Source organism: Aegilops tauschii, chromosome 2 (genome assembly GCF_002575655.3).
Source record: "Aegilops tauschii subsp. strangulata cultivar AL8/78 chromosome 2, Aet v6.0, whole genome shotgun sequence".
Classification (NCBI taxonomy): domain Eukaryota; kingdom Viridiplantae; phylum Streptophyta; class Magnoliopsida; order Poales; family Poaceae; genus Aegilops; species Aegilops tauschii.
The window spans coordinates 571,204,537-571,276,625 of NC_053036.3; the positions used below are offsets into that span (position 1 = coordinate 571,204,537).

Consider the following 72,089-nt stretch of genomic DNA (forward strand, 5'->3'; position numbering starts at 1 on the left):
TGGTTCCTACTACGTTCGGATTTTGGAACTATATCATACACAGGATGGTAATCTGGAAAATTCTAGGGATACAAAGGTGTGCATTTTGGGGATCGAAACCATAAACTTGCCGCCTCAGCTCTATCGTAGATTTGGGGAATTTTGGGTTGTACTAGCTTGGGAGATTTTGCATTGTTTCCCCTACTCCATGTGCCAAAAATGGTCTCTCTCTCTCTCTCTCTCTCTCTCTCTCTCTCTCTCTACATACGAACTGAAATGAGTGAACAAATGCACCAAAATGTGTCTATGTTCATTCAAATAGCCTAGCACCATATGCAGTATATAATTATCTGGAACTACCAAGGCTAGCGCTAGCATGTCCCTTTGTGATGTTTGTTCTGTACTGCTTGTACCATTTGTCTAATATGTGACATATGATGTATTAGGTGTTTAGCGCGTCCACGGATTCCACGCTGCTATAGACTAATGCTCATTACTCTCTGTTCTCTAGACACTCAATTTCCATGGAAGTGCTCTGTAGTTGGTATGTAAACATCATGAGCTAATATGTTTTACATGGCTGACAGCTATGTTATGTTTCATTAGTAAAGAGTAGTGCATTGCACAGTCAGCACAACCAAATACACGGTTAATTAATGCAACTGTGGAGCCAAGGCTTGACCCAAGGGCTTCCATAGTTCCACCTCTGTGCAGACCCGCTTCGAGCTACCAAGTGGGGCCTGCGCGTCAGCTGAATGATCCTAGTTTTACTTGGTAAGTTAGCTTCTTTTGGTGCATAGTTTGACTCTCTCTCCCATTTTCTGCCTGCCTAGCTTTCTGCCTTCCGAGCTGCTTCCTTTTGATGCATTATTGCTCTCCTTTCCTCTGAATCCATCTGTTTGGTTTCTCCCTTGCTCCTGCCATTGCTGGGCTACTAGGCGTGTGGGGAGATGACGGGATTGCTTGGCACGGTGATTGATGCAGCAATAGGATGGCTGGTGCAAAGCACCCTTGAGAGCTTCTTCACTGGGCAGATGGAAGCCTGGACTCGTGAAATCGGGATTGCTGAAGATGTGGAGAAGCTCAAATTGCAGATGAGGTATGTGGAGATGGTTCTTGCTGCTGCCAAGGGAAGGAGGATTGACAACATGCCTCTGGCCCAGTCACTAGATGATCTCAGAGATCTGCTTTATGACTCAGAGGACGTGATGGATGAGCTTGATTACTACCGACTCGAGCAACAGATAAAAGGTGTTTCACTTGTCTCTCCTGCTCCATGTTTCTTGCTTTCAGCTTATGTTATATTGGTGTGATTGTTAGCGCTGCTCGGCTTATAGTTTAATATGCAACCAAAACAGCTGAATATCGTAGGCACCGCCCCTCAGATTATCTCTTGCTTCACTGTGATATTTTTTCAATGATTCAACTTTTTCTTTCCTAGGCGAAAGGTAGAGGAGTCTTTACCTTATGAAACTTCTTATAACTATTTGCAGTTACATGATAATATCTTCTTTTGTTTGAGTGGTTTTAATTTGCTTGTCCCTAAATAACCAAGAGTTCCTTATGCAGGAAAAGATTGTAGTACTCTCAGTGACAGTGGCGCTAATCCTGAGGGAAGCTATGTGTCCTCATCCAGTCCATCTTCTGTTTTTGAATTCGTATACAAAGCCACAAGCCAAATAACTAGTTGGGCCTTGTCCGGCAGAAAAAGGAAACGTGAAGAGGACCAGCCAGCTCATAGCACCATGCTACCTCTTGAGATTAAACATGACATTTCTAAGAGGATCAATGTAATAGTGGATAAATTATGCACTATAGGCAATTCTGTGCAGAGAGTTCTCCAAGTCGATATCTCATGTCCCATTGCAACATCAAGTGAGAGCCAGAATACTGCTAGGAATCCTCGCATGACAACTTCTGTTCCAATTGAATCTAAGGTGTACGGGAGGGATGCAGAGAGAGATAAGATAATAAAGCTGCTGATAAACGGGAAATCTAGTGATCTCAATGTTTTGCCATTAGTTGGCGTCATTGGTGGTGTTGGGAAGACGACACTTGCCAGGTTTGTATACCATGATCAAAGAATTATAGATCATTTTGATCTTCAAATTTGAGTTTGTGTGTCCACTGACTTTAATGAAGTGAGGCTAACAAGTAACACGTGAGATCCTAGAGCATGTGTGTGAAGATAGACAAGAGTATGAAAAAGTTAGCAATCCAGATGTGCTGCAGAACATCCTTTTGAAATATATTAGATACAAAAGATTTCTTCTCGTATTGGACGATATGTGGGAAGAAAAAGACAGGATTGGATGGATTAATTTGCTGGCTCTGTTGAGAAATAATCAAGCAATCGGCTGCATGATTTTAGCAACAACAAGAAGGAAATCAGTCGCAAAAATGATAAGAACAATGGCTGATGTTAAAGTTAATGGTCTGGATAGCAAGAACTTCTGGCTCTTCTTCAGAGCTTGTGCATTTGGTGATGCGAGTTACGAGGGCAGTCCTAGTTTACAATCTATTGGGAAAGAGATTGCCAAAGCACTAAAGGGCTGCCCATTGGCTGCACGAAGTGTTGGTGCACTTCTAAAAACAGATCGTAGATATCAGCATTGGGTGACAGTTCGGGACAAATGGAAATCTCTTGAAGTTGCTGATGATATTTTACCCATCTTGAAGCTCAGTTATGATTATCTACCGGTTCACCTTCAGCGTTGTTTCTTGTACTGCTCTTTGTTTCCAGAGGACTACCGGTTTTCTTGCAGAAAATTGGTTCGTGCTTGGATATCACAAAATTTTGTGCAGTGCAAAGGCCCTACCATGAGACTGGAGGAAACAGGGCAGAAATATTTTGGTAGATTAGTTGATTTGGGCTTTTTCCAGAAGGAAGGCTCGTACCATGTTATGCATGATCTAATGCATGAATTGGCAGGGAGGGTTTCATCAAACGAGTGTGCTACTATAGATGGATTGAAATCTGAGGCAATTCAACCAAGTGTTCGCCATTTGTCAATCATAACTACTGCTTTTGATACAGATAAATGTGGCAGTTTTCCCATTGAGAAGTTTGACAAAATACTTCAGAAGTCTGGGCCTTTGCAAAAATTGAGGACCTTGATGTTGTTTGGGAGAAGCAGCATAAATTTATTAGGGTCCTTGCGTATTTTATGCAAGAATGCAAAATATATACGGTTCCTAAGAATTTATGTGACATATGCTGACATCAGCTCTATACACAGTTCGTTAAATCCCTGCCATCTTCGCTATCTTGAATTTATTTGTGTGCGCACGAAGAATATTGCAGTATATGGAGTCTACAACAACACTGTGTTTCCTCAAGCATTGACAAGATTTTATCACCTTCAAGTATTGAATGCGGGTATTTCATTTTCAGGCAATCTTGCTTTGCCTTCTGATATGCATAATCTCGTTAATTTGCGATGTCTTATTTCTCATGAGAAAGTGCAGCATGCAATAGCTAGTGTTGGCAACATGACCTCTCTCCGGGAACTAAGTTTCAAGGTTCAAAATGTTGGCAGCTTTGAGATAGGACAACTTCAGTCCATGAATGAGCTTGTATATCTTGAAATTTCTCAACTTCAAAATGTGAAGACAAAAGAAGAGGCTAGTGGGGCCAGACTGTTAGACAAAGAGTATCTAGAATTTTTGTCCTTATCATGGGAGGATAGCAGTACGAACCTTGAGCATGACACTGCAAAAGATGTGCTTGAAGGTCTTCAACCACGTCAGAACCTGAAACTGTTAAAAATATCTGGATATGGCGGTGCTACCTCGCCAACCTGGCTTTCCAGTACTTTGTCAATTACCTCACTGCAGGTACTTCATCTAGAGAAGTGCAGGGAATGGCAAGTTCTCACATCTCTGGAAATGCTTCCTTCCCTTAGGAAGCTGACACTGATCAGGATGTTGAATTTAATGGAAATCTCAGTTCCTTCCTTGGAAGAGTTGATTTTGATTGATCTGCCAAAATTGGAAAAATGTATTGGTTCTTATGGAATGGAATTGACCTCCCATCCAAGGGTTTTGATGATCAAGAACTGCCCTCAACTGAATGAGTTCTCTCTTTTTCAGAGTTACTCTTCTTTTGACGCTGAGCAGAAGTCATGGTTTCCATCTCTCAGGAAGCTCACCATCATGCGTTGTCCTCATATAATGTAGTGATCTTGTTCTCCCTAATTTTTCCTGTTTGGTACATTTACAATATATTAGGCACTTACTTTGATGAATGATGTTGCAGTAACTGGGAAATCCTTCCACTAAAAGAAATGGGGGCGCTCAAGGAGTTGGAGTTGATGGACCTGCATGTTGTGAGAGAATTGACAGTCCGTTCTCTGGAGAAGTTGGTGTTGATTAAAATGGCAAGCCTGGGAGTTTGCAACAGCCTAAAGACCTCTCCACCTCTGCATATTTTGCCTTCCCGAAGAGATGAAAATAAATGGCGATCTAGTCTGTGTAGACTCACCATCCATGATTGCCCTTCTATGATGGTGTCACATCCTCGTCGGCCTTGTGCCTTAATTTCTGAGTTGTCCGTCAGGGGAGTTCCGACACTCCCAACAATGAGGATGAATCAGAGACGGTTCAAAATCGAATCTAATGAGTCCAGTGTGTTGCATGGACGTGTCTTACCATTTCATATTCTTAGGGGCATAACAACGTTGCAGATAGAAAATTGTCCAAACCTGGTCTCTCTTTCAAGTAAAGCTTTCAGCCAGCTCATTGCTTTAGTTCGTTTACGTATACACAACTGTCCTAACCTGACCATGTCAAACATTATGTCAGAGGTTTCCCTCGAAAAAAGGAAAGAAAAATCATGCAGTTTTTTCCTCCCATCTCTCAAATCGCTCAGTATTAGGACATGCGGCATAACAGGGAGGTGGTTAACTCAAATGCTTGCACATTTGCTGTCCCTTGAGGAGCTGAAATTAACTGAATGTCCACAGATAAAGTTTCTATCAATCAGTCAACCTACAGAAACGGAAGGAACCAGCAGTTTGGCTTCAGCAGTGATGATCTCGGCCCAAGATGAACATGAATTGAAACTGCCATATAATCTGCAATGCTCTCTCAAGAAGTTATGGATTCAGATGAGCCTGGATATGGAGTTCTGTGGGGGTAGCAGAGGTCTCACGGGATTCACCTCTCTTACTGAGCTAGTCCTTGATCGTTGCCCCAAGCTGGTTTCATTGTTGGTGGGTGAAACGAAAGATGATGGTATCATGGAAGTTGGATTACTCCCACCATCACTTGAAGAACTTTGGATCCATACTTTCCCAGAAAACCTGCAGTCTTTCAGTCCTGAAGGCATTCGCTCCCTCAAAAGGTTAATTCTGATACATGCACCGCGTTTGAAGTCTGCACTGTTGCATTCCTGTACAGGCCTAGAGGAGCTGCGAATCACGGGGTGTGCCCAGCTGGCTGTACTGGACAGCTTGCAGTTCCTCACCTCCCTTCGAAGCTTGGATATCAAGATGAACCCCGAGCTGTCCTCTGAATGGGATCTCAAACTGCAGGAGCAAGAACAGGGTGGCAATCAAATTCAGCTGCTTCCTCCGTCACTTGACAAACTTGTGATAATGGCTCTCACGGACAGCTTCCAATCTCATCTTCTGCCCTGCCTCCCCTCCATCACTGTATTAAAAATACATAGAAGTCCAGAATTGACGTCCCTACAGCTGAGATGCTGCACGACACTGAAAGAGTTGGAAATTGAAGAGTGTGTCTCGCTTGCATCAGTCGAGGGCTTCCAGTTCATTAGAAACCTGACATCCCTGAAAGTATCTGGCTCTCCTGGCGTAGCTTCCTGGTCGGAGCTTGTGTCGCACCAGCAAGGGGCCTCTGAGATCTGGTCTGGACTGGAAACTCTTTGGATTAGTGACGCATCTGTCCTTTGCATGCCCTTCTGCAAACAGCTGACATCTTTAAGACACCTACAGTTTGGCTATTGGGGTCGTAAACAAGGAGAGAGTGTAGTGAGCCTAACAGAAGAACAAGAGAAAGCGTTACAGCTTCTAACCTCACTCCAAGAACTTAAATTTTTGAGATGCCCGGAACTCTCATCACTTCCTGCAAACCTACATAGGCTGACCTCCCTCAAGACATTATCTATCATGCACTGTAAGAGCATCACAAGGCTGCCAGACATGGGCCTCCCAACTTCACTCAGGTGCCTTAAGTTATACAATTGCAGTGAGGAGCTAGGCATACAGTGCAGAATTGCAGCAACGGAGAAGCTAACGGTCATGATTGATCATCAGGATGTGAATTAATCACCAGTATCTACTTCTAAGGTACACTTTCGGGGCATTTTGCCTATATAATTAGTTTACATGCTCACCCTCTTGCTAAAAGCAATTCATCTCTCTGCAGACTGCAGCCACCCGAGATGTTGTACATATTTCCGCGCTCTCTGTCACCGATGCATTTGTGCAAGTGGCATATATATACCCATTTGGCTTTCCACAAGCTACTCTAGCTGCATGATGGATGGACCCAGGAAACCATGTTGAAAGTACCAACTCTTTTTGTTTATCAGGGGCATTATGAATTTTCGCACATTCTTGTGTCTTTGCTGGCTGGCTATGAGCTATGCTGTAGCAAGCCTTACCATATGGTATGTTTTTCGCTTTTAGTTTTATATCCTGGTTAGATTTGTTAGTGGCTCAGTGCTGTAGTTGTTGGTGATATTATTTGCTGAAGCATTGTTATTTTGGTAGTTGCTCAAGCATTGTTATTTTTTGCCAGGTTTGTTATTCAGTAAAATCGGCAGCGGACCGCTGGATCCCAACCTCACATAGGAAGCTATCATGTTAAATGTGTGATGGCTACACATTAGTTTGCTGGTTGCCTGGCCCTACCATTTCTGGTATGTCCAGTTTATTGTTTGTTTATCGTTGCCGTAACTAACACTTGAGTGCACCTTCTCTGTTTCATCAGTCATACCTTATTGTAGAGGCGTGTGTTTGCCTGATTTTAAATGTTGATCACATGTTTCAGCTCTCAACATGTTATATCGTAGTGAAAAAGAAAAGAAAGAAAGTGTGTTGTAAAAACAAATAAAATTGTAAGTATTTATTATGAATCTTACACCACTCACCCTTCTGTTAACACCTGCGTCCTGTAACTCTATAAGCAGAATAGAATTACAGTGCCGTACGCAGATCAGATCGTACAAAAATCATCACACGTGTAGCAGAACCCCAAGCAGAATCAAGTAGGAGCTTATTTGGTTATTGTTTCACATTTGTTAATCTGGTGCCTGCGACACACATCTAATCTAAGTAGGATGAATTTACTGATGAGCCGCTAATCATGGTGTCAGGTGTGCTGGTGTGGATTGGCAGTTGAGCCATGTCCAAGAACATCTGAAGACAGTACAGTAATCAAATCAGTCGGTGACAATCTGTGACGAAAACTGGAGGCTGAAGTCGAAGGTGGGGTGGACTGTTATACGAACTGCAGCCTAGCAAATACGAGTATGTTCGAACTCTGAACTCCATGGAGTTTCATGGCATTAATTCAAGAGCAAATTAATGAAGATCAATAGCGAGTGAAGTTGTATTGGCAGTTTGGCACGCCATCATTAATTTGCAAACGCACCGTCTCGTTTTGCTTCCTCCATCACCTGATCGGCTCACGACCTCCATCTCCTCCTCTGCTGCCTCCAGGCAGCAGCAGATCGATCGTCGAGAGCCTCCTCACTTATCAGCAGCAGATCGATCGTCGAGAGCCTCCTCACCGAACAAAGCTCGATCAAGGGAGGCCTGGACGCCCGAAAGCTGGCCAGGCTCGACGGCAGGGAGGCTCGATTGGTCACGAGGTGAGGACGGTTGAGGTCGCTGAGCTGAAACTGCAGGCATGTACAGCCCTCCCATTTACTGTTTGAAGGGACGTACTCTTCTAGGAGTAGTGCTGAAGAACACCTAGTAGAATGCTACGTACCCTTGCGGGTGGGAAGGCGATGCTGTTGCTAGGTGCGTCGGACTGTAGCGGGCAATGAAGTGTTGTGGCCTGTGCATAAACATCATGCCACCATGATAAATTCTCTCACACTATTACTATCTGATTCATAAGGACATCGTTTGCATTGTTTGTTCATCAGTTTTTTTAATTCAAACAGGGCACTTGAATGTTTGAAGTCATCGGCACTTGGAATCTTCGGCCAACCAGGGCTAACTGATTAGTGACGACTGATGAGATGACCGCACATTTTGCTTGCTTGATGGCAGGCGCTACCACTTCAGGTACGCTCTGTTCATTGCTTTGTTTATCATCACCTCAACACAATGCCGGTGCACAGTTCTTGATTCATTTTGCGTACCTTATCCTACATTCATGTATTGTATATGTTTTTTCTAGCTTCCGACCAAATTATATCATAGTGAAAGACCGTACATATTTCAAAATTTCTGAAGCATGAAACATGCATCTAACCTAAGTAGGATGAATTTGCTAACCTCTGAATCACTGTGATGGTGTCAGGTGTGGTGTCAATCGGGCCATGTCCAAGAAAAGCTGAGGACGGTAACGATGTCCGACGAAAAGTTTAGGCTGAAGTGCAACATTAGCCTGGGCAGGGTCGCTGACAATCACCTGTGTCACATCCTACTGAGGACCAGACTTGTATATCGAAGAAACCACAAATCTAGTACAGAGATAAGCTCTGTTCATTGCCTTGTTTATCATCACAAATATGGAAAGTTGGAATCTTCGGTCAACCAGGGCTAACTGATTGGTAATGACTGATGAGATGACCACACATTTTGCTTGATGGCAGGCGCTACCACTTCAGGTACGCTCTGTTCATTGCCTTGTTTATCATCACCCTCACCACGACTCCAGTGCACAGTTCTTGATTCATTTTGCGTACTTTACCCTACATTCATATTGTATATGGTGGATGTTTTTTCTAGCTTCCGACCAAATTATCTCGTTGTGAAAGATCATACATATTTCAGAATTTCTGAAGCAGGAAACATGCATCTACTAACCTAAGTAGGATGAATTTACTGACCGCCGAATCGCTGTGATGGTGTCAGATGTGGTGGCAATCGGGCCATGTCCAAGAAAAGCTGAGGATTGTACAGCAATCAGGGGGGCGACGATGTCCAACGAGAACTGTAGGCTGAAGTCCAACAGCGGCCTGGGCAGGGTCGCTGAGACGCTGACAATGACCTGCATCACATCCTACTGAAGACCAGACTTGTAAATCAAAGAAATCACAAATCTAGTACAGAGATAAGCTCTTGATGTGGAGACCCTTCGATTAATTGGGGAATTTTCTGCAGTTGCTAAGGAAATATACAGGGATTTGATAGTTCAGTACATTCGATATATAAGCACTCACTCACATGCAGGCACTTATATAGTGAGTTACAGCCGCGGTAAATAATTGATTGATGAAAGTAAACAGTGATTAAGCGGGGCAAAAGTAATACTAGTTTAGTCATTGGTCCCGATCCACCGTTTATCTCATCATTGTCAACCTCCACTGTAGGATCTTCTTAACTATAGCTGAACCGGTATACCACAGTTAACTGAATAACATGACACTTGCAGAATAGGATTCAGCTGACAGTACCTCCCTTGAAGAACATACTACTTGAGTACTTGACCTCAAGTACTATAATGAAGCGGGAACTATGCTTTGATGGTGCTTGCAAAGAAGTTGGGGAACACCCATTTCATGAAGTTTGCATGTTTCCAAGTGGGGTCTTCTGGTTTGAGATTTTCCCACTCCACTAGTCACTGAGTGCTAGGGGCTCAGTCTTGATTCTGTCATCTTCACCCACTGAAGGTAGATCTGAGTTGGGTACTGCATGTGTGCCGAATTGCTTCAGTTGACTGACATGAAACATAGGGTGAATGCCCCCATTCAGAGGGAGCTGCAATTTACAAGCCCCGCTGTCAATTCTCTAAAATTTTGTAGGCCATAAAACTTGGTAGCGAGCTTGATGTCTTGTCTTGCCCTAAAAGTTGTCATTATGTATGGTTGCATTTTGAGATACTAGACCATATGTATTCTCAAGCACTGGTTAAACAAAACAAAAGTATAGAAAAAAGAAACATAAATCTTTCTGAACAGAAGCAGAACGAGATTTTCGGATGTTAGTCATGCAGAAATGAAAAGTTCGAAGGCTGCGAAAAATCTCATTTGTCATTCGTATGTAGCCGACCCAGCTTAGCGCGCTACACTTGTAGTCCAACGTAATCCTATCCACTAAAACCTAATCCATCGTACTGCCTTGATCCTCGCCCCTATGATCGACTTCAAGGCTTCCACTCCTATCCTCCACGCATGCTCACGAGCGATCTTCTCTTCGGCGTGTGCCATTGCACAACTTTGTTGGTTTTGGTTATGTTGTATTTTTCTGTATGCTCTAGAGATTTTCGAGTTCTAGCACCTTTGTATTTCATGCCCACCATATAGTTAACTTAGTATTCGTTTTCGACTATATCCGCTTACACATTTGCTTTCTGAATTTCCATGGTGGTGGCAGTTTCCACTGAAAAAAGACGGAAACAACTCAGTTTCGTTCATTTTCGTTTTGCTTCCAACCCCTACGTGCTTGAGTTGAATATATGTCCTTACATTTCCACTGCTATATAATCAAATGGAAGATTTCCCTGCCACCAAGGATAAGGACAGTGACAGTGACACACAAGCTTGTGCTTTGTAGGCATCACCCGATCGGACTTTTCCAATTACCATTTTTTTCTTTGCGGGGTTCCAATTACCATTTTGAGCGACAGTCGATCGGTTGCTCCTGCCAGATCCAGTAAACCTAATTAATCCCGAGCGACCCGTTTTTGCACGATGGAGGAGCTAGCGGTGACTGTAGAGCAAATATGCATGGTAGGTGCGGTTCATTTGTGTCCACCCAACGACGGCACTCTTATTTTCGTTGAGAACACCAAAGGAGACAAATTAGTACTTATACGTCTCTGGTTTATCGTGAACTTTTTTCTTGCGATGGTACTTTCCGTTATATAGAGTAGTTAATAGTTTGAAAGTTCCTACCGTGCGCTCGATCAACTTACGTGACATGCCACTGGTTGTAGTGGCTGTAAAGATTTCTATACCCCCTTTCAGTTCTTTGCAACATTGAAAGACAGCACTGGTCGATGATAACAAAGGAATTAAGTGCACCGAGTAGAAACTAGGCTATTAAGTGCACCAATGTGATTTTATTCCACGATAACAGATAAAGTGGGCGGTATTAATACGGGACATAGTACATACAAACATTCAAGAACACGGAGGGGATGCATGTGTTCTCCAAGGTCGCTGTGCAACGCGCACGTATGCGTACGCGCATATATGCACCTTCCCTTCGTTCACCAGGGACCATGTTTATTTACGAGTAATTTAATTCTTATGCACGTAGGCGCGCAGAGCAACGGCATGCACGTAGAGCTCGACGCAGGGTAGCTAAGCACTGGGCGGCAGTACTGCCTACCGTACGTACGTACGTATGCATGGCTGCATTGTTGCGTGTGCTCCTCTCAGTTGCGGACCTCCGCCCGGTACATGGGCTCCGGAACCTCGTCCGCGCGCGCACAGCAGCGGCAGCCATGGTGATGGAAGAGCCCGTGCCCGCAGCAGCCCCAGTGACATCCGCCGCCGCCGTAGCCTCCGCCGCCTTTTCCGCCATGGCCAGGGTAGCCGCCACCGCCACCGTAGCCTCCTCCGCCGCCTGGGTAGCCGCCGCCGCCGTAACCTCCACCGCCTTCCCCACCGTGGCCAGGGTAGCCGCCACCGCCGCCGTAGCCTCCTCCGCCGCCTGGGTAGCCGCCGCCGCCGTAACCTCCACCGCCTTCCCCACCGTGGCCAGGGTAGCCGCCACCGCCGCCATAGCCTCCTCCGCCGCCTGGGTAGCCCCCGCCGCCGTACCCTCCGCCGCCGCCGTAACCTCCTCCGCCTCCGCCTCCGCCGTAGCCTCCCCCGCCGCCTCCGTGCCCGTGGTGGCCTCCGCCAAAGTGGAAGTTCTCCACGCCGGCCTCATTCTCTTCCTTCTTGGCCTCTGCACGAACAGAAACAAAAAGGTGCATGGAAATTAGCAGCAGAATGCAGCAAAGCAAGTTTCTTAGCCTAATGACGGCCAACTAATTCAATTCCTGCCCGTTCAAAACTGCTCCGAGGAGTTAGTGCATTAGCTCACCAGGGTGTTCATCAGTCGAGGCGACGAGGATAGCAGCAGCAAGCAGGAGAGCGAACACAAGAAGCCCCTTGCTGGATGCCATGCTTGACATCCGTGATCCGTGCCTCTCCTTCAGTGGTCGCAGTGGCTACTGGCTACTGGCTGGCCAGTGTGATGGATGAGATACGGATTAGCATGCAGAGCAAGCGAATTTATAGGCCGGCCGATGGAGGGCTTGGATACGAATACGAAAAGCTCGGGATCACGAGGAGCTGTGAGCCTGTGACTGTGAGCGAGCTGAGGTTGGGTCCCCATGGCCATGGCGTCGTCTTCGGCCCGTGGAGCGGTGGTGGGTGGGAGAAGGACGGCACGCACTAATGATCGATCCTGGCAATCTAGCATGGAAGTAGCTAACCTCCGCGTCGTCCGCAGGAGCACCAATGGCGCCAGCCTCCCCTCTGACGCCGAGCATATTCTGGATCGGGGATGTCTTCTTCTGCATAGGGTGGGTGCTGCTCGCGCGACGCGACGATAAAGTTTGCATGCACGCATCAGTCTCATTAATCAGCCCCGCTGCAAGTTACCCACGGACGCATGTGTATCCAAATCGGCCGAGCGGATTCTGGATCGGATATATTCTTCTGCATCTGGTAACCAGACGTGGAGCACTGCTGAACGTTCGCACGTAAGTTATCTTCGCTTAGAGCATCTCCAACAAAACTCCCAGTAAAAGTGGTTTTACGAGATGCCCATATAAGTTCATAGGTGAGGTGATTTCTCAATTCCTCTAAATTTCTTCTCCTAAAAGTGATATTTTTGCAGCAGCGGCGGCGGACAACGGGCGCCGGTGGTCAGCAGGGCGACGCGGTGTCGATGACCGGCAGCGGCAGCGCGGAGGTCGTCAGCGGCGATGCAGTGGGTATGGCGACGCGTTGATGTGGTACAGGAAGGGTCATCTTCTCCTAAATGTACAAGAGAAATTGGACAGATTATACGAGATCCCGTAAAAAAATCAGGTTTACAGAATCTGTTGGAGCACTTTTTTTCGGAAGATACTTAATCTATTCATAATCAATCATGGCAGCATCAAGGTTGGAAAAAGCGGTAGGCGTAAGCAAGGCGGTTGGCCTTTGCCTAGTGCCTAAGCGGTGCTTAAGCGCCCTAGGCGTAGCCTAGGTGATTATATAATATTTACTATTGGGGTGTATATGTGGTTATTATATGTGTATTTTATTAATTTAGGGCATATAAGTATGTTAACGACCAACTACTATGATTGGAATATGGCCCTTTTGGCATATCAGTGCAATATGGCATGATTTGTTGCTTGGGTAGACAATTTCTTACTTGCTCTGCCTAGACTTCTGCTTATGCCCTAGGCGAGGCGTTGGGCCATTGCCTAGCGCCTAGGCGTGCCTAAGCGCCTCCTAGGCACTGCCTTTTTCAACAGAGGGCAGCATAGAGAACACCCAAGGTAAAAAAAAAATACAAACATGCTCATGTACCACCTAGCAATGACTACAAGAGTGAGCTGAAGGCCGAAACTGAAGCAACGCCCAAAAATGGTCCAATTTGACAGCAAAATGAGCCCAGTTCGGAACGAAGACCTGAGCAGGCACGGAAACAGGACAGCAAGTACTACTAGCGTAACAGTCCACACACATGTTTAGTTCAGCAAATATTTCAGTAAAAAAGACAGAAGGTGAAGTCAGTGAGGTGTCTCCAGATGCTACACCACAGGCGGGCGAGGAGGCTGTGGTGCAATATCAGCCAAATCAATATCAGTAGATCAATCATGGAGTATATTTTCATATTAGATTGATACGAATTTGCAGATGTAAACATTTTTCGCGAGCAGAAAAGTATCAGTCTCTTACAAGAACCAGTGCGAAATGAAATCACCCATCCATCATTTGTGGCCACTGAGAGCAAAGTTTCATTACATTCGGCCATAGATCAACAGCAATGCTCTCTTTCTTTCTTTCTTTCTTTCTTTTTGAAAAGGGCAAAAGACAATGCTCTTGATTGCCAACGACATAACTTGCTTGTCTTTCATCATAACTAAGATGACCAATGCAGCCCTGGATACAAATTGCAGATGTCAAACATCCTCGTGAATGGTTAACACTGAAATTAACTCCACTGTGATCTTTCTTCCTCAACCAGAACGATGATCTCAGATCGAAAAATATCAACCACTGGAGAGATGCCAAGCCTTGACCAGTTTAACCCCTCACAAACACAAGGCCCAATTCATTCACTAAGAATTTGCTTTGGCAGATGCCAGGGAATGTGAAAGTTAGTGCTCAAGGTTAGCAAATCAAGCAGAGAGAGACCAGCCATTAGCCCAGCACTACTTGGCCACGCAGGCATCCACTTAACTGATGGAGTAATCTGGCAAGAAACATCTTGTCTTTTGGTACATCCTCCTGTATATGGTCGCTCCTTCGAGCTCAGCATGGATTTCCCTCTCCGTCCGTATTCCCATAGGGTTGTCCAGAAGCCAACCTTCATTGTCGCACTGAAGATCTTTATCAATACGATCAGCATGCTCAAACACATCCGAGTATCCATCAAACCTTTCTCTCATGTCTGTAGCCACATCAAGCACATCTGATTGTACAAGCACCTATAAACGAAATAAGGTGAGATGTCAACTTGCAAAAGAGTACTTGACCAGCCTTTGAAAGCTAAACTCCCTACATAATCAACACAAGCCTTGATCGAAGATACAGAAAAGAGATTGTCTGAATAGTAATTTGCACTGGATCATATTAACTTGTATCACTCTATGACCCATATAATGCATAGAGGATGTGAAATTCCTATCAGTGAAGCAATAATAACTAAGAATATAGTCCAACTGATAACATGAAGGCAAGAATAAGCTTGAAACATACAAATCGAGTGGACAATACATGGCATTTCATAGAGATGTTGAAATTAAGCCAGATGCACATGGTTAATATATCCTCAATCTGATATACTTTAGGATCCCTCAAAAACATTGTTTCGTTATTCAGACTATTTTGAAATGATACCTTCATACAGATAGAACTAACAAAATAGTGATTGGCCTAAGTTAAACAGTCATTGGACAAAACTGATGCATACAGAAGGACTCTGACCGCATGCAGACTGTAAGATTAACAGAGAATACTTTGCATGAAAATCGTAGACAATGGTCATACCCGCCCACCCAGACAAAGGTTCTTTGTGATTGAATCGACCAATGGTGTCTGTAGAACTCTTCGCTTGTGATGCCTTTTCTTAAAGTGAGGATCAGGACACTGCAGAAAAGATGACTGCAACTCAGCTCTCAATTCCATAACATCAACTAAACCAGCATAAGCACAGGGACATATCGTATATAACTTAGAACAGTTACGGAATTACGCTCAGCTACACTCACCAGTATTGAAACAAGTGATAGGGGACCAGGGTATGATGACACAATTTGCTCGAAAGACACCGTTGCATTTGCAAACATAAAGTAACTGTGCCAAGGGAGCGATTTCAAGCACTGTTAAATTGTTCTGATAGCACGAAGCCCTCAAATGTCCATATGTGAGAAAGATCTGAGGCAAAGCTTACACATTTCTAAGCCCCAATTCTGTCACCCAGAACTGTGTCCGCTCGACCAACTAGACAAACAAAAACAAGCAGAGCATTATGACCACACCAAAAATCACACATTGAGAACCATGATTAAATTAAACCATAGAAGCACAAGAACCTTCTGCCGGATTTCCAGTCCGAGGTAATTCCGCCTTTCACCGGAGTTCTTTGCTAACCAAACCAAGAATCTCCCACTCCCTGCACATGAAAAAAAAAATCCCCTGATACCTGAGGCTAAAAGAAATGTATCAGCACAATGGAGATGCAATGGAAGGAGACGTATGCCCACCGCAGCCGATGTCGACCATGAGGGGCAGCAGGGGATCCTCGAACACCTCCGTCCATTCAGGCGGCTCCGTGGGCTCCTACAGGTAAAGCAGAGTAAGAATTGGCGGAAGGGGAAGGGGGGATCTTGAAGATTATGGTAGAGGCTTACGACGAACAAGGCGCTGAGCGGATTCACGTGCTGCCGGATGCGAAGGTGATGGCCCCGCTGCATACACCAAAACCAATTGGTGGGTGGGTGGTCAGGCTGGTACGCTATTTCGAAAAGGAGACGGAGGTTGAAGACTGGGAGGATAGGATAGGTGGGGTTGGGGCGGACATTGGGGTAGAGGGGGCGGAGATTGAGGTCCGCGTACTCCCTGTCCACCGCGTCGGTGCTCCGCGCGGCGGAGCACAAGGTCCGGCGCCGAGCGCGGCGACGGACGGGGGCCGCGCGGACGAGACGGCAGCACAGGGAGGCCGCGGCCGTCCAAGCCATTCTGGCGTCGATTCCGGCTGGTGCTTGAGCGGCGGCGCTGCCTGTTCGACACCCAGCCGAAGGGGTTATCTTTTTTTTTTTTATGAGTTGGGGAAGGGGTTGTCAAGGGGTGGAAATGTTCGAGGAAATTCTTTTTAGGGAAAAAACAGAGAGCTTTTCTTTATCGCGTATAAGAGCTATTGTTACTCACACTAGAAGGACAATTTTTATCAAATACTACCTCCGAACCAAAATATTTAAGTCTAGCAAAACGTCTTACATTTTGATGCGAATGGTGTACATAAAAAATACTAGCCGGCGCATTTGCCAAAAGGAAGAATCTTCAAATTTTCTGGCATGAGCTCCCAAAGCGCGTGTGCCCTCCATTGCTCTTTTTTTTTTCAAACAAAAGCGCTTAGTTTAGCCTTTGTTTTCTCTGTGCTGCATCTTCTTTAAAGATTGATCCAATGGAATCCCAACTCCCTTTCTTTTGGATATCTTTTTCTAAACTATGAATCTAATCTTTTAAAGAAAAAAATCTTTTCGCTTGAATTTTAGAACTTAGAATTTATTACCCTAGAAAAAAAACCTAATCATTTAAATCTTTGGTATCCTTCAAATATTCGCTATCAATCTTCTTCACAACGCAACTCTCGAAGCTACTAAGAACAATTCTTCTATTCCAGTTTCCCCTCTCGCTAGGATCCATATCCTCTCAGCGCCCTTCATCGACGGCGCGTTGAGCCTCCCTCCTCCAATCCCACGGTTGTCCCTTCACTCAGGGTGAACAAGGGGGCCTCTTGCAGCGCCGGCCAACCTTGGTTTAGGGGTCATGTGGGTTAGGCTTTCCCCGCGTTTTGTTTTCGGGATAGGGATCATGGCGACAGAACCATCGAACTCAGTATGAAAGGTCAGGACGATTTGTAAGCGATGATGCAGGTGCTTGGCTTGGCTGATGAGGACCTTGATGATGTCGTTTTCAAGTCGGAAGAACCATCACCGACAGAAGCAACTTGTTTAATTTGCTACCTAGTGCATGAGTAAACACAGATGAAGAGTATAGTAAATTATGATTATATAAAAACATGAGATTGGCATGGGACCTCACTCCAACTCAGGTCATTGGATGAAAATCTATACAAAATGCAATTGTCTTGCCTAGGGAACTGAGAGAAAATCATGAAAAAAGGACTTTGGACCAATAGGGGATTCGATGTCATTCTTGTGCCATACCGAAAAAGGCTTTTGCCCCGCTTTATATATAAATCAAACCACCGATAGCACCACACGAAGTACGAAAGGGTGTCTGCTGAGGGCACAACTCAACAAGCCCTGAAAATAAAACAAAGGCGGTAGCACCGCAAGCGGAGAAGCTAATCTGGCTCAGGTGGTGGAGGAGGGAGCGGTGGCGCCAAGTGAAGAGCCATCGCGCGAAGGTCAACAATGATGATGTTGATGGCGTCCTGGTCCTGGTGGCGGCTAAGCAGCCGCCAAAGCTGCAAATAGCCACACATTTTGAACACCGCGTCAATAGCACGTCGAAGAGGCACACACTGGATCACAAGCTTATTTTAAACATTTGAAAGCGTCCATGCTAGGACCCCAATAGCCAGCCACCTAATGTGGCGGCCCGTTGGAGGCAAGACCTGGATCTCGGCGAAGAGATCTAGGAAGTTGGTCTTACACCAACGACCACCAACCACCTTTACAAAGTCCACCACAATTGCTTCAAATCATATAAATATTTGGGTGCATATACATGATGTACCGGATGGGTTTGCACCAATGCTTAAGTCCCTGAATAGTAAAGTGGGAGAGGTTCTTTATGCGGAACCATGATCTTACGACTTCTGAGTGGAGCCAATAATGGAATCTTGTTTCTAAGGTCATACCCTTGTTACGTGTCTTTTTCTGGGGATACATATGTATGCCAAGTAGGGGCAAGGAGCGACCCAATCGCCACTTGGAGCGAGCCAAGTGCGACATCGCAGAAGGTGAAATCGGTGAGGTGTCTCCGTATGTGGCACCACAAGCAGGAGAGGTGGCTGGTGCAAGGGCAGGCAGTCGAGAGAGGACATGGAAAAGCTAGCAGTTCCTCGAGAACACGTAGAATCTCATCTTGAACCCCTCTCTTTTGTATACTTTGATGACTTGTCTCCTTCGTTGATCGATTATATGCTTGTGTAAATACTACTCCCTTTGAACTAAAACCACGACACTTATTTTGGATCGCAGGAAGTAATAACCGTCTAAACCATTTGCTACTCATCGTGCATGGACTGACTGTTAATACCAGCAGCTTACAAATTTTACACGAGTATAATTAATGGATCTTTCTACCATTGCAATAAAAAAGCTGGAAAATATAATAGCATGTGCAACTATTGCAATATCATGTGAAACTGCAAAATTTCATTGGAATATATACTTTTTTGCTATATGTGGAAAAACAACCAATTCAGACCAGTGTAGACTGGAGTGTCCTATATCAACCCTTTTCTTTCCTTTTCAATGCAAAGGCTTGAAAGAAAACCATTTCTCTTCTAAACAAACTTAAACAGTACAATAGTTATTACCCCTATCAGTTGCAAACACTTTATAATTTTTTTGAGAGCTCAATAAACATTTTGATTATTTTTTGTTCAACATAGGGTGCATAAAGAAAAAGAATCCTCCTACACAGGGTTATTCGAATATTGCCTGATCCTAGGAGCCGTAAAAATAACTCTTGCTCTGCGAATACTAGGAGAAGCAAATGTAATACTCCCTCGGAATTACTTGTCGAAAAAATGGATAGAAATACATATAGATACATCCATTTCCACGACAAGTAATTCCAGATGGAGGAAGTATTTGAAAAGGGTGCACGTTGAACATATATGTGGCTTAACATAAATATTGCAGAAGCGTGCAACGTGGTAAGCTCCATCGAGGCATGCAATCGCTGGCACTAGATAATGCTATGCTGGAGAAAAGAAGAAGCACAAACATGATTAGGTCCATCTTAATTTTGACCAGCAAGAGAAGCCTCGTGCCACTGCTCTTCAATGTAAGCCATTGGTTTAAGTACTTAACATGACATCACTTGGACAACATTGGTTGAGAACTTGAGATACTTAAAAATCTACTCCCTTCGTTTCAAAATAGATGACCCAACTTTGTACTAACTTTATACTGTTAGTACAAAGTTGGGGGAAGTTAGTACAAAGTTGGGTCATCTATTTTGGAATGGAGGGAGTAATATTCAGACCAGCCGACCAAAAGGAGTCAGTACCACATTTGAAGGCAATAGAAACCATGCTAGGAATTACATCAGAGACTGCACCACTTCAAGTCTGTAGCTCCACTACAGTGGCAAAACAACAGGAGGTAGCATAGATTGAAGCCATTAAGCAAGATCCTGAAAGCAGATAGTAGTTGGTCGGCGTGGGAGAGGACGATCTTGTTAATGAGCACCCTTAATCCGCAGATAATCATGTCAACACACTGCTTTGGCCCTGCGGGCAGAGGAGGTAAAACATGACCAGTTTCAGTCATTTACAGATATGAAGTCTGTCCTTGTAAATACAGAGAAAAATGCACGAAATAACCAGACTACTGGAGTGCAGGCTAAAAGGTTCACAAAGAAAATCTGAGCATATTCAGCCAACTATTGGAGTGCAGGCACACCCAGACTTCAGTGGACTAGAAAAACAGTATAGCATCTGATAAGAAGAACAGTATAGCAACTGATAAGAAAAATAGTATAGTGGTTGGGCACGCGGTTGTGCAGCCTAACGACCCGAGTTCAATTCTTAGAATTGACAGGTGATGCACAGGGGTTTTCCCCCATTTATTGACGATCAAGTTTGTTGTGTGGTGGAACCACTCATCAAAAAATATCTGATACTCAATTAAAAAAATTCTGAGGACCATGTTTATCTTGGTACTCATACTAAAATGGCCATATGCATCCCTAGTTGTTGCAGAGGCCGGGGAAGTGAAATTCTCCCCCAATTTTTAAGGGAGAACTAAAAGAACCCGACGCTGCTATACGCCGTAACCCGTCCCCCGCGTCCCTCTCTGAGGCCGGGCAAAGCCCAGGCAGTGCCGGTGGCGGCGGGGCCTCTCCCTGGCGCGTCTCTCTCTCTCTCCCCTGGCGGCGGCGCGAGTTCTTACCATGGGGGTGCCGGCGGCGACGCTTGGCGGCGTGGCGCGGGGGAGCTCCGGTGATGACTCGATCCTACGGCGGGGTGGAGGGCAGGGCACCGTCTAGTGGTGCTGCCTCCGCGGCGGCTACGGCTTGGGGCCCTTGACCCCGATCCGATCTGGATCTGGTGGTGCTTGGGTCTGAGCCATGGCGGCTGGCGAGGCGTGGTGTTCGTCGGGGCTTGTCGGCCTCTAGGCACCATGGGGGTGCCGGCGGCAACGCGTGCCCGACGTGGTGGTCATCTTCTTCCAGAGATAGCCGGCCAGAGGCTTGGTGATCGGATCTCGAGATCCATCATCTAGTCCCGGCTGCGAGTAGGGGAGACATGGTTGCCGGTGAAAACCGAGCCTACAGCAGGCGATGGCGGCGTTCTCGTCGTTACCTTGATGGAGGCATCGTCGGGTAACTACTGTCGACCCACTCATGCTGCTCCGGGGGAAACCCTAGGATCTGGTGTTCCAGATCGGACGATGGCGGCACTGCGGTGTGGTTTCTCTCTTGGGAGCATCGTTTGTGGAGCAGCGCTGGAAGTCAGAGGCAGGAGGTGGAGCGGCTTCGTCTTGCACGGAGCTTCGGTGGAGATGTCAAGTCACGCCTGACCGACAGGTGCTACGCTTTGTCATGCCTAGTCGGCAGGTGCTACGCACGATAGATCTTCCAAGGACTTCAAGCTGTGTCGGCTGGTGGTACTTGGCAGCATGGCGCTGAGGTGTATCAGTGGCGACCGCGACGTGCACAGCTGTTTGCGTGCAGGGAGGAGGTGCCGTTGGGCGCCGTGGTGGCGTCAACGATAGCTAGACCGAGTAAGGTTGATGCATCAGTACAGTTCTGAAGATGGAGCGGTGGCAGTTGGCGGCGGCGGCCTCTGAGAGCACGCCGGACCAGTGTGTGCCCCAGACCCGGCAAGTGGCTAGGTTGGGGTCTCAGGTCTTAGATGTTAGGCTTGGCTGCAATGTCTGTTTGGTATTAGGCCCAGGCTATCTGCGCCCCTTCATCATTTGTATAGGTGTAGCGACAGTTTGTTGCTTAGACGGCGGCTTTAGTCTTACTGTTGTATGACTTTGTAAGGTCTTGTGAGAATAATTAATAAAGTGGCCGTATGCATCTGGGGTCATCCTCCTTTTCTTAAAAAAAAAGAAAAAAGAAAAATAGTATAGTATCTAACATGTATATCCTGTAGACCGAAGTTGATGGTATGGACGACTTGTATATAAAATAAAGGAGTTTTAGTGCCCTTGACCTGCGTTAAAGGGAAACTGAACCTAGCACACAAAACGTAGAACATTGCTGAAGCATGCGGACCATCACAGTGTCGATTTTTCAGCAAACAAAGAGGGCGGAACCAAACTAAAACTAAGTCAGACTTGAACAGACATTACCATGTCATTGACACATTTGTACCATTTACTGCTTTACTTTCAGATCAAAATAAAGGTTCCGGGCTAAATGGTGAGTTTAGACTGATAAACTGCACAACCATAAAACAACTTTTTGCAACTATTGAGTATGCTAACCATGCATCATACCTGCTTACCAGATCAGCATTGCATTCGACGGAAGGATATGCCATGAAGATGTTGGTTACTTTTGTGCACCAATCGACACTTGGAGTGACACCATCGGTCAGCCTCACAGTCACTGTTTAAGCATTGGAGCACATCTAAATATCACTTTCAAGAAATCAAACTCGTGATCTTCCCCGCCGACGCCTTCAATTTCCATGTTCTCAAGATCAGCCAAGGTGATAGTTTCTGTTCTCCAGTTCTTAGGCTCATCACAGAGACAATTTACTGGGCATGCATCTTCCAACTAAACGAATGCGAATTACAGAAAGAAATTAAAGAATGTACCTCGAACCTCTAAAAAAAATGTACCTCGAACTTATTGGCTGAACATGTACAAAAGCTCCAAACACATGGCCCTTGGTGCTGAGATGTAGGTCCAGACCAGAGAAGTTGGTAACCATATGTTTATCGATCTCTGCCGCAAAGGTGAGATCTGCATTTGGAAAGCTAACTGAATCCTGCAACAACAAACAACAGTTCGACAAGACATCCTGGATAAGTTCAGTTTCGCCGGCAATTGCGCTAAATTGAAGAAGCAGGATAGGGGACATATATACTTGGACTGCAGATATGTGTAGGGACAGGACATGGACGCTAGGGAGCTGCACACAGGCGTCTCTCCCGGAGTCGGTCTGTCCATGTGTCTCTTCGGCGTTCAAGCCCACCTCTGAGAGGCCCCAAAGACCAAGCCCGTAAATCGGCTTGGCATACGAGCACCGCCACCAGACCTTGTCCACCATTGGTGCCAAGATGGACACCCCAATGTTGCCACAGGCATGGAAGGACGCTGTCAATTGCTTAAGCACAGGGGAGTCGACGCTGACATGGGTACGGCGGGTCCATCGGTTGCCGTGCTCCACGACGAGCTCCTCCAGCGACGCGGAGTGGACCGTAATGTTGCTCATGTCTATCAGACCGGTGGTGTTCACCTGGAGCACGCGCAGGCGCGGGCAGAACGGGATGAAGGTGGCCAGATCGATGTGGCATCCCGAGAGGGAGAGTCTCCAGCGAGCGGAAGGGGACATAGCCCGCATATGGCTTTGCGGACACGGTTAAGTGGAGGGCCCGCGCGCGCAGATCCATGGAGGTGGCGCGGTGGAAGGTGGGCAGTGTCACCTCCATGCTGGAGACTTGCAGGTTCCGCGGGAGAGTGAGGCGCAGCTCCACCGGCGAGAGACTCGCGGCGTCCCAGAGCAGCGAGGAGAACCTCCCGGCGCCGATCGTGCCGGCCTGGTCGGCGACGCGTATGTTGAGGTGGTAGATGTACACACCGGGGCGTCGACGAGCGGCGGCGCGGCGGCGCGCGGTCTGGATCGAGCCGAACGGGACGTCGTGGAAGCTGAGGGTGAGGCTGGGGAGCCGGGTCCAGAGACCGCGCCACCGGCGGGAGAGGAGGCTGGTGCCCGCGGCGGCGCGGGCGGAGCCAAGACGCTCGAGGATCTCCAGAAGCAGATCCTCCGGGAGGACGCTGGTGAGATCGGCTAGACCTTCGGATCTGTCAGTCGACCTCCCCATGGAAAAACCCCGATGCAACTCAAACGACGGGGAGCAAATGCAAATGCAAGAGAGGGGGAAGATGAGGAAGATGAGGAAGCGCAAGCGACTGAGCCGACGCGCAGTGGAGAAATAATAAAATAAGAAATTAAGAAAAGATGAAAAAGTCTCTTAGGCAGAGAATGAGCTGCTCGCGGTGGAGAAATAATAAAATAAAAAGATTTTGGATTTCGTTTTCTGTTTTTTACCGGACCTTAGCGAAATGGGCGAAATTCGTCATTTCGAAAAAAATTAGGAGAATTCCGGACGAAGAGTAAACCAGACTTTAAAATTTGGAACAAAAAATGGCAAAAATTTGAACGATAATGACTGAAATTTGTCAATCCTATTGAAATCAGGTAGAACAAGACTATATCACAGAAATTGTGGCCATGCTCGATGTTATTGGCGCCGTCGCCGGCTCAGTCGATGCCCAAGTGCAGCCTTGACCTCATGTGGCCTCGATCCACGGCCGCCGTCGACAAGGTCGCCTCATGCAGGGGCGCTGTCACGGCTGCGCTCTACATCCTCCATGGGAAGGAGGAGTGCTTGAGAAAAGGAGGCTGGGCGGAGGCGGAGGTTGTGTTGACTACCGCCGCCGCAGAAGGGAACGAAGAGAGGAAACATGAAACTAGGGTTCGGGTTGGTTCAGCTTGAGTTTTTATACCAAAAAAGAGGTGCGTGGGCTACTTTGGGCTGGGCTGGAAGTTCTACACATGCCGAAATATTTGATCGGGCTATACTCGTACCGGGCCCTGGCGAAAAGGGTGAATTCCGGACGAAATCCAAAACCGTGCTCCTAGCCCCGTTTTGGAGGAAGAAATTAACAAAGTTATTTTTGAATCCTATGTTGATAGAGTCCTGATGGATCCCTTTCTTTTTCTATCAACATTTTCTCGGAGCTAATCAAGCATGCATGACCTATTTAGGATGTTTGAAGACTTCCACAAAGGGGAACTAGACATTTATAGACTGAATTTTGCCACGTTAACTTTGATCTACTATATCTAAATAGGAGCCCCCACTACCTTATTTCTCTTAACATGCAAGCTATCTACATCAACAATCATCATGCAGCCATCCATCTCAACAAATCTACCACGTCGTCAAGTTTTTTCTTTTATTTTTCTGTATCCTTTCAGCCATTTCACATCTTTTTTTATATCCCACTACCTTATTTTCTTACCTTCACTACTTTTAGCCACCGGCCCACCCATGAATTGTCACATTTACTCTCTGCTCGTCACTTGTCTCCCAGCCAGAAGTGCAGCTACAGAGTACACATGAAACTGACGAAGGTATTCATACTATATCTAAATAGGAGTCCCCCACTATCTTATTTCTCTTGACTTGCAAGCTATCCACATCAGCAATCTCCATGCAGCCATCGACCTCAACAAATCTGCCACGTCATCAAGTTTTTTCCTTTTATTTTTCGGTATCCTTTCGGCCATTCCACATCTTTTTTTATATCTGACTACCTTATTTTCCTACCTTCTCTACTTTTAGACACCGGCCCGCCCATGAACTGTCACATTTACTCTCTACTCATCACTTCGTGAAGTACAGCCACTGAGTACACATGAAACCAATGAAGGCATTCATGTGTCCCTACTATATCTAAATAGGAGTCCCCCATTACCTTATTTCTCTTAACATGCAAGCTATCCATATCAGCAATCATCATGCAGCCATCCCACCTCAACAAATCTGCCATGTCATCAAGTTTTTTCTTTTATTTTTCTGTATCCTTTCAGCCATTCCACATCTTTTTTATATGCCACTACCTTATTGTCCTACCTTCTCTACTTTTAGCCACCGGCCCGCCCATGAACTGTCACATTTACTCTCTGCTCATCACTTCTCTCCCGGCCAGAAGTGCAGCCACTGAGTACACATGAAACTGGCGAAGTCATTCACGTGCCCCTACTATATCTAAATAGGAGCCTCCACTACCTTATTTCTCTTGACATCCAAGCTATCCACATTAGCAATCATCATGCAGCCATCCACCTCAACAAATCTGCCACATCATCAAGTTTTTTCCTTTTGTTTTTTTGTATCCTTTCAGCCATCCTACTTTTAGCCACCAACCCTCCCATGAACTATCACATTTACTCTCTGCTCATCACTTCTCTCCTTCAAGTAAGTTTTCATCGGTGCATAAAGCAATAAAAAATTGCTTCTAAATATGTTTGATCTTTTATTGTAAAGGAAAATAAGCGTTGTATGAACTTGTGATGGCAAAGTAATAAAAGCAACGAACTGCATAATAAAGGTTGCTATCAAAAGGGGCAATATAATGTGATGTTCTTTTGCATTAAGAGATTGCACATCCAAAAATAAAAGCGCATGACAACCTCTGCTTCCCTTTGTGAAGGGCCTATCTTTTACTTTTATGAATTTACTTTTCATGCAAGAGTCAATAGTGTTATCCTCTATTCCTTTTTATTTTTCTCTTTTGCAAGCACCATGTGGTGGGGAAAGATCTATGCACATATACCCAGTTGGATATGAGTGACCATGAGTTATTATTGTTGACATCACCCTTGAGGTGAACAAGTTGGGAGGCGAAACTATAAGCCCCTATCTTTCTATGTGTCTGGCTGAAACTTTCTGCTCCATATATATGTTGTGAGTGTTAGAAATCATAGAAGACTAAATGATGGTTGAGTATGTGGACTTGCCAAAAGGCTCCGACACAAGACCATTCCTGAAAATATGATGAATTGCAATTGCAAAGTCGACTGAGAACACAGTTTGTTTGCTTTCAAGAAATTTTATGCTTTATACTTCGTTGATGTGATGCTCATAAGAAGTTTTATGATAAATGTTATTGTTGTTATAATAATGATCATGATGCTACTATGTCTGTATTTTGTTTTATCGACACCTCTCTCTCTAAACATGTGGACATGATTCTCGATATTGGCTTTCGCTTGAGGACAAGCGAGGTCTAAGCTTGGGGGAGTTGATACGTTCATTTTGCATCATGTTTTCCTACTGTTATCTATAGTATTTTTATTCTTTATAACACCTTTTGAAGTAATTCTAATGCCTTTTCTCTCATAATATGCAAGGTTTACACAAAGAGGGAGAATACTGGCAGCTGGAATTCTGGACCTGAAAAAGCTACGTCAAAGATACCTATTCTGCACATCTTCAAATAAGCTAAAACTTTACAGAGAATTATTCAGGAATATATAAAAATACTAGAGAAAAGAAATACCGGAGGGAGTCACCCAGGTGCCCACTAGGCACCAGAGCACGCCTCCCCCCTGGCGCACCCTGGGGGGTAGTGGGGGCCCTGGCCCACCTCCGGTGCCCATCTTCTGGTATATAAGGTATTTTGACCTAGAGAAAATAAAGAGATGACTTTTGGGACGGAGAGCCACCCTCTCGAGGCGAAACTTGGGCATGAGCACTTTTGCTCTCCAGCGGAGAGATTCCGCTGGGGATACTTCCCTCCGGGAGGGAGAAATCGAAGCTATCGTCATCACCAACAACCCTCTCACCTTGGGAGGATCAATCTTCATCAACATCTTCACCAGCACCATTTCATGTTCAAGCCCTAGTTCATCTCTTGTGTTCAATCTTTGTATCAAAACTTTAGATTGGTACCTATGGGTGACTAGTAGTGTTGATTACATCTTGTAGTTGATGCTAGTTGGTTTATTTGGTGGAAGATTATATTTTCAGATCCATTATGATATTTATTACTGTTCTAATCTTGAGCATGAATATGATTCGTGAGTAGTTGCTTTTGTTCTTGAGGACATGGGAGAAGTCATGTTACAAGTAATCATGTGAATTTGATATTCGTTCGATATTTTGATGATATGTATGTTGTGATCCCCTTAGTGGTGTTATGTGAACGCCGACTACATGACAGTTCACCATCTTTGGGGTCTAAGGGAATGCATTGTGGAGTAGTTATTAGATGATGGGTTGCTAGAGTGACAAAAGCTTAAACCCTAGTTTATGTGCTATTCCGTAAGGGGCTGATTTGGATCCATATGTTTAATGCTATGGTTAGATTTTATCTTAATTCTTCTTTAGTAGTTGCGGGTTGCGGATACTTGCAAGAGGGGTTAACCATAAGTGGGAGGCTTGTTCAAGTAAGAACATCACCCAAGCACCTGTCCACCCACATATCAAATTAGCAAAGTAGCGAACGCAAATCAAACCAACATGACGAAAGTGACTAGATGAAATTCCCGTGTGTCCTCGAGAACGTTTTACTTATTATCATAAACCGTTCTGGCCTGTCCTTTTCTACAAAAAGGATTTGGCTACCTTGTTGCACCTATTATTACTACTGCTACTTGTTACTTGTTACAAATTATCTTGCTATCAAACTACGTGTTACCGACAATTTCAGTGCTTACAGAAATTATATCTTGCTGTAAACCGCTTGTCATTTCCTTCTGCTCCTTGTTGGGTTTGACACTCTTACTTATGAAAGGACTACGATTGATGCCCTATACTTGTGGGTCATTAGTGCACACCAGGTCACCATAACAATATCGTCATACTCACAACTATCCTTAGATCACCGAGAATCCAACATTCTCTTGTCGTCCTTTGATTTCTCATGGGATTTGTCTTTGTCAGCCCCTTTGTTTGCAGTCTTCTCAGCATAGAAAGCAAGTCAGCCAAAAAGGAGTCTCTTGCTGCATCAGATCTCTCTCTCTCTCTCTAACATATTTTCCCGTGAGCTCTTCCAAATAGCTCTACATCACCACACCACAACCGTAGTTAGGAAACTAATAAGAGCACAAACCAATAAACCTAAAACAATTGGGTGCAAAAGGATGCAACATATATAGAAGCTCGCGGAAGGATTTCAGGAGGGGAGAAGAATTGATAAATAAAAGAAAGCTGAGAATAATTGATCAATAAAAAACACTGACTTGAGCGTGTAATTAATATATTCCAATTGGAAGTGCCAACAACAGAGAGTTTAACTGAACCTGGGAGTTGGATATCAATCCGGAAGGGAAGCGAAGGGACAAATGGCTTCCCAGGAGGGCACCGCAACTCATCATTCAGGCCGCAATACCTAAGGTGATGGTGGCTCGGTTCCTGCTAGTGGCAGGCGTGGTGTCGACCGACGATGACTCAGATCTCCTGATGGTGGTCCCTCAAAAGTGCTCACAATGGAGGATGGTCGACCGCTTGTATTGACAGGGGAGGGGGTGCAGTGGGGAAGGATGGCCAGGGGAGAGGAGGAGTGTCCGGGCGGTGAGGGCGGCATGTGTGTGTGTGTGTTTGCCCTAATAGATCGCATACGATAAGTGAGGATGAACGAGGCAGGCAGGGTGATTACGGGGATGAAGGAAATTGTTGTGGCAAAAAACCCGGTAATAATAGAAACCAGAAAAAGAAGGTGGTGGCTTGAGAAAAAACCGATGGAGGAATAAGGAGGTCGTGCGATGTGTGGAAAACAAACGAAACAACATACGAACTGCCCTTTAATAGTAGAGATTATTGTTGTGTGAAATCCACTAATGGCAAAGGAAAAATGCACCACGCCCTTGTTTCTCATTTGGAAAGAGACAAACATCCAAGAGATGACCTAAGCAAGGAAATATAGAATAACAAAAACCTAAAAAATGAAGTTGGCGAAAAAGTTTTGGGTGTTTAATTGTTTACTGTTCACCCAAAACCTTGTTTTTCATGCAAGTCAGAAGTTATGGTGCTTTCTGAAATAGTACTGTATTAGATAAAAACAAATCTGCGATAAGAAAATAAAATCCAAGTCATCTTCATCACCATGCATTTGTATTATTCACCAACCCACAGAAAAGAATCCTAAGCCCCTTTGATCCACTTTTTATTTTGTGCAATAGTAAGTATATATTCATAAAAATATGGACAAAGAAGCAATTAATGGATCTGGAGGTCCCTAATTAACTTGATGGCTAGAGGTGGTTTCTGCAAGATAGTTGATAGATTTGCCCTCTCTTGGGGCAACTCGAGGATACAAAGTGATAGTTGAAAAAAATCATTGTTGCTTCTTTGAAGCAAAAATTATATGTTTATTTCTCTTGGAAACATTGTTCAAATACCCTATTGTTTTAGAAGAAATCATGTAGCTTATTAGCTCCAAAATAACAAGAGCTCCTTTTTCTTTTTCGAGTTTACCAAGAGGTCCTACTGGTTCCACACCACCATCGCATTCCGCCACTTGAAATATATCTCAAAACAAATCCAGCTTATTCGCATGAATGACCCTCCTGTGCTTAAAATGGTCACACAAAATCTACTTGCCAAATTGTAATATAAACGGGAATAATCCATGAATAGTACTCCCTCCGTAAACAAATATAAGAGCGTTTAGACCACTACTTTAGTAATTAAAACGCTCTTATATTAGTTTACAGAGGGAGTATGTATGCAAATATGAATAGTATAAAGTAAACTAAAACAATGACTTAACTAAACTCACTGATACAGAGCTATCAAAGTATCAAAGGGGTGCAATTTAATAATTAATTAGAAAAATACCACGCAATTTTTTTACCACGTACACCAATATGTACATATTTTCATTAGGTATAACACTAACACATATGTATTTTCATTGGGTATGACACCAATACGCACATATTTTCATTAGGTATAATACCCATTAACTGGTATCACGGTATAAAAAATATACATGTGGGTATCTCGGGTACATATACCGCTTATAAAATGTGTGACATTGATGGGTATATACAAAAAAAATCAGATCGAGGTATGTATATTTATGTTTTTATTTTTATTGGCTATACACGTATATATTTATTTGTATATTCGCATCGAGGTATATTTATGTGTATATTTTTACAGGGTATAACATTAACATGTACTTATTAAAATGTATGATATTTATGTGTATATTTTCATGGGTATAACATCAATGCATACAAATTTGCGTTAGGTATAATACCCACTAACTAGTATCTCGGTCTAATAACATATACACATGGGTATCTCGGGTACATGTACATATATACGTACCCAAGTATAAGTGTTTCAGATTATTTTTGTTATAGAAAAAACAATCATGACTATTTAGGATACTAGTACATGCAAACAAAACATGGAAAGTCATTATTTTGCCAATTGTACACCATGCACTAATGAATAGTACTTGCCATAACGCGCCTAGGTGCCTGGGCACCTAGGTGCCCCAAACAATTTACATATATATAACATATTAAACTCAACTATATTATGGTATCTCTATCGCATGACCAACATGTTTATCTGAATTGATAAACTTGATTTTTGTATCTTCTATATATTAAATCCTTGAGGAATTTCATTTCAGTTTCAGCATGAGTGGTCCTATGTTTTCTGTGTGTGTTGTGGTTTAGCAAAATGTAGCTTTAGAGGTGCAATGTGGTTTAGCTGTACTTCTGATTATCGCGTCTACAACGATTCCAAGGCTTCCAAATTGCATTGCATGACTTGTTACAACATGAAGGTTATATATAAATAATTTGACTTTGAAGGAGCCGCAGTACTTGAAAATGGACATGGCTAACAATTTTGAATGTAACTACTATAGACAATATTCTGAACAACACTATATCTCAGTCAAGTTCCTATCACGAACTTTCACCTCAATTCGAAATATTTGTCCTTCCTGGTGCAACAACTATTAGCAAACACAGTAATATAGCATTTTTGCTACAATAAAATAACAGAGAAGTGATGGTCTCAGAGAACCTTATACTGAAACCATGGTTTGTGTTCGTAGTAGTAGAACCTTGCAGGGTATACCCAAAATTGATGGTAAGGGAACTGGTGGGTGGCAAGAGGAATGAGGGTGCCTATCTGCTGCATTGTGGATACTGATGGTGTTTGTTATTAGTGGGAGGGGGTCAAACAAATGAACGGCTTCCAGTAGAGATTTGGTAAGTGTTATTAATTGTTTTGGAAAGTGCGGGCAGGCCACGACGTACCATTATGGAGGAGTTGAATGATGAACCATCATTCATCAATTTCCATTTCTCTACTCCTGTAAAAGACTCAGTTAGTGATGATGGTGTGTCTGTCATCCGTCATTTATAAGCATTAGATTTGCATCTAACGACTGTGATGTAAGTTGTGGCCTTTTTGCAACAATATCCCACTTCTTTGCTCCAATTTCTCTACTCCTATAAAAGATTCAGTTGGTGATGATGGTGTGTCTGCTATCCGTCATTTCTGACCACTAGATCTGCATCTAACAACTGTGATGTAAGTTATGGACTTTTTGCAATAATATCCCACTTCTCTACTCCAATTTACAGAAAACCCCTCAGTATCTTGAAACCAACCACATTCCTCCCTTACCTCATCAAAACAGGCCAAGAAATATATTTTGAGTGAAACATAAGATATTTTTAGTGATATATGTATATCAAAACTAGACTATTTTCTTTCAAATTTGTGACTGTATTATTCTACTTTGGATCTGTTGCAACCCACGGGCTCATTGCTAGTAATAGTAGAAATTTCACCAATTTCCATTTAATAGTAGAGATTTGGTTGTAGGAAAGACAAAGATCGATGTGTTAGGAAAGTATGGGTTTGGCATTGATTGTCACGAAATTGGATTTCATTGTTTGGTAAAGTGCTATCGGTTTCTACCCGTTTGTAACGTGGCTGGATAGGAAAGATTTTATTGTAGGATGAAAAAACCAGTGTGAAGGGGTGGTGGTGGGAGGTGAGACAAAAAACCCAGAAGAAATGAAACAAGACAAAAAATAACCATGGAAGGGAGACTTTCAAGTGAGACATTAGGAGTACAGATTAGTAAGTTCTTGATGGTGTATTCGTATCCTGAGGTAGCTAAACAGGAGCTTATCAATCTCATAACCGAATAGTTGCGTGTGATGATTTTTGTTCTCTTTGGCATATCCGAAACCAAGTAAATATTTTGAGAGCTCAATAAACAGTTTGATTTTTTTTTTTCAACATGGGGCGCACAAAGGAAAAGAATCCTCCTAAGCTGGATAATTAAAATACTGCCTGATCCTTGGAGCTGTAAAAGTAGCGAATACTAGGAGAAGCAAATGTATTGGAAAGAGTCAATTATGTCGATGGTGCTAGAACTTGACATAAACGGTCATTAACTTGTGGCACACCGTGAAGCTGTGCAAAAACTTGACTCAGGCGTACAAATATGGTGCTAATGACGTTTGTATACGCCCCACAACGCTGACCAAGCATGCCAGCCCCGTTGTCAGTGACCAAACAATGAAGACAAGGTGTGGGACATTTTTTTTGCTAGAAACCCCCTTGTTTTTTATTTATTTTTATCAAAAAGCCAGATTTCGAACGAGCGACCTCCAGTTAAACATGTCCGCTACTAGCCACCTGACAAAGACCACGCTCGTTGCGTGGTGAGGATACAGGACATTATATTCTTTAATTAAATAACACAAATTAAGAATTTCAATTTGAATCAAAGAGAAGCAATTAAGCGGGATCAAACCAGCTAACTACGGTAAACAAGCAGGCCAGTGGCAGCCTGCCACTCCAACCAATGCTGTTTCATATCTGCAAAGGTTTGTTACTGTTACGTTTTTTTAGACAATGCTACAATTTATGTTTTTGTAATCTGCTACAATTTATTTCTATAACAGCACGTGCTCATGGGCCAAAACAGCCAGCAGTTAGTGCGGCCCATTTTGAATATGTTAGTTTACTTTCAATTTGTGCAATTTCTAATAAATAAATAAATAAATAAATTATAATTATAAGTAAGATACATATAATTTTAATATGTATTCATTTGAGGAACAACAGTCTCCTTACATATATTTATATTTATATAAAAATATATAGTTATTTTTTTGGAAACACACAAACTTTATTAAAAAACACCGGGGAACCCTTATTAAAAACACACATACACTTTTAAAACAACATAATTCTTTTAAAGCATGGACACGTTTATATACTACTACATGGATATTTTTTTAAAACATGAAAATATTTGAACTTATGTGAGAATTTATTTATATATACATATTTCTCTCAATGACTTTAATTTTTTATTTAACATGTGCAAACAGTTTTAAAATTATACAAATACTTTTATAAGTCATAATTTAATTTATGACTTTTATTAATTTAATAATTGAACATTCTATGAAATTAGATGAGCATTTACTTAATGTCATTTATTTTATTTTATTGTATATTATTTAAAATTTGAATTTGAATTTTTTAATAAAATTTGGAGAAAAACACTAACATGTTGAAATTGTTTAAAAAAACTAAGGTACGCTCACGGTTCGAATCTCTGCGGTTGCATCATTTTACATTGTTTTCCTAATTTATGTTGTTCAACTTAGAATATATAGCTTGTGTTTGTTAATCAACATGAATGGCGAATGGGATTGGCTGGGTAGCTTCGCGAGCATGTACCTTTTTTCCATTCTTGCCCAAACAAAAACAACCTTTTTTGCATTCAATTAAATTTGTGTTGCTGACCGCGGGACCTGCTTGTCAGGGGCTTTCCTATGAAAAAATAATAAACGAGGGGGTTCCATGCAAAAAACCACGCCACAAGCCTTGTCTTCATTGTTCGGTCACTGACAACGGGCCCCACACCATGCTGGCATGCCTCGTCGGCGTCGTGGGTGTATACAAACGCGATTAGCGCCGTATTTGCATGCCCGAGCCAAGTTTTTGCACCACTTTGATGTATACCACAAGTTCTTACACTAACGTGATCGTTTGCGTCAAGTTCTAGCATCATCGGTGTAATCGACTCTATTTGAAAAGGGTGCACGTTGAACATATATGCGGCTTAAGATAAATATTGCAGAAGGAAGCATGCATCATGTCGGCTCCTTGGAGGCATGAATGCAATCGCTAGTACCAGATCACGCTATGCTTGAGAAAAGAAGAAGCACAAACATGATTAGGACCACCAAGAGAAGCCTTGTGCCACTTCTCTTCACTGTAAGCCATTAGCGTAAGTACTTAACAGACATCACTTGGAGTACATATGTTGAGTACTTAAAAATCTAATCTTCAAGCCAGCCAACCCAAAGGAGTCACTACCACATTTGAAGGCCATAGAAACCATGCTAGGAGATAGAAATTACACCCAATTCGCTCTCACGGTAATTGGATTGCGATTTTCTCTGGATTCAATCTCAATGACTACTAAGATTTCTTTCTACTTCTATTTGTGGCATATAGAATTTTACGATCTACTTCCATTTGAGACATATAGAATTTTATGATAGATGAAGTGGAAGAAGGAACAAGACTTGAAGGTGGATTAGCAAGGGATGTTGGGAATTGTTGCATGGAAAACAAAAAAAATTCTACACACACGCAATGATCTATCCATGGAGATGCATAGCAACGAGGGGGAGAGTGTGTCTACGTACCCTCGTAGACCGTAAGCGGAAGCGTTTCTCAACGCGGTTGATGTAGTCGAACTTCTTCACGCTTCAACTGATCAAGTACCGAAGGCACGTCACCTCCGTGTTCTGCACACGTTCAGCTCGGTGATGTCCCACGCCTTCTTGATCCAGCAAGACGTCAAGGTAGTAGATGACTTCCGCCAGCACGACGGCGTGGTGAAGTGATCCTCGCAGGGCTTCGCCTAAGCACTACGAAAATATGACCGGGGGTGTAAACGGTGGAGGGGGACGCCGCGCTAAACAATTATCTGGGGTGTGCTAGGCGCCGTCCCACATATATATAGGTGGGAGGGGGAGGGGAGAGGCCAGGAGACGCCCCAAGTAGGAGCGAATCCTACTTGGGCTCCTCCCTAGCCGCGCCCCCTGCCATATCTACCGGAGGGGGAAGGAAAGAGGGGGAGGGGGAAAGGAAGGGGGAATCCTATTCCCTTTCTTTCCTTTCCCCCTTCCCTTTCCTTCTCCACCTTGGCCGGCCCATATGGGGGGCGCACCAGCCCCTTGTGGCTGGTGCGTTTCCCCTCTTGGCCCATAAGGCCCATATCTTTTGCCTGGGGTGCCCGGAACCCCTTCCGGTGACCCGGTAAGTACCCGGTACCCCCTGAAACACTTCCGTGTCCGAATACCATCATCCTATGTATCAATCTTTACCTCTCGACCATTTCGAGACTCCTTGTCATGTCTGTGATCTCACCCGGGACTCCGAATAACATTCGGTCATCAAATCACATAACTCATATAATACTATATCGTCATCGCACGTCAAGCGTGCGGACCCTACGAGTTCGATAACTATGTGGACATGACCGAGACACCTCTCCGGTCAATACCAATAGCGGAACCTGGATGCTCATATTGGCTCTTACATATTCTACGAAGATCTTTATCGGTCGAACCGTTATGACAACATACGTAATTCCCCTTGTCCATCGCTATGTTACTTGCCCGAGATTCAATCATCGGTATCTCCATACCTAGTTCAATCTCGTTAACGGCAAGTCTCTTTAATCGTTCCGTAATACATCACCTTGTGACTAAATCCTTAGTCGTTTGCTTGCAAGCTTATGATGTGTATTACCGAGAGGGCCCAGAGATACGTCTCCGATACTCGGAGTGACAAATCCTAATCTCGATCTATGACAACTCAACAAACATCTTTATAATCACCCAGTTACGTTGTGACATTTGATAGCACACAAGGCATTCCTCCGGTATCCGGGAGTTGCATAATCTCATAGCCGAAGGAATATGTATTTGACATGAAAAAGGCAATAGCAATAAAACTGAACGATCATAATGCTAAGCTAACAGATGGGTCTTGTCCATCACATCATTCTCCTAATGATGTGATCCCGTTATCAAATGACAACTCATGTCATGGTTAGAAAACCTTAACCATCTTTGATCAACGAGCTAGTCTAGTAGAGGCTCACTAGGGACACGGTGTTTGTTTATGTATTCACACATGTATTAAGGTTTCCGATCAATACAATTCTAGCATGAATAATAAACCTTATCATGAATAAGGAAATATAAAATAGCAACTTTATTATTGCCTCTAGGGCATATTTCCTTCAGTCTCCCACTTGCACTAGAGTCAATAATCTAGATTACCTTGTAATGAATCTAACACCTATGGAGTCTTTGTGCTGATCATGTTTTGCTCGTGGAAGAGGCTTAGTCAACGGGTCTGCTATATTCAGACCCGTATGTATCTTGCAAATTTTTATGTCTCCCTCCTTGACTTGATCATGAATGGAGTTGAAGCGTCTCTTGATGTGTTTGGTTGTTTTGTGAAATCTAGATTCCGTCGCCAAGGCAATTGCTCCAGTATTGTCACAAAAGATTTTCATTGGACCCGATGCACTAGGTATTATACCTAGATCAAATATGAACTCCTTCATTTGCTGCTTCCGAAGCAGCTATGTATTCCGCTTCACACATAGATCCCGCCACGACACTCTGCTTGGAACTGCACCAACTGACAGCTCCACCATTCTATATAAATACGTATCCGGTTTGTGACTTAGAGTCATCCGGATCAGTGTCAAAGCTAGCATCGACGTAGCCATTTACGACGAGCTCTTTGTCACCTCCATCAACGAGAAACATATCATTGGTCCTTTTCAGGTACTTAAGGATGTTCTTGACCGCTGTCCAGTGATCCACTCCTGGATTACTTTGGTACCTCCCTGCTAGACTTATGGCAAGGCACACATCAGGTCTGGTACACAACATAGCATACATGATAGAACCTATGGCTGAGGCATAGGGAATGACTTTCATTTTCTCTCTATCTTCTGCAGTGGCCGGGCTTTGAGTCTGGCTTAACTTCACACCTTGTAACACAGGCAAGAACCCTTTCTTTGACTGATCCATTTTGAACTTCTTCAAAATTTTATCAAGGTATGTACTTTGTGAAAGTCCTATTAAGCGTCTTGAGCTATCTCTATAGATCTTGATGCCCAATATATAAGTAACTTCACCGAGGTCTTTCATTGAATTTTTTTATTCAAGTATCCTTTTATGCTATCCAGAAATTCTATATCATTTCCAATCAACAATATGTCTTCTACATATAATATCAGAAATGCTACAGAGCTCCCACTCACTTTCTTGTAAATACAGGCTTCACCGAAAGTCTGTATAAAACCATATACTTTGATCACCTCATCAAAGCGTATATTCCAACTCCGAGATGCTTGCACCAGTCCATAGATGTATCGTTGGAGCTTGCACACTTTGTTAGCACCTTTAGGATCGACAAAACCTTCTGGTTGCATCATATACAACTCTTCTTTAAGAAATCCATTAAGGAATGCAGTTTTTACGTCCATTTGCCAAATTTCATAATCATAAAATGCGGCAATTGCTAACATGATTCAGACTGACTTAAGCATCGCTATGGGCGAGAAGGTCTCAAATATTCACCTCCACGATCAGATCATAGAAACTTTATTTTCTTGTTACGATGATTCTCCACTTCACTCTGAAATTCTTTGAACTTTTCAAATGTTTTAGACTTGTGTTTCATTAAGTAGATATACCCATACCTGCTCAAATCATTTGTGAAGGTCAGAAAATAACGATAACCGCCGCGTGCCTCAACACTCATCGGACCGCATACATCGGTATGTATTATTTCCAATAAGTCACTGGCTCGCTCCATTGTTTCAGAGAACGGAATTTTTCTCATCTTGCCCATGAGGCATGATTCGCAAGTATCAAATGATTCATAATCAAGTGATTCCAAAAGTCCATCTGTATGGAGTTTCTTCATGCACTTTACACCAATATGACCTAAACGACAGTGCCACAAATATGTTGCACTATCATTATCAACTTAGCATATTTTTGTGACGCCTCCGATTCGACCGTATACTAATCATACATGCAAGTGTGTACGATCAAGATCAGGGACTCACGGGAAGATATCACAACACAACTCTAGACACAAATTAAAATAATACAAGCTTCATATTACAAGCCAGGGGCCTCGAGGGTTCGAATACAAGCTCGATACACAAGCGTCAGCGGAAGCAACAATATCTTAGTACAGACATAAGTTAAACAAGGATGCCTTAATAAGGCTAGCACTAACATCAACGATCGAAGAGGCAAGGCCTCCTGCCTGGGACCTCCTAACTACTCCTGGTCGTCGGCGGTCTCCATGTAGTAGTAGGCATCGACGGTGGCATCTGGCTCCTGGGATCCACCATCTGGTTGCAACAACCGGAAAGAAGAAAGAAGGGGGAAAATGAGTAGCAAAGCAACCGTGAGTACTCATCCAAAGTACTCGCAAGCATCAAATCTATAATAAGTATGCATTGGTATCAAAGGAGGGTATGTATCTGTGGACTGAACTGTAGAATGCCAGAATAGGGGGGAAGGCCTAGCCTATCGAATACTAGCATCTTCAAGCAGCTCCAAGCATCTTGCAGCATTCAGAAGAGTATAGAATAGCAGTTTATATTTAACAAACATGTTGTAGCATCAACGCCCAGAGATCCTTCCTCGACTCCTGATACGTCTCCAACGTATCTATAATTTTGATTGTTCCATGCTATATTATATTCTGTTTTTGGACATTAATGGGCTTTATTATACACTTCTATATTATTTTTGGGACTAACCTATTAACCGGAGGCCCAGCCCAGAATTGCTGTTTTTCTTGCCTATTTCAGAGTTTCGCAGAAAAAGAATATCAAACGGAGTCCAAATGAAACCTTCGGGAACGTGATTTTTGGAACGAACGTGATCCAAAGGACTTGGACCCTACGTCAAGGCATCAACCAGGAAGGCACGAGGTAGGGGGGCACGCCTACCCCTGGGTGCGCCTACCCCCCTGGGCGCGCCCTCCACCCTCGTGGGCCCCACGTTGCTCCACCGACGTACTTCTTCCTCCTATATATACCTACGTACCCCCAAACTATCAGATACGGAGCCAAAAACCTAATTCCACCGCCGCAACCTTCTGTACCCGTGAGATCCCATCTTGGGGCCTTTTCCGGAGCTCCGTCGGAGGGGGCATCAATCACGGAGGGCTTCTACATCAATGATATGTCTCCAACGTATCTATAATTTATGAAGTATTCATGCTATTATATTATCCATCTTAGATGTCTTATATGCATTTATATGATTTTTGGGACTAACTGTAACGCCCCGGATCCGATGTGCCAGGTGTCTTCCAGTTATTCGTCGTTGTTTCCATGTCATTTGCTTGCGTGTTGCATTTTGCCATGTCATCATCTGCATTGCATCATCATGTTTTTCAAAACTTGCATCCAGTCCTTTTCCCCGTTGTCCGTTTCGCGATCCGACTCACTCGCACGCGCCCGTCGCCCCTCTCTAACCTTGTTTCGTGAGCGGGAGAAAAATAATCTCAGAATGGGACGAGATTTGCCAAGTGGCCTTGGTATAGCACCGGTAGACCGCCCGTCAAATTTCGTTCCATTTGGAGGTCGTCTGATGCCCCAACGGTTAACCGCGTAGCCCGAAACCCCTCTCTCTTTGCAGCCCAGCACCCCTCCAAATCAGCTCACTAGCCCAGCCAAACCCCCTCCATACTCTCGGTCGTTCGATCACGATCGTGTGGGCGAAAACCGCACCCGATTTGGACTCTCCTGGCTCCCTCTACCTATATATAGGTGCCTCCCCCCGAAATTCGCAGTCTAACCCTAGTCCTCTTCCTCCTCGCGCCGCCGGCCATGTCCATCCCGTCGCCGGACATGTCCACCGCCGCCTCCACGTCGCCCGACCAATCCTCGCGCGCCACCTCAGCTCCAGCCGGCGCCCCGGCCAACCAGATCCGGCCACGTGGCCTCCCGCACCGTCCCCGCCGCCGCGGCCCGCCCAGGCCCGCGCGGCCGCCCGTCCGCCCCGCGCGCCGCCTCCGTGCCCGACCCCGCCGCCGGCCACCTCGCCGCCCGGTCGCCGCCCCGACCGCCCCCGACCGTCGCCGCGCTGCCCCGCCGCTAGCTCCGCCTTCCGCCGCCCGCCGGCCTCCTCTCGTCGCCGCCCGTCCCCACTCCGGCCACCTTCGCCCTTCTCCGGCGGAGATCCGGTGAGATCCGCGGCCGCCTCGGGATCCGTGCCGCGGTCAACCCCGAAGGTCGAACCCCCCTCGTTTTTTCCCACCAAGTCATTTTTTTGTGATAGTTTTATGCGCTGTTCATCATGCCATAACTTCTTGCATACTGCTTTGTTTTGCGTGCATGATATATCGAAATGTTCGTCATGAGATGCTCTTCATTTTGTTCCATTGTGCCATTCTTGTTTTAGTTCATCTTGATGCCCTAATCATCGTTGCAAGAGTGCTATATTATGTTAACTGCTGTCTGTGATCAGAACTTGGTGATTTGTCTTTTTCATTGCATTTTGTGTGTGCATCCTATGAGCATGAGCTCTACATGTGTTTTGAACTACATCATGCCATCTTTACAGTGGTGCTTGTCTTGTATTTTTGTGATCTATGTGGTGACTAGCACAAGCATGCAAAGTAGCCTCCATGGTGTTGCTGATTTCTGTGACTTGGTCATTTCTGCCAAGTCTGTGTCTGTTATGTTGTGATGCCATGTAAACCTGCTGCCACAAGTCATTCTATGCATGATCTGGAGATGTTCACTAAGGATGTTTTATTACACATGTTATGATCTATCCACACATTCCCATGTTTGAAATTATGGAGTGCTCTAGCATGTCTTAATCTTGCTCTACTTTTGCTATAAAATGTTCCTGGCAGATTGTTTACATGTTAATCAATTTTGCCATGGTTATTACTAGTGATCCATGCACCTTATGGACATGCTCTTGCCATGCTTAGCTTCATATTTATGCCTTCTTGCTGTTGGTTGGATTCACATGCCATGTAATGCTCTGTGGTGGGTGGGTCAAGCTCACCAACATGCCTACTTATCGTTATTTCTGCCATGCTCTATTTTCTGCTAAGTCTGAAGCTGTTAATAAAACTTGCTATGTTTACCTGGGTGCCACCATATCTTCTGTGCCTTTTTGGCTCGTGATCAGTAAGGTACTTTTGTTCTAGGCAATTAGTAGATTTATTACATGTCTTTGTTTTCTATGATATGTGCCTGTAGCATGTTGTTTGATAGCTATAAACTTTGTAACCTGATGTTATTTTCTGCCATGTCCAGTAATTTCTGCCAAGTCTGTGAAACTGTTATTATGTGCAATCTTGCCATGTCCTTTTGAGCATGTTCTATTGATTTCTGGGAATAGCTAAGTGTTCATGTTTTGTCATGCTTTACCTGTAGATCACGTCCATGCCTTTTTCTTTTATGTTAGGGTACTGTAGCATGTTGTTTTGATGCTTGCAAGATGCCTAGTTGCTGTTTTGGGCAGATTGTTGCTACATCTTGTTTGGAGTGTATGTGTTGCACCGTTGCTCCGTTTTGAGCATGCTCTATATGGAACTTGCTTAGTTTTGCAGGTAGTTTCATATTACCTTGTTGCATCCTTGTTTTGAGAGTGTTTGCTTGATGTTTGAATGCATTTTTGCATCAAAGCCATGTTTAACTTGTTTTGCTCATATCTTCTAGGCCGTAGCTCCGAATCTAATGAACTTTATATGTAACTTGACTAGAATTTCGTGTAGATCATCTTGGTGCATCTTAACTTGCTGTTTAACAACTTGAACATAAGGTTTATTCAGATCTGGATCAATTTCGAAATTTGCATATGAGGACTTACCGGATTTGTTATATGTTGTTTTCGGCCTCATTTAAACTTGCTTTGATGTGTTGTTCTTGTATGCATCATCTCTTGTCATGAGTAGCTTCATATAGCCTTGTCATGCATCATACTTGGTTGAGCATCATGCCTTGTTCATGTGTAGTGTGTTTACCATGTTGTGTGCTTCTTCTCGATAGTTCCCGTTTCGTTGCGATCGTGAGGATTCATTCGTCTACGCTTCGTTCGTCTTCGTGGCTTCATCTTCTTCATGGACTCGTTCTTCTTCCTAGCGGGATTTCTGGCAAGATGACCGTCACCTTGGATCTCACTACTATCATTGCTATGCTAGTTGCTTCGTTCTATCGCTTTGCTGCACTACCTATTCACTTGCTCCTCAAGCCTCCCAAATTGCCATGAACCTCTAACCTTTGTCACCCTTCCTAGCAAACCGTTGTTTGGCTATGTTACTGCTTTTGCTCAGCCCCTCTTATAGCGTTGCTAGTTGCAGGTGAAGTTGAAGTTGTTCTATGTTGGAACATGGAGATCATGAACTTTGTTGGGATATCACAATATCTCTTATATTATTAATGCATCTATATACTTGGTAAAGGGTGGAAGGCTCGGCCTTATGCCTGGTGTTTTGTTCCACTCTTGCCGCCCTAGTTTCTGTCATACCGGTGTTATGTTCCTTGATTTTGCGTCCCTTACGCGGTTGGGTGATTTATGGGACCCCCTTGACAGTTCGCTTTGAATAAAACTCTTCCAGCAAGGCCCAACCTTGGTTTTACATTTGCCTCACCTAGCCTTTTTTCCCTTGGGAGTCGCGCATCCCGAGGGTCATCTTTATTTTACCCCCCGGGCCAGTGCTTGTCTAAGTGTTGGTCCAAACTAGAGCACCGTGCGGGACCATCCCTTGGCAACTTGGGTTACGTCGGTACCTGTACGCTTAGCTCATCCGGTGTGTCCTGAGAACGAGATACGTGCGACTCCTATCGGGATTGTCGACACATCGGGCGGCTTTGCTGGTTTTGTTTTACCATTGTCGAAATGTCTTGTAAACCGGGATTCCGAGACTGATCGGGTCTTCCCGGGAGAAGGAATATCCTTCGTTGACCGTGAGAGCTTATAATGGGCTAAGTTGGGACACCCCTGCAGGGTATTATCTTTCGAGAGCCGTGCCCGCGGTTATGTGGCAGATGGGAATTTGTTAATATCTGGTTGTAGAGAACTTGACACTCGACTTAATTAAAACGCATCAACCGCGTGTGTAGCCGTGATGGTCCCTTTCCGGCGGAGTCCGGGAAGTGAACATGGTATTTGGGTTATGTTTGACGTAAGTAGGAGTTCAGGATCACTTCTTGATCATTGCTAGTTTCACGACCGTTCCGTTGCTTCTCTTCTCGCTCTTATTTTGCGTAAGTTAGCCACCATATCATTGCTTAGTCGCTGCTGCAACCTCACCACTTATCCTTCCTTACCCATTAAGCTTTGCTAGTCTTGATACCCATGGTAATGGGATTGCTGAGTCTCGTGGCTCACAGATTACTACAACACCAGTTGCAGGTGCAGGTTTTGCGATGATCATGACGCGAGAGCGATGTTACTTGTGTTGGACTTCTTCTTCTGCTTCTTCTTCGATTAGGGGATAGGTTCCAGGTCGGCAGCCTGGGCTAGCTGGGTGGATGTCGTTGAGTTCCTGTTTGTGTTTCATCCGTAGTTGGATGTTGACCTTATGTATGATGTATTGATGTATTCTTGCGGCATTTGTATGCCTTTTGTATGTATCCCCATCTTTTATGTAATGTTGATGTAATGATATCCACCTTGCAAAAGCGTCTTCAAGATGTGCTTCTATCCTTGGTGGGACCTTCGAGTTCCTTTAGGATAGGGTCGCATCTTGGGCGTGACACTAACCTATTAACCTAGAGCCTAGTGCCAGTTTCTGTTTTTTCCTTGTTTTTGAGTTTTACAGAAACGGAATACCAAACATGTTGGGGAACGTAGTAATTTCAAAAAATTTCCTACGCACACACAAGATCATGCTGATGCATAGCAACGAGAGGGGAGAGTGTTGTCCACGTACCCTCATAGACCGAAAGCGGAAGCGTTTAGCACAACGCGGTTGATGTAGTTGTACGTCTTCACGATTCGACCGATCAAGTACTGAACGCACGGCACCTCCGAGTTCAGCACACGTTCAGCTCGATGACGTCCCTCGAACTCCAATCCAGCCGAGCTTTGAGGGAGAGTTCCGTCAGCACGACGGCGTGGTGACGATGATGATGTTCTACCGACGCAGGGCTTCGCCTAAGCACCGCTACGATATTATCGAGGTGGATTATGGTGGAGGGGGGAACAGCACACGGCTAAGAGATCAAGAGATCAATTGTTCTGTCTATGGGGTGCCCCCTCCTCCGTATATAAAGGGGGGAGGAGAGGGCCGACCAAGGGGGTGGCGCACCCTAGGAGGGGGAAACCTACTCCAAGTAGGTTTGCCCCTCCCTTTCCTAGTCCAAGAAGGAGGGGGGAGGAAGGAGTGGGAGAGGGGAAAGGCAAGGGGGGCGCCGCCCCCCTTCCTTGTCCTATTCGGACTCAAGGGGAGGGGGCGCGCCTCTTGCCCTGGCCGACCCCTCTCTCTCTCCACTAGGGCCCAACAAGGCCCATTAGTTCCCCGAGCGGGGGGGGGGGGGAGGGGGGTTCCGGTAACCCCCGGTACTCCGATAAATGTCTGAAACCTTCCGGAACCTTTCCGGTGTCCAAACATAGTCGTCAAATATATCGATCTTTATGTCTCGACCATTTCGAGACTCCTCGTCATGTCCGTGATCACATCCGGGACTCCGAACAACCTTTGGTACATCAAAACACATAAACTCATAATATAACCGTCATCAAACTTTAAGCGTGCGGACCCTACGGGTTCGAGAACTATGTAGACATGACCGAGACACGTCTCCGATCAATAACCAATAGCGGAACCTGGATGCTCATATTGGTTCCCACATATTCTACGAAGATCTTTATCGGTCAAACCGCATAACAACATACGTTGTTCCCTTTGTCATCGGTATGTTACTTGCCCGAGTTTCGATCGTCGGTATCTCAATACCTAGTTCAATCTTGTTACCGGCTAGTATCTTTACTCGTTCTGTAATACATCATCCCGCAACCAAGTCATTACTTGCAATGCTTGTAAGGCTTATAGTGATGTGCATTACCGACTGGGCCCAGAGATACCTCTCCGACAATCGGAGTGACAAATCCTAATCTCGAAATACGCCAACCCAACAAGTACCTTCAGAGACACCTGTAGAGCACCTTTATAATCACCCAGTTACGTTGTGATGTTTGGTAGCACACAAAGTGTTCCTCCGGTAAACGGGAGTTGCATAATCTCATAGTCATAGGAACATGTATAAGTCATGAAGAAAGCAATAGCAGGATAGTAAAAGATCGAGTGCTAAGCTAACGGAATGAGTCAAGTCAATCACATCATTCTCCTAATGATGGGATCCCGTTAATAAAATGACACCTCATGTCCATGGCTAGGAAACTCAACCATCTTCGATTAACGAGCTAGTCAAGTAGAGGCATACTAGTGACACTATGTTTGTCTATGTATTCACACATGTACTAAGTTTCCGGTTAATACAATTCTAGCATGAATAATAAACATTTATCATGATATAAGGAAATAAATAATAACTTTATTATTGCCTCTAGGGCATATTTCCTTCAGTCTCCCACTTGCACTAGAGTCAATACTCTAGTTCACATCACCATGTGATTTAACACCAATAGTTCACATCACCATGTGATTAACACCCATAGTTCACATCGTCATGTGACCAACACCCAAAGGGTTTACTAGAGTCAACAATCTAGTTCACATCGCTATGTGATTAACACCCAAAGAGTACTAAGGTGTGATCATGTTTTGCTTGTGAGATAATTTTAGTCAACGGGTCTGTCACATTCAGATCCGCAAGTATTTTGCAAATTTCTATGTCTACAATGCTCTGCACGGAGCTACTCTAGCTAATAGCTCCCACTTTCAATATGTATCTAGATCGAGACTTAGAGTCATCCAGATCGGTGTCAAAGCTTGCATCGACGTAACCGTTTACGACGAACCTTTTGTCACCTCCATAATCGAGAAACATATCCTTATTCCACTAAGGATAATTTTGACCGCTGTTCAGCGATCTACTCCTAGATCACTATTGTACTCCTTTGCCAAACTTAGTGTAGGGTATACAATAGATCTGGTACACAGCATGGCATACTTTATAGAACCAATGGCTGAGGCATACGGAATGACTTTCATTCTCTTTCTATCTTCTGACGTGGTCGGGCTTTGAGTCTTACTCAATTTCACACCTTGTAACACAGGCAAGAACTCTTTCTTTGACTGCTCCATTTTGAACTACTTCAAAATCTTGTCAAGGTATGTACTCATTGAAAAAACTTATCAAGCGTCTTGATCTATCTCTATAGATCTTGATGCTCAATATGTAAGCAACTTCACTGAGGTCTTTCTTTGAAAAACTCCTTTCAAATACTCCTTTATGCTTTCCAGAAAATTCTACATTATTTCTGATCAATAATATGTCATTCACATATACTTATCAGAAATGTTGTAGTGCTCCCACTCACTTTCTTGTAAATACAGGCTTCACCGCAAGTCTGTATAAAACTATATGCTTTGATCAACTTAGCAAAGCGTATATTCCAACTCTGAGATACTTGCACCAGTCCATAGATGGATCGCTGGAGCTTGCATATTTTGTTAGCACCTTTAGGATTGACAAAACCTTCTAGTTGCATCATATACAACTCTTCTTTAATAAACCCATTAAGGAATGCAATTTTGTTTATCCATTTGCCAGATTTCATAAAATGCGGAAATTGCTAACATGGTTCGGACAGACTTAAGCATAGATACAAGTGAGAAACTCTCATCGTAGTCAACACCTTGAACTTGTCGAAAACCTTTTGCGACAATTCTAGCTTTGTAGATAGTAACACTACTATTAGCGTCCGTCTTCCTCTTGAAGATCCATTTAATCTCAATGGCTCGCCGATCATTGGGCAAGTCAATCAAAGTCCATACTTTGTTCTCATACATGGATCTCATCTCAGATTTCATGGCCTCAAGCCATTTTGCGGAATCTGGGCTCATCATCGCTTCCTCATAGTTCGTAGGTTCGTCATGGTCAAGTAACATGATCTCCAGAACAGGATTACCATACCAATCTGGTGTGGATCTTACTCTGGTTGACCTAGGAGGTTCGGTAGTAACTTGATCTAAAGTTTCATGATCATCATCATTAGCTTACTCACTAATTGGTGTAGGTGTCACAGGAACCGGTTTCTGTGATGAACTACTTTCCAATAAGGGAGCAGGTACAGTTACCTCATCAAGTTCTACTTTCCTCCCACTCACTTCTTTCGAGAGAAACTCCTTCTCTAGAAAGGATCCATTCTCAGCAATGAATATCTTGCCTTCGGATCTGTGATAGAATGTGTACCCAACATTTTCTTTTGGGTATCCTATGAAGACGCACTTCTCCGATTTGGGTTTGAGCTTATCAGGTTGAAACTTTTTCACATTGCAACCTCAAACTTTAAGAAACGACAGCTTAGGTTTCTTGCCAAACCATAGTTCATACGGTGTCCTCTCAACGGATTTAGATGGTGCCCTATTTAACGTGAATGTAGCTGTCTCTAATGCATAACCCCAAAACGATAGTGGTAGATCGGTAAGAGACATCATAGATCGCACCATATCTAATAAAGTACGGTTACGACGTTCGGACACACCATTACACTGTGGTGTTCCAGGTGGCGTGAGTAGTGAAACTATTTCACATTGTTTTTACTGAAGGCCAAACTCGTAACTCAAATATTTTACCTCTGCGATCATATCGTAGAAACTTTATTTTCTTGTTACGATGATTCTCCACTTCACTCTGAAATTCTTTGAACTTTTCAAATGTTTCAGACTTGTGTTTCATTAAGTAGATATAACCATATCTGCTCAAATCATCTTGTGAAGGTTAGAAAATAATGATACCTGCTGCGAGCCTCAATATTCATCGGACCACATACATCAGTATGTATGATTTCCAACAAATCTGTTGCTTGCTCCATTGTTCCGGAGAATGGCGTTTTAGTCATCTTGCCCAAGAGGCATGGTTCGCAAGCATCAAGTGATTCATAATCAAGTGATTCCAAAAGCCCATCAACATGGAGTTTCTTCATGCGCTTTACACCAATATGACCTAAACGGCAGTGCCACAAATAAGTTGCACTATCATTATTAACTTTGCATCTTTTTGGCTTCAATATTATGAATATGTGTATCACTACGATCGAGATCCAACAAACCATTTTCGTTGGTGTGTATGACCATAGAAGGTTCTATTCATGTAAACAGAACAACAATTGTTCTCTCACTTAGATGAATAACCGTATTGCAATAAACATGATCAAATCATATTTATGCTCAACGCAAACACCAAATAACACTTATTTAGGTTCAACACTAATCCCGAAAGTATAGGGAGTGTGCGATGATGATCATATCAATCTTGGAACCACTTCCAACACACATCGTCACTTCACCCTTAACTAGTCTCTGTTCATTCTGTAACTCCTGTTCCGAGTTACTAATTTTTAGCAACCGAACAAGTATCAAATACCCAGGGGCTACTATAAACACTAGTAAGGTACACATCAATAACATGTATATCAAATATAGCTTGTTCACTTTGCCATCCTTCTTATCCGCCAAATACTTGGGGTGGTTCCGCTTCTAGTGACCAGTCCCTTTGCAGTAGAAGCACTTAGTCTCAGCCTTAGGTCCAGACTTGGGATTCTTCACTTGAGCAGCAACTTGCTTGCCGTTCTTCTTGAAGTTCCCCTTCTCCCCTTTGCCCTTTCTCTTGAAACTAGTGGTCTTGTCAACCATCAACACTTGATGTTTTTCTTGATTTCTTGATTTTAGCATCGCGAAGAGCTTGGGAATTGTTTTCGTCATCCCTTGCATATTATAGTTCATCACGAAGTTCTATTAACTTGGTGATGGTGACTAGAGAATTCAGTCAATCACTATTTTATCTGGAAGATTAACTCCCACTTGATTTAAGCGATTGTAGTACCCAGACAATCTGAGCACATGCTCACTGCTTGAGCTATTCTCCTCCATCTTTTAGCTATAGAACTTGTTGGAGACTTCAGATCTCTCAACTCGGGTATTTGCTTGAAATATTAACTTCAACTCCTGGAACATCTCATATGGCCCATGACGTTCAAAACGTCTTTGAAGTCCCAATTCTAAGCCGTTAAGCATGGTGCACTAAACTATCAAGTAGTCATCATATTGAGCTGGCCAAACGTTCATAACGTCTGCATCTGCTCCTGCAATAGGTCTGTCACCTAGCGGTGCATCAAGGACATAATTCTTCTGTGCAGCGATGAGGATAATCCTTAGATCACGGATCCAATCCGCATCATTGCTACTAACATCTTTCAACTCAGTTTTCTCTAGGAACATATCAAAATAAAACAGGGGAGCTAAACGCGAGCTATTAATCTACAACATAGATATGCTAATACTACCAGGACTAAGTTCATGATAAATTATTGTTCAATTAATCATATTACTTAAGAACTCCCACTTAGATAGACATCCCTCTAATCATCTAAGTGATCACGTGATCCAAATCAACTAAACCATGTCCGATCATCACGTGAGATGGAGTAGTTTCAATGGTGAAAATCACTATGTTGATCATATCTACTATATGATTCACGCTCGACCTTTCGGTCTCAGTGTCCCGAGGCCATATCTGTTATATGCTAGGCTCGTCAAGTTTAACCTGAGCATTCCGCGTGTGCAACTGTTTTGCACCCGTTGTATTTGAACGCAGAGCCTATCACACCCGATCATCACGTGGTGTCTCAGCACGAAGAACTTTCGCAATGGTGCATACTCAGGGAGAACACTTATACCTTGATAATTTAGTGAGAGATCATCATATAATGCTACCGTCGATCTAAGCAGAATAAGATGCATAAAAGATAAACATCACATGCAATCAATATAAGTGATATGATATGGCCATCATCATCTTGTGCTTGTGATCTCCATCTCTGAAGCACCGTCATGATCACCATCGTCACCGGCGCGACACCTTGATCTCCATCGTAGCATCATTGTCGTCTCACCAACTATTGCTTCTACGACTATCGCTACCGCTTAGTGATAAAGTAAAGCAATTACAGGGCGTTTGCATTGCATACAATAAAGCGACAACCATATGGCTCCTGCCAGTTGCCGATAACTCGGTTACAAAACATGATCATCTCATACAATAAAATATAGTATCATGCCTTGACCATATCACATCACAACATGCCGTGCAAAAACAAGTTAGACGTCCTCTACTTTGTTGTTGCAAGTTTTACGTGGCTGCTACGGGCTGAGCAAGAACCGTTCTTACCTACGCATCAAAACCACAACGATAGTTTGTCAAGTTAGTGCTGTTTTAACCTTCTCAAGGACCGGGCGTAGCCACACTCGGTTCAACTAAAGTTGGAGAAACTGACACCCGCCAGCCACCTGTGTGCAAAGCACGTCGGTAGAACCAGTCTCACGTAAGCGTACGTGTTGGGGATATTACTACTAGGTGTAAACCGGCCAAGGAAGTCGGGTTATCCCCATAATGGATTGTTTATACTTAAAAGCCCAGGAAGACAGGGAATAAAGCGGCTTACTACAGAGACTCGAAGGCCCGAGGCCCAAAGGTAGATTAAGGCCTGTAGTTATAAATCGCCATATAGTACATAGCTTGTATTGTAAGATATGTCAAAGTAGAGACCGAGCCGGTATGTGTATAAACCGGCATCGGGACTCTGTAAGCCGGCGGGCGTCGACCTGTGTATATAAAGGCACGACCCGGCGGTGGTTCAGGGACAACAGATAACAATTCGAGACTCAGGCAAAGTATATTTGCTCCCTGATCATCGAAACCCCAACAATTCCATCACAACTAGACGTAGGCTTTTACCTTCATCGTAAGGGGCCGAACTAGTATAAAACTCTCGTGTCCCTTGTCCGGTTTAACCCCTTTAAGCTAACCCGTTGCGATGGCTCCATGACTAAGTCCTTTCGCTAGGACATTTGCTGTGACAATTTCATGACAGTTGGCGCCCACCGTGGGGCTATCGCGCGATGGTTTCGAGTTCTTGAAGGGCAATTTTGAAGGGCTCAAGGGATACGCCGTGGGCCGGATGACCAAGAGTCGTCGCGGCAAGCTCTACATCGACGACGCAGGCTGGGGCCCCGAGGCCGGCTCAATCGAGTACGGGTACCGGGTGCCCTTTGGAGGAATTCACGTCTTCATCGGCAAGATCGGTGAACCGGGCCCTGAGCCGGACATCTGCACCGACCTCGTCGAGACGGCTCAGTGTGCAAGCCCTGCCCGGGTTTAGCCCGCCGTGAAGCGTGCGTTCGTAGGCTTCATCAATGGTGCGGAACTTGAACCGGCGTCCGATGGCGAGACCGTCGTCCACTCAGATGACGAGTCGTCCACTAGGGAGACCGAGTCACTGTACCAACTGCAAGATGGCCAGTTTGGGGGCTATTCCGATGGCGACAGTATTCCGGACCCCTTTGAACCGGCAAACCGGGTTGCGATCTTCATGGCTGGAACTCACCCATGTTGCAATCTTCAACCGCGGCAGCAATAATTTCTGGATCGGCAGCTGGGGCGGGAGGCCCCGCGTGCCGGCCGGCCCAAATCTTGTCCGATTTGTTGGACGCCTGGACGGCCTTACTGACCACACAAGTTACCGCCGATACGCAAGATCAGCATAATGCGGAGGTGGCGAAGCTGCAGGATCAGATAACTCAAGCTAAGGAGGACTTAGCGGCTGAAGAAACCAGGATGGCTCAGGAGCGGGTCGCTTTAGAGGCACAAGCACAGCGGATTCAGGCAGAAAATTATCTACTCCTGTTGGATCAGAATGCTTCAAATGACGTGTTAAGGAGAAGGCATCGGTCACGATTACCACCGGTTTATGAGGCAATGAATCTCTTTGGAACGCCAGGAGCAGGAACCAGTAATCCGGCAGCGGTGAACCGGATTGAGGCGCCGAGGACCGGAGCACCCGATCAGCCACGGATGACGGATCCCCCTCGACGGACCCATAACCCGCTGCAGATTGTACCGGCACCGCCGAGTCACTTCTCCACCCCTTTGGATAATATGATCGCGGCCGCATCATGATTAGCCGCTATCCCAATGGAGGGTGAATCCCCAACGGCGGTTGAGACACGGCGTGCTAGGGATCTTCTTCAGACGGCTATGATGCAGCAGCAGGCTTATTCATATAGCCGAGACAGAATTCATTCAACCCCACGCCCGAGCCGGAGTTATAGCAGGCACATTGATGAACCGGCTGTGTCAAGCAGTGCGCGGAACCGAGACACTCCTCGAGGGCCTAATCCGGCGCGTGGTGAGGCACATGCTCAGGATATGGTGAACAACGGAGCACGTCGTGAAGCCGAGTTGGCTGCGCATGACCGTCAGCTCACTCCGGTTCGTCCGGTGGTTTCCGTAGAGCAAGGCCTTACTTTCAGCTCTTGGGGGGTGCCCTGCCTCGTCCCGGCTTTGCGCAATGTACGGCTGCCCAAGGATTTCAAAGTCCCCCGTAAGGTGCCTAATTACACCGCTGATTTGCCTCCCGAGTCATGGATCGAGAGTTATGAGATGGCTATGGAGATGTTAGATGTGGATGAAGCGGCCTGCACAAAATATTTCGCTATGATGTTGGATGGAACAGCTCGCACGTGGTTGAAAGGCTTACCAGTTAATTCCATCGAGACATGGGCTGAGTTGAAAGCCCGGTTTATAGCAAACTTCAAAGACACGTGCAAGCAACCTATGTCCATTGTGGACTTAGCCGCCTGCGTCCAGGGAGAAGGCGAGTCAACAACCCATTGGGTGCGCCGGGTTTCAGAGATCTTACATTCTTCGGATCGCATCAAAGCCGACTCGTCGATTATAACATTGGAGGGGAATTGTCGGTTTCAGCCTTTAAAGTTGAAGTTGGGACGGCTCAAGCGTCACTGCAATGATATAGGAACACTTATGGCTGCTTTGGTCAAGTATGCTGTTCTGATAGTACCAAGGACCCCGAGTCTGACGATGAAAAGCCGGGAAAGGGAAAGAAGAGCGGCAACGCCAAGGGGCAGCATCATAACCCGACGGGCCACAATAATAATGGTAAGCGGAAAGCAGATCATAATTCAGATTTTGTGGCTAACACCAATACACAGGGTAATGGTCAGCGTCGTAAAGGAAAGCTGCCCTCGAGAAGGGCAGAGCCCAGTCCTAATCCGGAGCGCCTGAATTACCTGTTGAACCAGCCCTGCCCGAAGCATCCTGGAACGTAGGATAAACCGGCCACACACCTCTGGAAAGATTGTTATATCATGCGGGAATTAAAAATCCAGACCTCTTCCGGAATGATCAGGGACCATCCGGCGGTTCAGGACCCGGGTCCTATGGGCCGGGTTATGGAGGGGGCAATCCCGGTTCAGGATTCCAAGGCAATCAGGGTGGACATGGCAATCAAGGCAATCAGAGCAACCAGGGTGGTTATAGCCAACAAGGACCGCAGCAGCAACAGTCAGGGTACCAAAGTCACCCAAAGCAGTTGAATTGTGGACAATACCACGTTTTCACCACCAACTTATGCAAACGCGATCAGAAGCTTCATAAACGAGCGGTGAACTCGGTTGAACCGGCAGTGCCTCATTATTTACGATGGTCTGAGCAGCCTATCGTCTGGAGCCGAGAGGATCACCCGCCCCGGGTTGACAATCCGGGTCATTTGGCGTTGGTGGTGGCGCCTCAGGTCGGAGGTTATAAGTTCACCAAGGTGCTCATGGACGGAGGCAGCAGTATCAACATCTTATATTATGACACCTTCCGTCGTATCGGGTTGACAGATAAGAATCTTAAACCGTCAAACACTGTTTTCCATGGTGTGGTGCCCGGCAAATCAGCCTATCCGGTTGGTAAAATAGCTCTAGAAGTCGCTTTTGGAGATGAGTATGACTCAAGATCGGAGACATTGACTTTTGAAGTGGTGAAAATCCAAAGCCCGTATCATGCCCTGTTTGGACGACCGGCGTATGCTAAGTTCATGGCACGACCCTGTTATGTTTATCTGCAGCTCAAGATGCCGGGTCATAAAGGGACTATCACAATACATGGAAGCCGCAAGATCGCTTTGGAGTGTGAGGAAGGTGATGTGGCCTATGCTGAGTCGGTTTGTGCAGCAGAGGAGTTGAAGTTCTATAAGGACAACGTTGATCCGGCGGACATGACTTCCTTGAAGAAGCCAACCACAGAGCATGATCCGGCCTTGAAGTATAAATCGGCTGATGAGACTAAGATGGTTGATTTTGTGCCCAGCGATCCATCCAAACAGTTCATCATCAGTTCAAATCTGGATCCGAAATAGGAAAGCGCGCTCATCGAGTTCATCCGTGAGAATCGGGATATCTTTGCATGGAAGCGTTCTGACATGCCAGGTGTACCGAGGGAACTCGCTGAGCACACCCTTAATATTGATCCCAAGTTTAAACCGGTCCGACAATTCCTTCGCCGGTTCAATGAAGAGAGGCGCAAGGCTATTGGTGAGGAGGTAGCCCGGCTCTTGGCGGCAGGGTTCATTGTTGAAGTTTTTCATCCGGAGTGGTTGGCTAATCTGGTGCTGGTGCTTAAGAAGAATGGCACCTGGCGTATGTGTGTAGATTACACGGATTTGAACAAAGCATGTCCGACGGATCCTTTTGCCCTCCCCCGTATCGATCAAATCATTGATGCTACGGCGGGTTGTGAGCGTTTGAGTTTTCTGGATGCTTATTCGGGTTATCATCAGATTAAGATGGCAGTTAAGGACCAAGAGAAGACAACTTTTATAACTCCCTTTGGAGCCTTCTGCTATGTGTCTATGCCCTTTGGGCTCAAGAGTGCCCAGGCAACTTATCAGCGCTGTGTTCAGAATTGTTTTCATAACCAGATTGGGCGCAACGTCCATGCTTATGTGGATGATATTGTGGTGAAGTCCAGGAAGGAGGAAACATTAATAGATGATTTAAAGGAGACCTTTGATAACCTCCGGGTTTATAAGATGATGCTCAACCCGGCCAAGTGTGTTTTTGGTGTACCAGCAGGCAAGCTTTTGGGTTTTCTGGTATCTAACAGGGGCATTGAAGCTAATCCGGAGAAGATCAAGGCTATTACTTCACTCACTAAACTGAAGTGCATCAACGATGTTCAGCGACTTGCAGGCCGGATTGCAGCGTTGAGCCGGTTTATAAGTCGTCTCGGGGAGAAGGCCATCCCTTTATATCAAATGCTGAAGAAAACAGACAACTTTGTCCGGAGTGATGCGGCTAATGAAGCGTTTGAGGCTCTGAAGCGGCAGCTTGCCGAACCACCTGTTCTTGCTGCTCCCATGGACAGGGAACCATTGCTGTTATATGTGGCTGCTAATGCTCGAGCTGTCAGCGTGGCTATTGTGGTGGAGCGCAAGGAGGCAGGAAAGGAGTATCCGGTTCAACGGCCGGTTTATTATATCTGTGAGGTGCTCATTGAGTCAAAACAGAGATATCCACATTGGCAGAAGCTTGTATATGGGATTTTTATGGCGAGCCGGAAGCTGAAGCAATACTTTCAGGGCCATCCCATTACTGTGGTCAGTTCTGCTCCTTTGGGAGATATCATCCAGAACAGAGAAGCGACCGGCCGGGTTGCTAAGTGGGCTATTGAGCTTGGGCCTCACGGATTAAAATATATGCCTCGCACGACCATCAAGTCTCAAGCACTCGTGGACTTCATCAATGACTGGACAGAGTTGCAGGTGCCGGAGGATAGACCGGATAACACATACTGGACGATTCATTTCGACGGATCCAGGCAATTGGAGGGCTCGGGGCCTGGAGTGGTTCTTACTTCCCCTCGAGGTGACGAATTTTGTTATGTTCTCCGCTTGATGTTTCCTTGTACTAATAATGCAGCTAAGTACGAGGCCCTGCTCCATGGTCTTCGGATGGCTAAGGAGATGAATCTGAGCCGGGTTAAATGTTTTGGTGACTCGGACCTAGTGGCTCAACAAGTTTCTGGTACTTGGGATTCCAAGGACCCCCTCATGGCAGCGTATCGTCGAGAGGTGGATATTGTTGCAGGTCATTTCAAGGGTTATCAGGTTGATCATGTAGACCGGCGAAAGAATGAAGCGGCGGACGCTTTAAGCCGGTTGGGCTCCCAGTGTAAACTGGTGCCGCCTAATGTTTTTCTTGATGTTTTGCATAACCCGTCGGTCAAGCTACCCACGGAGGAAGACCTAGCTATTCCTGATCCGGAGGCTCAGTTGGTGGCGGCGCTTCATGTCATCCCGGATTGGACGATCCCATATTTGGCATATATGAACCAGGGTGAATTACGAGAGGATGAAGTTCTGGCCAGACAGATAATCCGGCGTTCCAAGTCCATGACTATTGTCAACGGCGAGCTACATCATTGCAGTATCTCAGGGGCTTTTCAACGTTGTGTTTCTCCTGAAGAAGGTCGTGAAATTTTACGCGAGATTCATGAAGGTGATTGTGGTCATCATGCCGGTTCAAAGTCCTTGGTGGCTAAGGCTTTTCGTCATGGTTTCTATTGGCTGACGGCTCATGCTGATGCTGAGGACTTGGTCAAAAGGTGTGATGGCTGTCAGAAGTTTGCACGCCGGGCTCATGTTCCGGCTCAGGAGCTGAAGATGATTCCAATTACCTGGCCGTTTGCAACCTGGGGGCTTGATATGGTTGGACCCTTTAAGAGATCTAAGGATAAGAAGACCCACCTCTTGGTGGCGGTTGATAAATTTACCAAGTGGGTGGAGGCAGAGCCAGTTAGCAAATGTGATGCAGCCACAACGGTTCAATTTATGAAGAAGGTGATATTCCGTTTTGGTTATCCACACAGCATTATAATAGACAATGGCACAAATCTTTCCATGGGTGCTATGGAGGAGTTCTGTCAAAGAGAGCACATCCGTCTTGATATGTCTTCAGTGGCCCACCCCCAGTCTAATGGTCAAGCGGAGAGAGCTAATCAGGAAATCTTGAAGGGGATCAAGCCCCGGCTTATGGTTCCTTTGCAGAGGACACTGGGTTGTTGGGTTGAGGAGCTGCCTTCCGTTTTATGGAGCATTAACACCACCCCCAATAGATCTACGGGTTATACACCCTTCTTCATGGTTTATGGAGCGGAAGCTATCCTTCCAAGTGATATTCGTCATGACTCACCTCGAGTGGCAGCTTATGTTGAAGCAGATAATGAAAGAGCACGCCAGGATGCGTTGGACCTGTTGGATGAGAAACGGGACGTAGCGGCGGCTCGCTCGGCGATTTATCAGCAAGACCTGCGACGTTATCACAGTCGCCGGGTTAAAACCAGAACTTTTCAAGAAGGCGATCTAGTGCTCCGGCTTATCCAAGATCAGACCGATATGCACAAGTTATCCCCGCCTTGGGAAGGGCCCTTTGTGGTTAGCAAGAATCTGAACAATGGATCATATTACCTCATTGATGTTCGAGAGCATAAAGACTCACGCAAGTCAGAGGAGGAGACGATCCGGCCGTGGAACATAGCTCATCTACGGCCGTACTACACCTGAGCCATAGGCTCCTATCATGTACATATTTTGACGATGTATATATTATGATCAATGCAATAAACCGGAGCCCCAGCTAAAGCGGGGTATCTGTTGTTTTTATCATATCATGAGTGGTTACACGGAGGATTCTGTTTGTGAAGCGACATCCGGTTTACCCTTTGATTCAGCTTTACAGCTATCTATTCAATATAAGTCACTTGGGGGCTTGGTCGTATTCGAACCATAGCTACACCTCTTGGCTGGCTCAAAAGCCAAGACAGTAAGTCACTTGGGGGCTTGGTCGTATTCGAACCATAGCTACACCTCTTGGCTGGCTCAAAGGCCGCGACAGTAAGTCACTTGGGGGCTTGGTCGTATTCGAACCATAGCTACACCTCTTGGCTGGCTCAAAAGCCACGACATTAAGTCACTTGGGGGCTTGGTTGTGTTCAACCATAGATACACCTTTTGGCTGGCGCAATGCCATTACTTAGGGGCCAAAGAGTGTTGTCAAGAACAACTCAAACATAGGCACCCGTTGAGCACAGCTCAAAATGTTGCTTGGGGATTCTTTGCTATCACAATGAACAAAGAAATCTACACTTGCAATAGGCTATCAAGCCGTGGCTTGGAAGCCTGGTATATATAGCTAAAACCCCGGGTTAACCTGCCTTCATTAAGTAAGTCGCTCCGCCCAGGTAAGCCTGGTATGACCCGCCAACTTGACAAGTCAATCGCATATGACCCTGAACTTGTCAATGATAGACCGGCGATTGGTTAAAGACTGAGGACCATCTTAAAAGGCTTTGTAAAACGGTTTAACTCAGTGGCCTGGCAGCCCTTGAAAAGCCTCGACTACAAGTTTTTCTTTATTCTCTGGTTTTTTATTGGTCAATTTTGTGTTTCTCCCTTGTTAAAGTTTTGAGCTAAACCGGCGTCCAATGGCCCGGCCTGATTGTAAGTCATCCGTGTAAACCGGTGTTTATTTAACCCGGCCTGGAGTTAACTATAAGTTGCCAGGATGATCATCTGGTGCTTATCATAACCCGGCATCGCTTGTTTTTTACTAGCATAACATGGTTTGAGTTATCAATACTCAATATTTGGGTTGTCACCCTTATTACAAAAATGTTGGTAAACCAACAAGGTGGTTCAATATCACAGGTATGATATGTTCCATATTTCATTATTTAAAGCTATGGTTATCAACCTTGGCTATATATTGGGCATTATGACCCATCCGGCGGTAAACCGCCAGGACAGTTTTCACTTTGTTTTATGCAGAAACAGGGCTGTATAAAACCGATAAAGATCATAAGCAAATATAGCATGATGGATTAATAATATTGTGCGCAACAAGTATGCACGATGGCATATCAGACCAGCTGTTCAAGCTAGCCTATTACAAGGCGTTTCGATTGCCCATAAGAATGATTGTTTTTCACAAAGATGACAATAGGCACAAGTTAAACCGGCTTCCGGATTATGATTCTGCTTCAGGTTGATGTGAAGGTTGCGGATCTTCCTGCACCGGTTCATCCTCCTTCTCTCCACCCAGTGGCTGGAAGTCAATAGTTGTCCAATCAATTCCTTTTAAGGCTTGAAAGACAACTTCGTCGTGTATAAGATCAGACGGTTCAACATCAGGAGCGTAAGTGTGCTTACGGATCGGCGGGATCAGACTTTCCACGTCATAAGTCGGAGCACTTATTCGCCTGCCACTGGCGTCATATACATTCTGGTAAATTGACAAGTTAGTGTCTTCAGCCAACTTACTTGCCAGTGGTCGCATCTCTCTTGTGATAGCCCGGAGATCGTCATTGTTAAATTCTGAACCGTCCTCTCTTTGGCTTGGGTAACCATTTCCAACGTCTTCCGGATCAAGGTCAGAGATCCAGGCCTTGGCGCGCGTCAGTGCAGTAAGGGCACCGGACCTAGCAGCGGATTTCTTCAATTCCACAATCCGGGCAGGCATCATAGACAATTTTTCCAGTGTTTCCTTGATTCGCGACGGGGGCGGATGGTTATTGGAAGCTGTGCAGATAGCTTGTTGCGCGCCAGTATAAAGCTGTTCTACCAAAGTATAGACTGCCTTCAATTTTTTGCGCATATCTGTGCCAAGATGAATAACGCGGCTACCTGCACAAGGATTATATTATTATTAAACCGGAAGTTTTTATAGCTGGTGTTGTTACATATTGGTGAAGAGATTGTTACCAAAGATGGCAGAGGTCATAGCATCAATCTGCCGCTTCAGGCTGCTCAGCTCTTCTGTGGCCGGTTTAAGGGCGTTCTCCGCATCTTCTGCCCGCTTTAACAAGGTGGTCTTTTCAGTTGCCCAATCTGCCCGTTCACCTTTGAAGAATTCCTTCAGCTGCTCCATGGTTGTTAAAGCGGTGGTCAGCTCGCTCTTAACTTTGCAAGTTTCGTCCACCTGAGACTTGATGTTTCCTTGGAGATCAGTGATTTGGGAGTCTTTTTTGGACAACTCAGCCTGCAAGCATACAGATAATAAGTTAGCATTACAACATTGAAGTCTCAACCACATAACAAGTTATCTACTTGACACTTGGGGGCTAATGCGGATTGCTTCTTATCAGCTATTACTTTAAAGTCTCAAACACATAACAAGTTATCTGCTTGACACTTGGGGGCTAATGCGTATTCGTTCAGATTCAGATGGGTTGTCATTATTCTAAGTGGTAGGATGTACCGGTTCATTCTAAAAGGATATAAGCCGGTTCATGGGGGCTACACCAGCAAAATGCAAATATCGATTCAAGACCCGGTTCAAACCAATGTTATGCACCGGCCCTTGGGGGCTGCTAGAGTTGATACGTTAGACCAGTTATAACAAAGGGACTTTTGGAATATTTATGCAAAGGGAAAGTGACATTTACCTCATACCGCTCCTTCATCAAGCCTACTAAACCGGCTTCAAAGTCGCGGCTTGTATACAGGCGGTTTAAAAAACCAGAATGAAGGTCTTCAGCGCCGAGGTTGGTATAATTGGATAACTCGGACTTCCATTTCGCCTTATTCATAGCAGAAATGTCTTGTTTGGCACTATGCTTTGATAACGCGACAGGACGACCAGGGGAGCTGAAACCAAGGCCAGTTACGACAACATCATCGTCCGTAGTTTTGGCAGGGCTTGGCGGTTTATCGGATGCTTTAGCCGGACTCGGTGGATCAATAATTGGACTTAATGGATCCGCTGACTGGCTTGTCAGATTATTATCCACCGGTTCAACAAGCGTGTCGGTTGCTTGAGGTTCTGGATTATCAGTAACAGTGTTAGCCTCTGGGTCAATAGCCTCTGGGGTTTTCTCCGGCTCGGTAGCCGGTTCATGGTCGGTTGGCTTGTTCAATTTAGTCTTCTTGCTTGGTCTGGCTTTAGCACTGAAAAAGAACAGACACGAAGATCGATATGACAATATGATGCAAGACCAAGAAGTTAAAAGTATGTTATGCTTACCCAGGGACGGTTTTCAGAGGAGGGAGTTGTGTCGCTGATGACTCACCGGACGATGAATGGGAAGTTCCCTGATAATTTGAGTCAGACGGATTAAGAGGATATCAGATGTAACCCGCCTTAGGGTAAAGGGTGTCAGGAGTATAAGCAACCTCTTGGCGGCGTTTGCGAACTGGCGAATTTGGTAAACCGGAGGAGGTTACCAGTTGGCCACTATGTCGAGTTGTGCGGCGAGCTTCATGCTGCTGCGTCTTTAAAAGAAAGTGCGGGTCCAAACAAGAAAGAGGGCATGAAAATTTTACTTTCCGAATGGCTCGACGGATTCTTGGTACTGGCACAGGATCAGAATCAGAAGAAAGAATAGTTACCTCATCAGCATGGCTGGCTTCCGCTTCATCCTGATAATGATCATTGTCAATAAGGTGTATAAAAAATGAACTGAGAGAGTCAAGTTCTATCTCTGAATCCGGAATTTCCAGATCATCATCAATAATGGGCTCTGACGGTTCAACGTTCCTTCTTTTCGTAGGCTTTTTTGTAGCCTTGGTCTTAAGCCGAGGATTCTTTACCAGTTTATCTTGTGACTTTTTCTTCCAGAATGGATCATCGGCCTGCATAGACAAATAGTAAGTCATCAAAGGAGAAATTTAACAAAGGAGGGATTAAAGGCAGAAATACGATAGATTATACCATTGGCGGTTTATTGGCAGCATAGAAAGGACTGAGCCCGGTTTTGCTGCACACATCTATTGGATCATTAAGCATCTTTTTAACAGCTTCGGTGACTTCATCATCAGTCAGCTGGATGTCAACATGGCGTTGCGGGTCATTCAGATCCTTTGTGTATTCACACATTAAACTGGGCCGCCGGCTTAAAGGTAAAATGCTCCATGAAACCCAGCATCGGACGAAATCCACGCCTGTCAGCCCGTTTGCAACAAAGGCTCTGAGCTTTGCCAGTTGAGGGGCATATTTTGCTCGCTCCTGGGCTATCAACCGTTGAGGAAAGGGATGAGCCTGGGTAAGCCGGTGTGGACAGTAACCCGGCAAAGGATTTTTTCATTGGCTGGGGCTGTGTTGCGGCAGTAGAACCAGGTCTGATTCCAGTCCTTAGGATGACTATGAAGCTTGGCACGAGGGAAATCAACATCTCTCCTCTTCTGAATTGAAACCCCGCCTAGTTCATTATTGGGGCCATCCGTAAACTCAGTACGGCGGTTTAGATGAAAGAAATCCCGGAACAGATCAACAGTAGGCTCCTCTTGCAGGTATACCTCACAGAATACATGCCAGTCACAAATATTGGATATGGAGTTTGGACCGATGTCTTGGGGATGGATTTGAAAGTAGGCGAGCACGTCACAGAAGAATTTTGATCCGGGAGGAGTGAAGCCTCGGCTCAGGTGATCAACAAATACAATAACTTCTCTGTCTTGGGGTTTGGGAGGAAATTCGGGACCGGGGACTCGCCAGTGGATAGCGTCCTTATTTGCTAAAGCGCCCGTTGCAACACAACCAGCCAGTTGCGCTTCCGTAACCCGGGAAGGAACCCCATTACAGGAAAAGAATTGTTTGGCCATTTTTGGTGACAAGCTGGAAAAAAGCACAATATCCGGTTTAAAGTTCATGGTTATAACTTATAAACCGACGCAATGATGGAAGTACAATATCCGGTTTAAAACAGGTTGGCGGTTTAATAGAGGGCTAATGGTATATGATGAGTTATCACAGGTTCAAGGATAAACCACCCATAATGGTAAAGAGGCTACACATTTGCAAAAATTTCTAAGTATGGTGCAAACAGATTTCACAGATCGGTGATATAAAGCTAGATCTGCCACAGTTCTAAAAAGAGGAAATAAATCTAACCTAAAGCCGTGACAGTGGAAGAACACATATGCTTGGATGGGATCTTATGCAGGAAAGGGTGCTTTTTGAGGATTAAAAGGGGCGCTAAACTACTAAAGCTCGCCTTTGCTATCAGATTCAGATCAAAACTATGCGATCTAGGAAAGGAAAGATGAACGGTGAAGAACACCGACGAACAGTGGAAACCCTAATGCAGATCTGACGTTCGAGGAGAGGAATACTTACTGGTGCTGCTGAACAGCGGAGGTGCGTCGCAGTTCTCTCGTCAAAACAGGTTGATGCAGCGGCCTAGGTTGGTGTAGACGCGAAGGTCGACGACGGCGCGGAGTTCGGGCGCTGAGGCGTCGTGAGGAAGAAGAAGACTTGAAGAGGAAAAGGGAGAGATGGAAAGGTCCCTCGGCCGTATTTATAAGGACGAAAGGATAAGGGTCAAGCGCGGGAATCGAGGAGCTGAACAAATGGATATGTGACAGATTTGTCACCTCGATTATCGGAGGCTCATTAATGAAGGTGAGGAATATACCATTTAAAATGACAAATGACGTCATGGCGGTTTATGATGATTCTGGATGATGACGTCATGGCGGTTTACAAGATTTATGCGAGGATATGGAAGAAATTTTCTCAAGGTTTCGGAGATTGACATGAACCAGTTCAAATCAATCTGGGGCCTAATGTTGGGGATGTTACTACTAGGTGTAAACCGGCCAAGGAAGCCGGGTTATCCCCATAATGGATTGTTTATACTTAAAAGCCCATGAAGACAGGGAATAAAGCGGCTTACTACAGAGACTCGAAGGCCCGAGGCCCAAAGGTAGATTAAGGCCTGTAGTTATAAACCACCATATAGTACATAGCTTGTATTGTAAGATATGTCAAAGTAGAGACCGAGCCGGTATGTGTATAAACCGGCATCGGGACTCTGTAAGCCGGTGGGCGTCGACCTGTGTATATAAAGGCACGACCCGGCGGCGGTTCAGGGACAACAGATAACAATTCGAGACTCAGGCAAAGCATATTTGCTCCCTGATCATCGAAACCCCAGCAATTCCATCACAACTAGACGTAGGCTTTTACCTTCATCGTAAGGGGCCGAACTAGTATAAAACTCTCGTGTCCCTTGTCCGGTTTAACCCCTTTAAGCTAAACCGTTGCGATGGCTCCACGACTAAGTCCTTTCGCTAGGACATTTGCCGTGACAATTCCACGACAGTACACGTAATGTCGGTCCGGGCCGCTTCATCCAACAATACCACCGAACCAAACTATGACATGCTGGTAAGCAGTATGACTTATATCGCCCACAACTCACTTGTGTTCTACTCGTGCATATAACATCTACGCATAAAACCAGGCTCGGATGCCACAGTTGGGGAACGTAGTAATTTCAAAAAAATTCCCGCGCACACACAGGATCATGGTGATGCATAGCAACGAGAGGGGAGAGTGTTGTCCACGTACCCTCGTAGACCGAAAGCGGAAGCGTTTAGCACAACGCGGTTGATGTAGTCGTACGTCTTCACAATCCGACCGATCAAGTACCGAACGCACGACACCTCCGAGTTCAGCACACATTCAGCTCGATGACGTCCCTCGAACTCCGATCCAGCCGAGCTTTGAGGGAGAGTTCCGTCAGCACGATGATGTGGTGACGATGATGACATTCTACTGACGCAGGGCTTCGCCTAACACCGCTACGATATTATCGAGGTGGATTATGGTGGAGGGGGCACCGCACGCGGCTAAGAGACCAAGAGATCAATTGTTCTATCTATGGGGTGCCCCCCCCTCCGTATATAAAGGGGGGAGGAGGAGAGGGCCGACCAAAGGGGTGGCGCGCCGTAGGAGGGGGAAACCTACTCCAAGTAGGTTTGCCCCTCCCTTTCCTAGTCCAAGAAGGAGGGGGAAGGAAGGAGTGGGAGAGGGGAAAGGCAAGGGGGGCGCCGCCCCCCCTTCCTTGTCCTACTCGGACTCAAGGGAGGGGGCGCTCCTCTTGCCCTGGCCGGCCCCTCTCTCTCCACTAGGGCCCAACAAGGCCCATTAGTTCCCGGGGGAGGGGGGGGGGTTCCGGTAACCCCAGGTACTCCGATAAATGTACGAAACCTTTCTGGTGTCCAAACATAGTCGTCCAATATATCGATCTTTATGTCTCGACCATTTTGAGACTCCTGGTCATGTCCGTGATCACATCCGGGACTCCGAACAACCTTCAGTACATCAAAACACATAAACTCATAATATAACCGTCATCAAACTTTAAGCGTGCGGACCCTACGGGTTCGAGAACTATGTAGACATGACCGAGACACGTCTCCGGTCAATAACCAATAGCGGAACCTGGATGCTCATATTGGTTCCCACATATTCTACGAAGATCTTTATTGGTCAAACCACATAACAACATACGTTGTTCCCTTTGTCATCGGTATGTTACTTGCCCGAGATTCGATCGTCGGTATCTCAATACCTAGTTCAATCTCGTTACCGGCAAGTCTCTTTACTCGTTCTGTAATACATCATCCCACAACCAACTCATTAGTTGCAATGCTTGCAAGGCTTATAGTGATGTGCATTACCGAGTGGGCCCAGAGATACCTCTCCGACAATCGGAGTGACAAATCCTAATCTCGAAATACGCCGACCCAACAAGTACCTCCGGAGACACTTGTAGAGCACCTTTATAATCACCTAGTTACGTTGTGACGTTTGGTAGCACACAAAGTGTTCCTCCGGTAAACGGGAGTTGCATAATCTCATAGTCATAGGAACATGTATAAGTCATGAAGAAATCAATAGCAGAATACTAAACGATCGAGTGCTAAGCTAACGAAATGGGTCAAGTCAATCACATCATTCTCCTAATGATGTGATCCCGTTAATCAAATGACAACTCATGTCCATGGCTAGGAAACTCAACCATCTTCGATTAACGAGCTAGTCAAGTAGAGGCATACTAGTGACACTATGTTTGTCTATGTATTCACACATGTACTAAGTTTCCGGTTAATACAATTCTAGCATGAATAATAAACATTTATCATGATATAAGGAAATAAATAATAACTTTATTATTGCCTCTAGGGCATATTTCCTTCAAAACGGAGTCCAATTGATGTGCCAATTTTTGTTGATTTTTTATGGACCAAAAGAAGCCCCTGGAGCAAAAGAGTTGGGCCAGAAGAGTCCCGGGCTGTCCACGAGGGTGGGGGGGGCGCCCACCCCCCTGGGCGTGGGCCCCTGCCTCGTGGACGACTCGGAGACCCCCCTGACGTGAAACCAATGCAAAAAATTCCTATAAATACAGAAACCCCCAGAAATTAACCTAGGTCGGAAGTTCCGCCGCCGCAAGCCTCTGTAGCCATGAGAAATCAATCTAGGCCCTCTCTGGCACCCTGCCAGAGGGGGACATCATCACCGGAGGGCATGGAGGAGGATCCCGGAGGGGCCATCATCGTCATGAAGGCCAAGGACCAGAGGGAGAACCTCTCCCCATCGAGGGGGAGGCCATGGAGGAGGAAGCACAAGGGGGAGAACCTCTCCTCCTCTCTCTCGGTGGTGCCGGAGTGCCATCAGGAGGGGAATCATCGCCGCAGTGATCGTCTTCATCAACATCACCATCATCATCACCATCCTCATCTCTTTTACGCGGTCCACTCTCCCGCACCCCGCTGTAATCCCTACTTGAACATGGTGCTTTATGCCACATATTATGATCCAATGATGTGTTGCCATCCTATGATGTTTTGAGTAGATATCCTTTGTCTTTGGGTTGATTGATGATCTAGATTGGTACGAGTTGTATGTTTTATTTTGGTGATGTCCTACTGTGCCCTCCGTGTCGCGCAAGCGTGAGGGATTCCCGTGGTAGGGTGTTGCAATACGTTCATGATTCGCTTATAGTGGGTTGCTTGAGTGACAGAAGCATAAACCCGAGTAAGGGGGTTGTTGCGTATGGGATAAAGGGGACTTGATGCTTTAATGCTATGGTTGGGTTTTACCTTAATGATCTTTAGTAGTCGTGGATGCTTGCGAGAGTTCCAATCATAAGTGCATATGATCCAAGAAGAGAAAGTATGTTAGCTTATGCCTCTCCCTCATATGAAATTGCAATGACGACTACCGGTCTTGTTAACAATTGCCTAGGACAATTCCGCACACCGACCCATCATTATTCCACACTCGCTACTTATAATATTTAGTAATATATTATAACTTTATGATAACAGCACCTACTTTTATATTTTAGCTCTCCGATACCATGCAAAGTTATCCTCTTCATACCCACAACGTAGTTTTATTTCTCGTTTCTAGTTGGAAGCAAACATTCGGTGCACATAGAGTCGTATCAGTGGCAGATAGGGCTTGAGAGAATATTGATCTTATCTTTAGCTCCTTGTGGGTTCGACACTCCATACTTATCACTTCCACCTTTGGAAATTGCTACGATGATTTCCTGCACTTGGGGATTATCAAGCTCTTTTCTGGCGCCGTTGCTGGGGAGCAGTAGCGTGGGGTTGATATTCTCGTGTGTGCTTGTTTGCTTTCTTCACTAAGTAGATTTTGCTTTTCCTTTTTGTTTCTGTTTAGTTGTGGGTGAAACATACAAAAAAATTTAAAGAATGAAAATACAAATTTTTTTACTTGCCTCTCATGCCTAAAAAGTTTTTCAAAAAGAGAAGTGATTGGAAAGTTATGCATTGAAGAAGTGAGGGTCGACCTTGAGCACTTGTGTTCATGCTCAAGGAAACAATGTAGAATTTTTCATGGAAGTTTCTCTGTAAATAATTATCCCCTTGTGTATATCCAATGTATTATAAAAATAATGTGCCAAGCTTTGGTTTTAGGATGATTAGATTGCTTGTTTGCTATGTGCAGAACAAAAACAGAAACTTTGGCTGTAGTGCATGAATTTACACTTTTTACTGGAAAGTAAAATGGGTCTGAAACTTTTTTCACATTACTTATGTACAAAATTTTCAAATTGTCAAATTTATTTCATAATTTTTGGAGTTACATAAGTTTACTAAATCTCCAGATTACTACAGACTGTCCTGTTTTAGACAGATTCTGTTTCCCTTGTGTTGATCGCTTATTTTGATGAATCTATGGGTAGTATCGGGGGGGTATGAACCATGGTGAAGTTGGAATACAGTAGATATAGTTCTAATATGAAATTGGAATAAGTTTGCAACAGTACCTAAAGGTAGTGATTTGCTTTATTACACTAACGGATCTCACAAAGTTTTTGTTAAAGTTTTGTGTGGATGAAGTGTTTGAAGATCGAGGAGCTATCAATATGAGAAGAATAAAGAGAGGCAAGAGTTAAATCTTGGGGATGCTCAAGGCACCCCAAGTAGATATTTCAAAGGATACTCAAGCATCTAAGCTTGGGGATGCCCCGGTTGGCATCCCATCTTTCTTCTTCAACAATTATCGGTATACCTCGGTTTTTGTTTTGTTCACATGATTTGTGTTCCTTGTGTTTTCCTTTTTCTTTAAGAACCATGCTAGTATGAGATGTCCCTTCATCAATTTATAGAATAATTCATGTGCTTCACTTATATCTTTTAAGTATGATCTTATAGAATTGCTCTTTGTGCTTCACTTAGATCTTTTGAGTATGGTTTTATAGAATGCTTCGTGTGCTTCACTTATACATTTTGAGCTTGGATATTGGTTAGCCTATATTAATTGTAGAATGCTCCATGAACTTCACTTATATATTTTGGAGTATGAATAATACTATCATCTAAAGCGGGTTTGGAAGAATGTCAACTTTAGGAACTAGTGATCCCGCTATTCTGAATGAGAAGAATTTTGCTTATGTAGAGAGTAGAAAAATTTCTATGCTTGTAGATCATGAAAAGAATGATTTATGTGATGGTTATATTGTTGAATTCATTCATGATGTTACTGAAAATTATTATGAGGGAGGAATATATGCTTGTAGGAGTTGCAATAATATCAATTTTCCTCTCTATGTGCTTAAAGCTTTGAAGTTATACTTGTTATGTGTTCACAAAATCCCTAGGCATAGGAAGTTGGTTAGATTCAAATGTGCTAGTCATATTCTTCATGATGCTCTCTTTATGTTTCAATTCTTATCTTTTATGTGAGCATCATTGAAATCATCATGCCTAGCTAAAAGGCATTAAAGAAAAGCGCTTGTTGGGAGACAACCCAATATTTACCCTTACTGTTTTTGTGTGTTTACATGATTAAGCTACTGTAGTAATCATGTTTTATAGCTTTTGGTTCAATAAAATGCCAAGTAAGACCTTTGTGAAGACTTGGGTGAAAGTTAATGTGATCTTGCTGTAAAAAACAGAAACTTTGCGCTCACGAGATTAGCTAGCATTTTTTTTTACAGAAGAGTGATTTTGAGTTGATTCTTTTTTCAGAAGATTAATAGCCAAATTCCTCACGTCCACCAATTTATTTCATAATTTTTGGAGTAGCAGAACTATGGTTGCTGTTCAGACCATTACAGACTGTTCTGTTTCTGACAGATTCTGTTTTCATTGCATAGTTTGCTTGTTTTCTAGTTTCTATGGCTTATATTTCTCAATATAAATTGTAGAAATGATATGGTACAGTAGAAATTGTATGGGAACAATTATGAACCTTGTCTTTGACAGTACCAAAGTGAATGGTTTACTCTTTATCATACTAACCTATCTCACGAAGTTTCGTTAAGTTTTGTGTGATTGAAGTTTTCAAGCTTTGGGTGAGATATCGATATGAGGAGAATAAGGTGTGGAAAGACCCTAAGATTGGGGATGCCCAAGGCACCCCAAGGTAATATTCAAGGAAGACTGAAGCGCCTAAGCTTGGGGATGCCCCGGAAGGCATCCCCTCTTTCGTCTTCAAAACTATCGGTATACCTTACTCGGAGCTATATTTTTATTCGTCACATGATATGTGTTTTGCTTGGAGCGTATTTTCAATTTTACTTGCTGTTTGAATAAAATCATTGGATCTGAATTATTGAATGAAAAAGAATCCTCCCATGGCTAGTTAATTATTTGACTACTCGGTGTTCTTCACTTATATCTTTTGGAGTAGTTTGTCATTTACTCATGTGCTTCACGTATATCCTATGAGTAAATGGTTGAATGAATTGAATGTCATAAATCTTAATTTATATATGTTTCATATGCTTATAACATGGGGAGTAATGACTTCACACATAATAAGTATAGGTAATAAACTTATTGAAAGTTAGCAAACGTAGAATTGGTCACTTGAACAATTCATGAAAGAATATTGAAGGAAGAGAGATTTCACATATAAATATACTATCTTGGACATCTTTTGCAATTGTGAGCACTCATTAAAATATGACATGCTAAAAGGTTGATGTTGGACAAGGAAGACAACGTAATGGGTTATGTTTTCTTATATCCGAAATAAAGTATATTATCTTGGATCATCCAACATGTTGAGCTTGCTTTTCCCCCTCATGCTAGCCAAATTCTTTGCACCAAGTAGAGATACTACTTGTGCTTCTGAACATCCCTTAAACCAGTTTTGCCATGAGAGTCCACCATACCTACCTATGGATTGAGTAAGATCCTTCAAGTAAGTTGTCATCGGTGCATGCAAAAAAAATTGCTCTCTAAATATGTATGATCTATTAGTGCGAAGAAAATAAGCTTTATACGAACTTGTGATAGGGAAGAAATAAAAGCGACGGACTGCATAATAAAGGTCTCTATCACAAGAGGCAATATAAAGTAACGTTCTTTTGCATTAAGATTTTGTGCATCCAACCTTAAAAGCACATGACAACCTCTGCTTTCCTCTACGAAGGGCCTATCTTTTACTTTTATCTTCTACCTTATGCAAGAGTCATGGTGATATTCACCTTTTATTTTTACATTTTATCCTTTGGCAAGCACATTGTGTTGGAAAGATCCTGATACATATATCCAATTGGATGTAAGTTATCATGAACTATTATTGTTGACATTACCCTTGAGGTAAAAGGTTGGGAGGCGAATCTATAAGCCCCTATATTTCTCTGTGTCCGATGAAAACTTTGAACCCATAAATATCACGTGAGTGTTAGCAATTGCGAAAGATTAAATGATAGTTGAGTATGTGGAGTTTGCTAAATCAAAGCTCTGACATAGACCCTTCCTGAAAATAAGATGAATTGCAATTGTTTGATGACTAAGAGCACTGTTTGTTAGTTTTCAAGAAAGTTTATGATCTATACTTTAACATGTGAATAGCTTGTCACTTGATCATGAAAAGTTTTATGAGATGAGCTACTGTTATGACATATAATGATGCTAGAAAAGGTGATTGAAATTATCATTGATAAAACTTGTGCACCTGCTAGCATTCACACTTCATAAATTATTTCTTTTATCATTTACCTACTCGAGGACGAGCAGGAATTAAGCTTGGGGATGCTGATACGTCTCCAACGTATCTATAATTTATGAAGTATTCATGCTATTATATTATCCATCTTAGATGTTTTATATGCATTTATATGCTATTTTATATGATTTTTGGGACTAACCTATTAACCTAGAGCCCAGTGCCAGTTTATGTTTTTTCCTTGTTTTTGAGTTTTACAGAAAAGGAATACCAAACGGAGTCCAATT

At 44.4% G+C, this 72,089-nt stretch overlaps 3 protein-coding genes and 1 pseudogene across 6 annotated transcripts; 1 reads left to right on the forward strand and 3 right to left on the reverse strand.

Annotated features, from left to right (window-relative positions):
* Positions 1–809: 809 nt before the first annotated feature.
* LOC109765099 (uncharacterized) lies at positions 810–9,294 on the forward strand (annotated as a pseudogene).
* A 1,873-nt stretch (positions 9,295–11,167) lies between these two features.
* On the reverse strand, positions 11,168–12,330 carry LOC120973739 (uncharacterized). The gene is made up of 2 exons (XM_040399753.3): positions 12,162–12,330; positions 11,168–12,023 (listed from the first exon to the last, which is right to left on the reverse strand). Exons 1-2 carry the CDS (start codon positions 12,250–12,252, stop codon positions 11,506–11,508), a joined length of 609 nt encoding a protein of 202 aa, XP_040255687.1. The 5' UTR covers positions 12,253–12,330; the 3' UTR covers positions 11,168–11,505.
* Positions 12,331–13,925: 1,595 nt separating this feature from the next.
* On the reverse strand, positions 13,926–16,642 carry LOC109765100 (uncharacterized). 2 transcript variants are annotated; one of them, XM_020323883.4, is made up of 8 exons: positions 16,363–16,642; positions 16,195–16,251; positions 16,048–16,123; positions 15,877–15,956; positions 15,735–15,784; positions 15,553–15,637; positions 15,332–15,430; positions 13,926–14,769 (listed from the first exon to the last, which is right to left on the reverse strand). In XM_020323883.4, exons 1-8 carry the CDS (start codon positions 16,519–16,521, stop codon positions 14,518–14,520), a joined length of 858 nt encoding a protein of 285 aa, XP_020179472.1. In that variant the 5' UTR covers positions 16,522–16,642; the 3' UTR covers positions 13,926–14,517. The 2 variants fall into 2 exon arrangements, with proteins under 2 accessions (XP_020179472.1, XP_040255689.1); XM_040399755.3 differs by having other exon boundaries at positions 16,195–16,605.
* A 3,118-nt stretch (positions 16,643–19,760) lies between these two features.
* On the reverse strand, positions 19,761–24,410 carry LOC120974690 (uncharacterized). Of its 3 annotated transcripts, none has more exons than XR_012203329.1 (4): positions 22,812–24,410; positions 22,564–22,712; positions 22,216–22,453; positions 19,761–19,997 (listed from the first exon to the last, which is right to left on the reverse strand). XR_012203329.1 is itself a non-coding variant. In XM_045233300.2 (4 exons), the coding sequence occupies exons 1-3, from the start codon at positions 23,286–23,288 to the stop codon at positions 22,363–22,365; spliced, it is 747 nt and encodes a 248-aa protein (XP_045089235.1). In that variant the 5' UTR covers positions 23,289–24,410; the 3' UTR covers positions 19,761–19,997; positions 22,216–22,362. The 3 variants fall into 3 exon arrangements, 1 of the variants encoding a protein (XP_045089235.1); XM_045233300.2 differs by having other exon boundaries at positions 22,216–22,459; positions 22,540–22,712; XR_012203328.1 differs by having other exon boundaries at positions 22,224–22,712.
* Between the last annotated feature and the right edge of the window lie 47,679 nt (positions 24,411–72,089).

Coding starts and splice junctions, on each gene's coding strand:
- LOC120973739 (XM_040399753.3), bottom strand. CDS start 12,252: ATGTCAAGCATGGCATCCAGCAAGGGGCTTCTTGTGTTCGCTCTCCTG. Junction 12,024..12,161: donor CTCGACTGATGAACACCCTG/GTGAGCTAATGC, acceptor CTGTTCGTGCAG/AGGCCAAGAAGGAAGAGAAT.
- LOC109765100 (XM_040399755.3), bottom strand. CDS start 16,521: ATGGCTTGGACGGCCGCGGCCTCCCTGTGCTGCCGTCTCGTCCGCGCG. Junction 16,124..16,194: donor CGCTCAGCGCCTTGTTCGTC/GTAAGCCTCTAC, acceptor CTTTACCTGTAG/GAGCCCACGGAGCCGCCTGA. Junction 15,638..15,734: donor GAATTGGGGCTTAGAAATGT/GTAAGCTTTGCC, acceptor CCCTTGGCACAG/TTACTTTATGTTTGCAAATG.
- LOC120974690 (XM_045233300.2), bottom strand. CDS start 23,288: ATGCGGGCTATGTCCCCTTCCGCTCGCTGGAGACTCTCCCTCTCGGGA. Junction 22,713..22,811: donor TACACATATCTGCAGTCCAA/GTATATATGTCC, acceptor TTGTTGTTGCAG/GATTCAGTTAGCTTTCCAAA. Junction 22,460..22,539: donor ATTTTTTTTAGAGGTTCGAG/GTACATTCTTTA, acceptor CTCTGTGATGAG/CCTAAGAACTGGAGAACAGA.